General features: G+C 40.3%; 2 protein-coding genes across 5 annotated transcripts; one reads left to right on the forward strand and one right to left on the reverse strand.

Moving 5' to 3' along the window:
* Nucleotides 1–3,181: 3,181 nt before the first annotated feature.
* Nucleotides 3,182–11,317, reverse strand: ORC6 (origin recognition complex subunit 6). Of its 3 annotated transcripts, none has more exons than XM_068529011.1 (7): nucleotides 10,892–11,317; nucleotides 8,903–9,032; nucleotides 7,494–7,657; nucleotides 7,190–7,279; nucleotides 5,494–5,606; nucleotides 4,990–5,058; nucleotides 3,182–3,933 (listed from the first exon to the last, which is right to left on the reverse strand). In XM_068529011.1, the coding sequence occupies exons 1-7, from the start codon at nucleotides 10,954–10,956 to the stop codon at nucleotides 3,806–3,808; spliced, it is 759 nt and encodes a 252-aa protein (XP_068385112.1). In that variant the 5' UTR covers nucleotides 10,957–11,317; the 3' UTR covers nucleotides 3,182–3,805. The 3 variants fall into 3 exon arrangements, with proteins under 3 accessions (XP_068385112.1, XP_068385114.1, XP_068385113.1); XM_068529013.1 differs by having other exon boundaries at nucleotides 8,903–9,024; nucleotides 10,892–10,969; XM_068529012.1 differs by having other exon boundaries at nucleotides 8,903–9,048; nucleotides 10,892–10,960.
* A 103-nt stretch (nucleotides 11,318–11,420) lies between these two features.
* Nucleotides 11,421–44,692, forward strand: VPS35 (VPS35 retromer complex component). Of its 2 annotated transcripts, none has more exons than XM_068528295.1 (17): nucleotides 11,421–11,509; nucleotides 19,647–19,745; nucleotides 21,064–21,160; nucleotides 22,281–22,404; nucleotides 22,885–23,067; nucleotides 24,440–24,653; nucleotides 25,651–25,734; nucleotides 32,321–32,430; nucleotides 34,601–34,697; nucleotides 34,804–34,952; nucleotides 36,383–36,590; nucleotides 37,003–37,158; nucleotides 39,044–39,166; nucleotides 41,554–41,733; nucleotides 42,244–42,483; nucleotides 42,970–43,113; nucleotides 43,762–44,692. In XM_068528295.1, the coding sequence occupies exons 1-17, from the start codon at nucleotides 11,507–11,509 to the stop codon at nucleotides 43,939–43,941; spliced, it is 2,391 nt and encodes a 796-aa protein (XP_068384396.1). In that variant the 5' UTR covers nucleotides 11,421–11,506; the 3' UTR covers nucleotides 43,942–44,692. The 2 variants fall into 2 exon arrangements, with proteins under 2 accessions (XP_068384396.1, XP_068384397.1); XM_068528296.1 differs by lacking the exon at nucleotides 11,421–11,509 and adding an exon at nucleotides 12,323–12,342.
* Nucleotides 44,693–72,089: the final 27,397 nt, after the last annotated feature.

Here is a 72,089-nt window from a genome sequence, read left to right on the forward strand (position 1 = left end):
CCATTTAGGATGGCTACTAACAACAACAACAACAAAAAACCAGAAAATAAGTGTTGGCCAGGATGTGGAGAAATTGGAACCCTTGTGCACTGTCGGTGGGAATGTAATATGATGCAGTTATTATAGAAAACAGTATGGTGGTTCCTCAAAATTTAAAAACAGAATTATCAAATGTCACTTCCAGGTAAATGCTCAAAAGAATAGAAAGCAGGATCTCCAAGAGACACATAACTATACACGTCTATAGCAGCACTATTCACAACAGCAAAGAGGTAAAAGCAACCTAAATGTTCATTGACAGATGAATGGATAAAGTGTGGTATATCCACACAATGGAAAATTATTCAGACTTAAAAAGGAAAGAAATTCTGACACATGCCACAATATAGATGAACCTCAAGGACATTATGCTAAGTGAAAAAAAGTCAAAAAAAATACCATATGATTCCACTTAGATAAAGTATCTAGCTAGAATAGTTAAAATTCAGACAGGTAGAATGGTGGTTGCCAGAGGCTGGGGGAGGGAGGAATGGGAGTTGTTTAATGGGTTTCATGGGTAGAGTCAGCTTTGCGAGATGAAGAGTTCTGGAGATCACATAACAATGTGGATGTACTTAACACTACTGAACTGTACTCTTAAAAATTGTTAAGATAGTAAATTTTATATTTATTTTACCACAATTTTTTAAAAAAGTGAATGTGCTTTAATTTTACCTGGTGATGAATAGATTGCTTTTGACCCAAAGCTAGAATCTAAATCTTGGTACCAAAATCAAATTATATACCTTCTTAAAATAAATGAGGAAAAGACTCACATCCATTTTAGATCAAAGTAATAATAGAAGCACTATTTAGTGAATGCCTTCTAAGTGTCACACACTTTACAAATATTACCTTTAATTCTCACAAGGTAGATAATATTTCCATTTTATAAACAAGGAAACTGAAGCTCATTAAGGTCGTAATATTTTCTCAGGGTATAAGTGGCAGAGCCAGAATTTAAATGCAAGTGCATGTGGTTTCAAATCTCACGTTCATTCCCCTCTACCACATGGCTGTGGGACATTATGGCTGTGTGGGATCATTTGATTACAGCATTTCTCTAACCTTAGCTTGCTAAGTGTCTAGAATTAAAAGGGGCAGGGAAAGAAAATCACTCCCTTAGTCACTCCTGTTCTGTGCAGCAGGTATTATACCTTATTTACAGCAGATAGAAGGCAACCACTATATCATTATTGATACCATTCTGATTAGGCTTTAAAAATTTGGATGCAATCAATCACTTTATTGCATTCTTCATGGAAATATTTAATTAGATCACGTATTCTTTTTTTTTTGAAAGTTAATAAACTTTATTTTTTAGAGCAGTTTTTAGGTTCATAGCAAAATTCAGCAGGAAGGACAAAGATTTCCGCTATGCCCTCTGTACCTGCCCATACTGCCCCATCCACAGCCTCCTCCACTATTGACATCACCCGCTACAGTGGGTGTATTTACTACAGTTGATGAACCTACAATGATACATTGTTATCACCCAAAGTCCATTGCTAACATTAGGGTTCACTCTTGGTATTGCACATTCTGTGGGTTTTGATGAATGTATAATGATATATATCCACCATTGTAATATCATACAGAATAGTTTCACTGCCCTAAAAATCCTTTATGCTCTGCCTATTCATCTCTGCCCCCACCCCAATCCCTGGAGACCACTGATCTTTTTACTGTCTCCACAGTTTTTTCCTTTTTCAGTGTCATATACTTGGAGCCATAAGGCCTTTTCATATTGGCTTCTTTCACTTAGAAGTACACATTTAAATGTCCTCCATGTCTTTTCATGATATGATAGCTCATTTCCTTTTACTGCTGAATAATATTCCATGGTCTGGATGTACTACAGTTTATGCATTCACCTACTGAAAGACATCTTGGTTGCTTCTAAATTTTGGCAACTATGAATAAAGGTGCAATAAATATCAATGTGTAGGTTTTTGCAGACGTAAGTTTTCAACTCATTTAAGCAAGTACCAAGGAGCATGATTACTGGATTACATGGTAAGAGTATGTTTAGTTTCGTAAGAAGCTCCCAAACTGTCTTCCAAGTAGCTGTAACATCATGCCTTCCCACGAGCAATGAATGAGAGTTCCTGTTGTTCCACATCCTCGCCAGTATTGTTCTTCAATATTGAATTGTTGGTCTGGGCCTTTTAATTTTCATATGAACTTTAGTCTGTTGATGTCCTCAAAATGCTGGGACTTTGATTGGAATTGTGTTGAATCTATAGATCAAGTTGGGAAGAACTAACATCTCGACAATATTAAGCCTTTCTATCCATGAATGTGCAATCTCTCCATGCATTTTATTCTCCTTGGATATGTTGATATATTGGAGTTTTGAAGTTTTGCTTCGTAGTAGATCATGTATTCTTAATTTTGGTTAAAATCATGTCTGGCATGATGCCTCAGAGCCCCTATAGCAGCTTATCTTTCCAGGCCCTTTTCCACAGTTTTAAAGTAAGTATTTAGTAACGTTACATTTTTCAGTATGTGGATATCAAAGAAAATAAACCTTGGTCTCTTTTTTAAAGTATAATTGACTTACACTATTATGTAAGTTTCAGGTGTACAATATAGTGATTTGATATTTCTCACATTATGAAATGATCACCAGTTATCATGTCATCATACAGTGATTACATACTATTGACCATATTCCCTATGCTGTACATTACATCCTCATGACATTTATTTTATAACTGGTAGTTTGTACTCCTTAATTTCCCTCACCTATTTCACTCATCCCCTCTACCCATCTCCCCTCTGGCAACCACCAATTTGTTCTCTGTATGTTTTGTCTATTCATGTTTTGTTTTTAGATTCCACATGTAAGTGAGATCATACAGTATTTGCATTTCTGTCTGACTTATTTCACTTAGCATAATACCCTCTAGGTCTATCCATGTTCTCGCACTTCAGTGTTTCTTAATTTTTTAATATGATGCTAATATATAACTAATTATGTGAGACCTCTATATGTGTTTCTTTCTGTATTTTAATACTTACTAAATACTTATACCAGGAGCTGTACTAAATGCTTTACATGTATTAGCTCAGATACTCCTCCAAATTATTCTATGAGGTAGACATTACTTTTATTCCTACTTATTGATTTGGCATAAAGAAGATAATTAATTTGCTCAAGGTTTCACAGGTGGTAAATGGCTGAGCAGTGTTTTAAACCCAGAAAGTCTGATTCAAGAGTTTGTGCTCTGGGGAGCAGTATGGTTCAGTGTTCAGCAACCTGGGCTTTTTTCCTGCTAGAGTAGACGGCTTTTGGCATACCACAGATTCTCCCAAACTGATAACAACTGCACCTTGAATGCATATAAAAATAATATTTATTAACTTAGGCTGTACTATATATTGATTTAGTCAAACCAAGAGATTAACACAAAAACTTAAGTAAAATCTTTAGACTCCATTCAGCTTGAATTTCATATTCTGGATAGGACAGGAGACTGTCTTTCGCTTAAAACGAAACAAGAAAGCAAAATAGCTTCAATGACATTTTGTAGGAGTGCAGACCTGTGGGGAGCCAAGGCTGAGCCAACCAGGCGCTGTGGCTAATCTAACGAATTTGCTGCCCATGTGAGAGCCACCCTGCTCAGCCCCAATGCTGGTTTCTTTGCTATTAAGGATAGGATCCTTGTTATAAAAGCTCAAACAAATTTCCAAAGCCCTCACATCTTCCTTGAGGTGGCAGATGCACTGCTGGTTTGCAGTACAGGTAGTCTGGAAGCTGAAATCACTCTGTTGTAGCCTTCTGTGCTTTGGCGGCATTTTCCAAAATTTTCCTTTTCCACTGTTCATAATCCTGTGTCAGATCGTCATCTTTTTGCGGTTTATGTGGGATCTCTACTACATTCTCTATTTCTATGAGAGAAAAAAAATTTTTAATGTTTCAAAATCCTTATGTTTACAAATGAGTAAGAAAGAAGTAAGCTTGTTTACTTTAAAACATCTATCTTAATTAAGTAATAGGGAATAAGATACCAAAATGAGAAGTGGAAACAGAAGTTAACACATCAGTTTTTCACTCTCCCTTACATTCCAAGACATCTTGATGATAGCTAACATTTATCAAGCCCTGAATCCAGCACTTTTAATTGTATTATCTCCTTCAACCCTCACCACAATTATGTGAAATGGGTGCTAATATTAATCACATTTTATAGATTAGGAAATTGAGGCTCACAGAAATTGTCACTTTCCTAAAATCACATAGCCACTCGGTGGTAAAGCAGGATTTGAACCTAAGCAGTTTGCCTTCAGACGTATTCTTAATTACATGATACTTCTGTAAACTACTGCTTGGAAAACTGGTCTTATCAAATGATTAACTTCCAGGATTTAGTTAAAATCTGACTTTTTTTTTTTTAATTGAAGTATAGTTGATTTACAATGTTGTGTTAGTTTCTGGTGTACAGCAAAGTGATTCAGTTATACATATATATATATTCTTTTTCATATTCTTTTCCATTATGGTTTATCACAGGATACTGAATATAGTTCCCTGTGCTATACAGTAGGACCTTGTTGTTTATCCTTCGTATATATAATAGTTTGTGTCTGATAGTCCCAAACTCCCAATCGAACCCTCCTCCTTGGCAACCACAAGTCTGTTCTCTATGTCTGTGAGTCTGTTTCTGTTTCGTAGATAAGTTCATTTGTGTCATATTTTAGATTCCACATACAAGTGATATCATATGGTATTTGCCTTTCTCTTTCTGACTTATTTCACTTAGTATGATAATCTCTAGATCCATCCACGTTGCTGCAAATATAAAATCTGACTCTTGTCAAGGCAAGCTGCTAAAGCAGCAAAGGGCTGTTCATTGCGTTAAACCCACTGTATACTAATCCCATTGTACTAATTTCAATGTTTATCCGGTGTTAATAATGCTTCACCCTTTGCTAATAATGCTTTACCCTTTGCTGAAGGTTCAACCACTGTCTTCTTTTTCTTCCGTGGTGGAGTAGCTGAATCTCCAGGCTCTCCTTTAGGGGGGAAAAAAAAGTATTATCACAGTTAATTTTTCTCCTATTTTCAATTTTAGTTTTGGAGCATATTTTGGATCACAAATAAAAACCAGATACCTTGATTGACCAAATACTAGGATAAGGAGAAGGCAAATGATCTTGCCCTTCTCTTTTCTTTGGCTTTTCCTGTCAGACTTCAGAACAGAGAATCTATTTTCTAGGCATGAATTTACAGAATCACAGGGTTGGTTTTTTTTTGTTTTTGTTCTTTAGTTATTAAGCTATTTTATTTGAAAAATAGAAAAGAACAGTAATTTTCTCAGTAAAAACCGATCTTGTCTACAGATAGACAAGAATATATAATTCAGAAAGCAGCTAGTTTGCAAGTTTGAAAATACCTAACTTTTTACATTTTCAAATGACACGTTCTTGCAACATGGAATGAATACTCACTGTCAATCTGCTGCCCAATCTTCTCTAACTGTTTACAGAGTCGATCAAACATGGCTTTTTTTACACCGGATGTGGCTGCCATTTTATTTTTGTCCACCTTTAGCTTTAGAATCCTAGAAAAGAATTTGATAAATTGCTGTTCTTAAGATCAGTATTGTTACCTTCTTTGGCCAACCAGTTATCAACTTATTTCCTTTCCACTCAGGCTTTATGAAGAGCCCCCAGCTGTTTAATTTTCCCTTTATTTCAAACATATATCATTAGCTAAAACCATGCAAACTTACCTTTTAAAGCTATTTATTTAGTTACTTATTGTACTGCGAGAGTTAAAATGCACACGGGGTCTGTTACGTAACAAATGGAGCACATAAAAGACATTTGCTATAGTACTTCATGCTTTATAGAACTCTTTCTTATACATCTCAGATGTTAACTAACTTGCTAAATGACAATTACAGCATTTAAAAATGTTTAACTCATTTTAAACACTTATGATGTTCATATTTATATGACTACAAGAATATAAACCACCCTCCCCTCCAAAAACCCCCTCCCTAATAACACTTCACAACCACCACTAATGAAAAATACAAACCAAACTTCTTATTTAAAATAACAAATCGGGGCTTCCCTGGTGGCGCAGTGGTTGGCAGTCTGCCTGCCAATGCAGGGGACACGGGTTCGAGCCCTGGTCTGGGAGGATCACACATGCCGCGGAGCTACTGGGCCCGTGAGCCACAATTACTGAGCCTGCACTCTGCAACAAGAGAGGCCGCGATAATGAGAGGCCCGCACACTGCGATGAAGAGTGGCCCTCACTTTCCGCAACTAGAGAAAGCCCTCTCACAGAAACGAAGACCCAACACAGCCATAAATAAATAAATAAATAAATAAATAAATAAATAAATAAATAAATAAATAAAAATTTAAAAAAAAATTAAAAAAAAAAAAAACGGTCAATGACTCAGCTACTTGCCTTTTAAAAAAAAAAAAAATAATGGATCCATTCAAACCTTTCTTTGTTCAGTGAAATGTGCTTTCAAAAGTGAGGTTGCCAATACTGTTTTCTACCATAACAGCCATACTCCCTCCACACATACATATACCTCTGTTGAAATAAAGGGACGATTTCTATTCACTAATAGTAGCTAATGGAGCCAAACACACCAAAATTAGTGGTTAAATAGTAAGAAACCTATTCTTCAAGCATCAGCTACAATTTGTTTTCTAAGGAGTTTTCCAGCAAGATAAAACAAGACAACTTTAGACAAAGATAACAATTACTAATATTTCCAGGGTAAAATTTCAGTATACACATAGATAACCCCGAAGATTCAAATTAAGAATTTATCATTGAAAAGTTTTATAAATTACTTGAAAAAGAGTTGCAATCAGTACTTAAAAAAAATGTGACTGGAAAATCACAACTAAGCACCGTTTTAATGATAGATCTCATGACTTAGCATACATATACATACATGCGGCTGCCACTTGGCAAGTGGACTTCGGGCAACACTAGTTCCTAGCTGTCAGGTCCACTGTGGGGTAAACTGAGAATCGGGTCACTTGGCCACTATTAAGGTTATTTAGGAAAATATGCTCTGAGTTGAAATCAACCAAATTAGAAGTATTCTTTGGCAACGAGAAATTTATTTATAAATTATAGGCTTTTCTGAATGTTAAAAGGAACACTTACTTGCATGCTGAAAGTAGTGCAGCAGTGGTGAAAAGCGGCCTGGATAAGTCAAGATCCACTTGCTGTGTTTGTGGAAGACTGGACTCATAGCTAAGTGAAAGCAGTGTTTGCAGAGTTATTTGTTAGAAAATATTATTTCAAAGAAACTGAAAATGCAAATCAGAACTTACAAACTATGTAAATGTATAAGATATGCATTCTGTCACTTCATCATATTAGTTATTTTTTAAGACGGAAAATTACCAGGACATTGGATACTTCTGCTTTATGTATCAGTATCGATTTTCAATTATATGTCTCATACCTTTGCAGTATCTTTGAAGCCATGTTCACTGCTTCTGTACAGCTAAACTGTACAGCTAGGTCTCTTATTCCAATATTCGAGTTCAGGCCCAGTAAACACTCAAAAGATTTAAGACAACTCTGATACATCTTCTTGTTCAAACCAGAAAGTCTAATTAAATAAGCCTTTGAAAGGAAAAATAGATGAATCATAAAAATCATAAGTGCTGTATATTAGTACCTTTAACACTTGTTTAGTAAGTCAACGTTTCAAGATTAATTAATTCTGTGGCAAGTCACTCTACCTAAAAGCTTAGCTTCATTTAGTCAAAAATCAGTAATCATTTCAGGCAAGTTAAGTACCGCTGGCAAGAAGCTCATACTATAGAAAGGCAGTCATGCATGTGTGCAGATAATTTAAAATACAACATAGTGTTACCACAGCCAAGCTGTGAATTAAAAAACATAGGAGATGGCATATATGGTTATTTGCTTTAACAAAGGTGCCAATGTGCAATTCATTGGAAAAACAAAGGAGGGAAGTAGTGGGAGTGAGGTGGGGAGGGTGAGTGTGTGTGAAAGGGAGATAAGAGGGAAACTGGGAGAGAAACAGGAGGATCAACAACTGAGGGATACCAACTCTGCTTGGGAAAGGAAAGCTTAATAAAGGATGTAACAGCAAGGCAGGGTCATTTTAAGACAAACAGGAGCTTGCTAGAAAAGCATTCCAGGTTAAAAAAAAAAAAGCATTGCATTTACAAAGTCAGTCATTAAGGTGCATGGTCTGTTAAGTGAATAGTGTAGCTTGAGGTTAGTAGGGTTCAAGAAGGGCTGGAGAGTTTGATGGTAATGGGGAGCCAACCCATGGGGAGCCAATGGTGTTTTTAATGCCACCATTTTTATCAGTGTACCATTATGTGACAGGCACTGTGTTAAGAGTGTTACATATAGTACATTGTTTCCTCCTTACAATTATCCAGTGAAATGGATATCTTTACCCCCATTTGATGGATGAGGAAACTAGAGACTCACAGAGTTAGTAACCGGTGGTGTTGAGATTTGGTCTCAACATGTGAGTCTTGCCATAGCTTGGCTCTCAACCACTGTGACATTGGAAGAAAAATAATACATGGGTTTTAAAGTATGTGATTTAGGAGAATGATGCTAGAGGCAGTGTGGAAGACAGCCTTGTGTAAAGAAAGAGGTGCTCAGGAAAACTAGGTAGTAAAGAATAAAGAGAATGTTGCAAAAAATATTTTTTCTCAAACTCTACAAAATGGTTCTAAAGTTCATCTAGAATAACATGCGAGAAAAGCCAGGAAAATTCTAAAACACGGAGTTTTGATGGGGGCTAGTCCAACCAGAGATGAAAACATGATTAAACTTCAGTGTTGCACTGGATTATTCAGACATTCAGTGGGACCTACTTACCCTGTCCAAGGGGCACTTCATGCAGGAAGCTGCAAGGTCCAGGCACATGACTGCATTGCTGGTTTCTGTGGTTCGTGCAGACAGGCCACTACACTTCACATGGGACAGTCGCAAGTACTCCTCTGCTTTCCTGAGCAACACATTCACTAAAACTCTTTTCCAGAAGTTTGCCCAATACTTTGGTAAACAATGAATTCAGCCTGGCGGACTTCACTCCGACCCTAACTCCTATGCAAGTTTATTTGGGGCTGGGAATGAAACTCACATCTTTTGGGGGAGGACAGGGTTCTACAAAACAGAACAAACCCTCTGACTCCAGACATCACTGTGCTCAAGTACTTTCAAGCAAAAGTAAATTCCTGAAATCCTCCCAAAAAGGCCAACCCTTCTTTCAGCCTTCCATTACTGGAACAAGCATGAACTGTGACAGAGGCAGGCAAGTGAGACGAGGGTTCCTCCTTCCTCTAAATCTGTGGTTCTCGGGACTTCCCTGGTGGCGCAGTGGTTAAGAATCCGCCTGCCAATGCAGGGTACACGGGTCCGATATCTGGTCCAGGAAGATCCCACATGCCGTGGAGCAACTAAGCCCCTGCGTCACAGCTACTGAGCCTGCGGTCTAGAGCCCACGCGCTGAGAGGCCATCCTCTGCAACAAGAGAAGCCACTGCAATGAGAAGCCCGCGCACCGCAACTAAGAGTAGCCCCCGGTCGCTGAAACTAGAGAAAGCCTGCGCACAGCAACGAAGACCCAACGCAGCCATACGTACATACATACATACGTACATACATAAATAAAAATAAATCTGTGGTTCTCAAACTTTAGTGTACATGACAGTCACCTTGGGGCTTGTGAAAAGATTGCTGGTCCCAGCCCGAGTTTCTGATCAGTAGGCCTATAGCGGGGCCCCAAAATGTGCATTTCTACCAGGTTCCAAGAAGATACTGATACTGCTGGTCCAGGCACCACACTTTGAGAACCACTGTTCTAAATGATTACGAGTCCAGGAGGTGTTCCTTTCCTTCCCTTCCCTCACCTAACTGACAGTCCAGGCACCCAGGCTAGCCCTGCCCTCCCAGTTTAACTACAATACTTTCTTTCTTTCTTTTTTTTTTTTTACATTTATTTATTTATCGGCTGTGTTGGGTCTTCGTTGCTGCGTGCGGGCTTTCTCTAGTTGCGACGAGCTGGGGCTACTCTTTGCGGTGCGCGGGCTTCTTATTGCGGTGGCTTCTCTTTGTTGCGGAGCACAAGCTCTAGGCACACGGGCTTCAGTAGTTGTGGCACGCGGGCTCTGTAGTTGTGGCTCACGGGCTCTAGAGTGCAGGCTCAGTAATTGCGGTGCACAGGCTTAGCTGCTCCGCGGCATGTGGGATCTTCCCGGACCAGGGCTCGACCTGTGTCGCCTGCATTGGCAGGCGGATTCTTCACCACTGAGCCACCAGGGAAGCCCCAATACTTTATTTCTAATCCTGGATCATGCAAAAGTCCTTCCCATCTCCGGGCTTTTGCACAGGTTGCTGTCCCTGCTTGGGCCCTCTTCGCACATCTTCCCGTGGCTGGCACCTTCTATAAATCCGGTCTCAGCGCCAACTGCACGCCCCCTGCGAGGCTTTCTCGCAAGTTTTTTTTTAAATTAAAGGCTGCAGCCAGGCTGCGCTCCGCCCCATCCCCAGCGGCTCCGCACACCGCCCCATTCCGTTTCCTGCGTAGTCGTTGCCACCATAGACACTGCCCTCCATGAGGTCTCTACCCCGTCTGCCTGCCTCCGCCGTAAACGCAGTCAATAAGTTTCAAGGAAACGACGCAAGCTCTCCGCCTCTCTCCCTTTCCCACCACCGTGCATCCCACAGTGCTAGCTGTTTCCAGGGGCGTCTACACTCGCCCCTCCGGCCTGCTCACTAAGCCCACTGTCGGGAGGTTTTTCTTGAGGTAGGGCCTAAAACCCTTCTGAGGGCGCAGGGCCGCTGGGGTGCGCCCGACCGTACTCACCTCAGCACCTCCGGCTCGGCGATGCCCAGGCGTGGGGCTAAACGCCGGATCACGCCAGGCTCCATGGCGCGGACAAAGACTACAACCGCAAACAGCTGCAACGCGACGAAACCCGCGCGCGGACGTCGCGCCCGCCAGTGAGGGCCGGGACCCACCCCCCCGCTGCACCTGGATTGGTTGGGACAAGAAGTAGCGACTGCCCCGTAAACCAATCCTGGTCTTCCTTCTGAGCGTGCGCGCTGCAAGTACACGCGCCAAGGCAGAAAGTGAATGTGCGCCGGCAGCTCCCACTCCTTGTATTCCTCCCTTCTAGGCAGACTCAAATGCTCCTTAGGCTCCTGCTGTCTCCTTCCTGCCGCCAAGAGATTTCCCCCTACTCCGCACTGTCCCGCCACACACAGTGGAGAGATTGGCTAGCGCCTAGGTTCCTCAGTCCAGCGTGAAGTGACAAGGACCAATAAATACGCGAGACTTGGGGGGCCAATCGAGGAGCTGCCTACAGGGTCCGAAGGCGGAGCTAGAGGGGGCGGGGCTTGGAGGGGCCGCAGAGTCACCTGACCGCGGGAGGCTCCGCGAGGGGTGGGTTCTGCTGGCTGCAGGCTTAGGGGAGTCGCCATGGTGAGTGCCGAGGGGCCGCGGGCCCCGGGTCGACCCTTCTCCCAGCACCTGCTCACTCCCACCGCGTTGGAGCCTTGCAGGAGGAGTCGGGGACCCGCAGCCGGGTCGGGGCTAATACCAGCCCGGCTTGGCCTGCGGGGTGGGCGACAGGCCGGGGAAGGCCGCAGGCGGGGCGATCCGGGCTCGGGTGGGCGGGGGTGCTTGGCCGCGGCCGTTACTCTTTGAGGAGGTGTCTCCGCTCATTAGCTCTGGGGGTCCGTCAGGGCCTGCGGCCCCTCTGAGTGGAGTCGGCCACCGCCCGCCTTGATGGGATCCCGAGTGCCGGGTCTGGGCGTCTGGCTGGAACGGGTGCGTGCGGAGGGCCTGAGGCTCAGAGGTGGCGTTGGGATCCGCCCAGAGGCTGCTCCCTTGCTGGCGGTTCCACCTTTGTGCCTGGTAGTGCTTTCTTGTCCCTTCCTTGTGCAAGAAATACCTTCCAGAGGGGCCTTAATGGTGCCCGGGCCTTCTTCGGCCTCATAGCCCCCTTCGATTGCAGTGTGTGTCAGAATTCTAGGGAATCGCTTACGTGAATTTCCTGGAAGGACTCATGCTCTCTGATATCTACTAATACTGAGAGACGGAAGGGAGACTGCTTGTTTCCTTTAACACTTGTTCGTTGGGCGTCCTGGCTCTCTTACTGACCTCCCCATTGATGAAATCCAAGTGTTTTACTTCCTGGAAGTAGGCATACTCCTTAGCGCCTCTCCGTGCTGGCAGCAAATCATGGTGTGGCTGTTGGCTGGTGAACTTGAACTTCCTCAAAATGTGAATCCTTGTGTCTAGTTTCCACAAAGGCAAGTTGTCACTTGCATTTTATTAGCGTTTGACATAGTCTGCACTGTATGAATAATGTTTTTGGATGTTGGTGTACAGTATGTCAGTTTTATCTCACTATTCACTTTACGTAGACAGGCTTCTGAAAACCTGTAAGCCTGGAAACAGGGGTCGCTTTAAATGTGTTAATGCCAGAAAGCAGAATGTTTGACATATATTACTTTCGTATAATATGATGCCATACAAGGTGATTTTGCTTATTTCTCAGAATTTTTAGTTGGGAATTGATATAAGAACGGTGCAAAAATTAAACTAGGATTTCTCTGTTTCTCAACATTTATGGATTGACATAGTGTTTTGTAATCAAAGCAGTTACTTGAGGATCCACTATACATCCAGATTCTGTGCTTGATGAACCAGTTTGAAGCAGTGAGCCAGGCACACAGTCCTGTCCTCATGAATTTTATCGGGAAAGAAAACTTGAGTAGCAGGCTTGTCACAGCCACTGTCTCTGTGACTTGGGCAAGTCACTCAATCTTCTTTGAGTCTCCTTTTTGCATCTGAAAACAAATGTTGCCTCTTTGGCCCTTCCCAATCCTAAAATTCTAGGATCCAATTCAGTTCATCATGCATCTTGTGTGCCTTCTATGTCATGGAGTTTGCTGGGCACTGGGAACATAGTCCTTGCTTTCAAAGAACTTAAGGGTCTATCAGGGAAGACGTGCTTGTGGAACTTAATGGAATACAGTCTGAGGATCGCTTTGCTAGCTAGCATTGTCAACTCAGTGTTGTGGGGCCCTGGAGGGAGAGACAGTTCTGCCTGGGGAGCTTGGGAAAGACTACAGAGAGTAACATGTTAACTGAGATTCTGAGGAAGGTGAGCAGAAATTCCCCAGGTGGAGAAGGAAGCGTATTGCTAGTAGATAAAGCTGGGAGAAGTGAATGCTCATGGTGTGTGCCATCATAGGATTCCTGGGGAAATTTATTGGTAAATTAAGGTGGAGACACTTTGGTATTAAAATACATGTTGGGACGTTCCCATCCCTTCATCATCCTTAGTTCTCCCTACTTCAATTGCTATTTTGTGCCTTTTCATCATTTTTAAAATAGTACTTTCATTAACATAATGAAATTCTGTATTTTTGTGAGACTAGTTATTTTCATTTTACAGTTGCTTTGCATCGCGTTGTTAGATTACATCTGTAGCGTGAGTGGAGAGATTGACAAATAAGTTTCTAGGATCGTTGGAGATAATTGCTGGTTTCTAAGTGGGATATAATAATAATGGTAACACTTATGTGAAGTGCTTATTACTAAGTGCTAAGCACTTTTCAGGCTTTATCTGTGTCACTTATTACTCATAACGGTGATGTAAGTACTCTTATTAACCTTGTTTGCAATAAGAGGAAGCGAAAGCACATTGTTTGAATGGAGAATAGTTTTATAAGTGATATGTTCGTAGTGACCTTTGTTTTCTCTGCACCTTTTTAAAAAAAAATGAATTTATTTATTTATTTTTGGCTGCGTTGGGTCTTCATTGCTGCACGCGGGCTTTTTCTAGTTGCAGCGAGCAGGGGCTACCCTTTGTTGTGGTGCACGGGCTTCTCGTTACGGTGGCTTATTTTGTTGCAGAGCATGGGCTCTAGGCGCGCGGGCTTCAGTAGTTGTGGCGCATGGGCTTAGTTGCTCCGCGGCATGTGGGATCTTCCCGGACCAGGGCTCGAACCCATCTCCCTTGCATTGGCAGACAGCTTCTTAACCACTGCGCCACCTCTCTGCACCTTTTAACTGTGTAGACTTGGGAGGGCTGTTCGGCTTGAGTCCCAAGCTAAAATGGGCCTGATCACAAATGTTAATTTGATCTTGACTCTGTAGTGTTTCCATTTTTCTCTGATGCATGTAGCTGCTATGTACAGAGTCATTTGTAAACGGAGAACCACTTTCATGAGTGAGGAATCATTGTACCTGGCTTGTGTTTAATGAGAGCGTGTTCACATTATACTTGACACTACTCTCAATGTGACACTTCCCAGGAAGGGCATCTAGATGCTCCTTTAGAATAGCCATTTGGGGACTTCCCTGGTGGTGCAGTGGTGAAGAATCTGCCTGCCAATGTAGGGGACACGGGTTCAAGCCCTGGTCTGGGAAGATCCCACATGCTGCAGAGCAACTAAGCCCGTGTGCCACAACTACTGAGCCCACGTGCCACAACTACTGAAACCTGTGCACCTAGAGCCCGTGCTCCGCAACAAGAGAAGCCACCGCAATGAGAAGCTCGCGCACTGCAACGAAGAGTAGCCCCTGCTCGTCACAACTAGAGAAAGCCCGCGCACAGCAATGAAGACCCAACGCAGCCAAATAAATAAATAAATAAGTAGACTAGAATAGCCGTTTGTATAATAACTACATTGTCTTACAAGTAATGTGTAAAAATACATTAATATAGCTTTATCTCTTCATTTGTAGCCTACTGATAAGTCTGTAATTTTCTACATTGTATACATATATGTTTCTATTAATTTTAAACCCCATTGATACAAAATAGAAAAATTTTGCCAATTTGTTTACAGGTTACTGAATCTGGTCATTTCTATACAAATATTTTTGAATTGCTTGTAATCTCTTTATAACCACAGTTTTATTTGCTATATAATTATACACAACAGCCAAAAGGTAGAAGCAACCCAAATATCTATCAACAGACGAACGGATAAACAGAATGGTATATACACATGATGAAGTATTATTTAGCCTTAAAAAGAAGGAAATTTTGACATATGCTACAGCATGGATGAGCCTTGAAGATATTATGCCAAGTGAAATAAGCTGGACACAGAAGGTCAAATATTGTATGATTCCACTTATATGAGGTCAGACTCCTAGAGAGAAGCCAAACTCCTAGAGAAAAAAAAGTAAAGTGGTGGTTGCCTGGAGTGCAAGTCGGGGGATGGGGAGTTACTGTTTAATGGGCACAGACTTTCCTTTTGGAAAGGTGAAAAAGTTCTGGAGATAGATGGTGGCAATGGCTGTAAAATGATGTAAATGTGCTTAATGCTACCGAACCGCACACTTAAAAATGGTTAAAATGGCAAATTTTATGTTATGTATGTTTTACCACACTAAAAATTATAAAAATTTCCTGATATATCACTACTTATCTCTAAGTTGGCCATCTGAACCTAGTGAAATCCATTGATTCTAATAATTGTTAAATCTATTGCATCCAGAGTTAAGAGCCAAAAAACCCAAACCATAGCTTGGTCTCCCTGAAGTTTTCAGATGGCTAGACCGTGATGAACAGTGAATTTCATTAAGTCAGAATCCTTAAATGCTCATGTTCTCCTTGCCAACATTTTACACTAATAGTTCTGTTGTATAAATTAGTGTTCAGTTTAAAAGATACATAACTTTTTCTTTGAAATTTATTTATGCTTATGAAGAAGTATGGTCATAGGGAAACTCAGTTTACTAGAGTTTGCCGCAGGAAAAGATAGAGAGATGCTTGGCATTGCTTATTATTCAATTAATTTTTTTCTCTTTCCAAAATTAGACCAAGAAAGTATTCTATCTTTATAAATGATTCTAGTTCAGAAGTGGGTTTTATGTGCTTTTTGTTAATCTCGAAATTAAGTGTTATTTTGATTGTCTTTGATAATGGAGCAGACCAGATTTAACTTTCGTGTTTATAAGTAAGTGCTTGCCTTCCAGCTTCCTAGTTCATTGTGTAGGAGGCATTCTATCTCTAGTCATTTTTCTTTTTTATTAAGGTAGAATTCACATAAAATTGACCATTTTAAAGCGAACAATTCAGTGACATTTCGTACATTAACAATGTTGTATGACTACCATCTCTGTCTAGTTTCAAAACATTTTTATCTCCCGAAAAGGAAACCCTGTACTCATTAAGCAGTTACTCATCCACTCTCCCTCCTGGTAACCACCAGTCTGCTTTTTGTTTCTATGGATGATTTACCTATTCTGGATGCAAGCTTACTTTGTTTTATTGTGCTTTTGCTTTACTGCATTTTTTTTTTTTTAAACAAATTGAAGGTTTGTGGCAACCCTGCAGCTAGAAAGTCTTTTGGCGCCATTTTTCCAACAGCATTTGCTTACTTCATGTCTTTGTGTCACATTTTGGTAATTCATGCAATATTTCAAACTTTTTCATTATTATATTTGTTCTGGTGATTAGTGATCTTTGATATTACAATTGTAATTGTTGTGGGGTGACACGAACTGTGCCTATATAAGTGGGCAAACTTAATTGATAAATGTGTGTATTCTGACTGCCCCCCCGATCGGCTGTTCCCCGTTACTCTCCCTCTCCTTGAGCCTCCCTGTTCCCTGAGATACAACAATATTGAAGTTAGGCCAATTAATAGCCCTACAATGGCCTCTAAGTGTTCAAGTGAAAGGAAGGGTTGCACGTTCTCACTGTAAATCAAAAGCTAGAAATGATTAAGCTCGGTGAGGAAGGCATCTCCAAAGCTCAGCCTCTTGCACCAGTTAGCCAAGCTGGGAATGGAAAGGAAAAGTTCTTGAAGGAAATTAAAAGTTCTACTCCAGTGAACACATGAATGATAAGAAGGCACAACAGCCTTATGGTTGATATGCAGAAAGTTTTAGTGGTCTGGATAGATGATCAGACCAGCCACCACATTTCCTTAAGCCAAAGCCTAATCCATAGCAAGGCCCTCTCTTCAGTTCTTTGAAGGCTGAGAGAGGTTAAGGAAGCTGCAGAAGAAAAGTTTGAAGCTAGCAGAGGTTGGTTCATGAGGTTTATGGAAAGAAGCCATTTCTATACCATAAAAATGCAAGGTGAAGCTGCAAATGGTGATGTAGAAGCTGTAATAAGTTATCCAGAAGGTCTAGATAAGACAATGATGGTGGCTACACTAAACAACAGATTTTCAATGTAGACAAAACTCTCACAGCTAGAGAGGAGAAGTCAACGTTTGGCTTCAAGAACAGGCTGACCCTCTTGTTAGGGGCTAATGCAGCTGATGGCTTTAAGTTGAAGCTGATACTCATTTACCATTCCTAAAATCCTAGGGTCCTTGTGAATTATGGGCCTGTGCCCATAAATGGAAAAACAAAGCTTGGATGACAGCACATCAGTTTACAACATAATTTACTTAATGTTTTAAGCTCACTGTTGAGACCTAGTGCTCAGAAAAAAAGGATTCCTTCCAAATATTAATGCTCATTGACAATGCACCTGGTCACCCAAGAGCTCTGATGGAGATGTACAGTGAGATTAATACTGTTTTCACTCCAGCTAACACAACATCCATTCTGTAGCTGACAGATCAAGGAGTTATTTTGAATTTCAAGTCTTGTTATTTAACAAATATATTTCATAAGGCTATAGCTGCCATAGTTAGTGATTCCTTTGATGGATCTGGATAAAGTAAAGCTGTTAAGAATATTTGTGATTCATGGGAAGAGGTCAAAATATCAACATACACAGGAGTTTGGAGGAAGTTGATTCTAATCCTCATGGATGACCTTGATTGGTTTAAGACTTCAGTGGAGGAAGTAACTGAAGATGTGGTGGAAATAGCAAGAGAACTAGAATTAGAAGTAGAGCCTGAAGATGTGACTGAATTGCTGTAATTCATGATCAAACTAACAGCTGAGGAGTTGCTTCTTATGGATGAATAAAGAAAGTGGTTTCTGGAGATGGAATCTACTGGCGAAGATACTGTGAAGGTTGTTGAAGTGACAGTAAAGGATTTAGAATATTACGTAAACTTAGTTGATAAAGCAGGGCAGGGTTTGAGAGAACTAACTCCAATTTTGAAAGAAGTTCTACTATGGGTAAAATGGTATCAAACAGCATCACATGCTACCGAGAAATCGTTCATGAAAGGAAGAGCCAGTCGATGTAGGCAGACTTCATTGTTGTCTTATTTTGAGAAGTTGCCACGACCACCCCAACCTTCACCCTGATCAGTCAGCAGCATCAACATCAATGTAAGACCCTCCACCAGCATAAAGAGAATGACTGAAGGCTCAGATGATGGGTAGCAGTTTTTAGCAATAAGTTATTTTTAAATTAAGGTATATACATTGTTTACTTAGACATAACGCTATTGCACACTTAATAGACTACAGTACAGTGTAAACATAACTTTTGTACATGCTGTGAAGCCAGAAAGTTTGTGTGACTCACTTTATTGCAATATTTGCTTTATTGCTGTGGTCTGGAACTGGATGTGCAATATCTCTGAGGTATGCCTGTATTTCATATCAGTGGAGTCATACAATATGTGGTCTTCTGTGTCTGGTTTCTTTCACTTAGCATAATGTTTTCTAGGTTAGTTCACGTAGCATGTATCAATACTTCACTCCTTATGATTGAGTAATATTCCTTATATGTGTATAACACAATTTGTTTATCCACTCATCTGTTGATTCTTTATAGTCATTTTTTATTAAAAACATAATCTAAAACCAGCTTATTCATTCATACAGTGAACATTTATGAAGCATCCATTATGTGTCAGGCAATGTGTTGGGTCCCAAAGATGTAAAAATGGCCATGATTTATAATTATAATGTGATACCTGCTGTAGTAGAGGTGTAAACACAGTGTTTATACAACATAAGGGATGGAGTGGTTAACACTGCTTGACAGGTGGATCTAATTCATCTTGCAATTAGATTTTTCTGATGGCAAAGAGAAGACTATATAGATGTATTTCGTCCATTATAACTGTAGATCTCTATATGTGAAATGATAAGGTAGGTTCTTGAGGAGAGTACTCTTTATGGTTCTACTACAGGTCACTGACAATAATTTTAGCTCTTTTATTTCTAAGCTGTTTAGTCCCTCGTTATATATTGCCTAAGGGGATAAGTGTTCTCATAAACTAGTTCCTTGGTCTGCCTAAGAATAGACTAAGATGCGGTTGAGAGGCTTTTAGAGATTTGGGTTAGACTATACTTATCACCACAGATTGGTTATGTTCCAGTTGAATTCAGAGTGTATTAGCAGAACATAGGCAGCCATAAACTACCACCTTATATTTCTTTGAAGCCAACCTGCTACAGGAATGTTGAGTCAGTTTCTGAGAAGAAGAAATTCTCTGTACATACTACTTTTCTCCTTCAGCAATCTTATGCTGTTAACTTCAGTGATGGCACAGCTCTCTGTTCAGTTGTCAAAAATTGATAAATTAGTTTGAGGTGTAGAACTGGAATGAGTCTTATATGAAAGCCTTGGAAATATAAAGTATGGTGGGAACTATAGGAAGAACAGATTTACTAGAAGAGAGTACTAATGAGACATTAATGGGAGGTTTTTAAAAAAATTTTTCAGCCTACAACACAGCAGTCACCTCAGGATGAGCAGGAAAAGCTCTTGGATGAAGCCATACAGGCTGTGAAGGTCCAGTCATTCCAGATGAAGAGATGCCTGGTAAGAAGGACAATTGCAGTCTGTGTATTCCTGAGAACACATATGTAGTGTTCTCTAAAGTTGTATAGCACTACTGCTTCTGCTAAATCTAATCTTCAGTCCCACTTCCCTCAAGCACTGCTTGGAGCAATTTCAACAGATTGCCCTGTTGAAATATTTACTTACCATTATATTTATGTTTTGAGAGTGTCTGTCTTCCCTACCAGAATGTAAGCTCCATGAGGATGAGAGACCCTGACTCCTAGTTACACGTCACTATATTATCACCATACCCTATCTCACCTGAATTACTAGCCTCATTAGTTCTGTACCTCAGAACTGAGGAGTACTTGACATGTAATCGTTGCTTAATAAATATTGGTTGAACAAATGGATTTAAATGCTTTCAATTTGAATTATTCAGCTTTTTCCCCCTATCTTGAAGGCTTTTATTTCTGTCCTGAATAGGTACATTTTTTGCAGGAACTACCTTAAAAATTAGACCTATTTATATATTTTCATATTCTGAAAGGGTAGGAGATTATCTGTGTAGAAACTATAAATTCTGTGGATTAAAATTTAAGAAATGGAACCAAATAGGCTGGTACTTCAAGTTGTAAGTTGCTGTGTTGATGATGATAATAATATCTTGCCTTTGTAAAGTGCCTTAGAGTTTCTAAAGCTTAGTAATATGCTCTTTTAACCAATTGTATCTATTGTATTGCTTTTCTCGCAAACCAATTTGTAAAAACAAAACTCTTGGAATGAAGAAAATGGGTGAGCATGGAGCTTGCTATTGCTTGCTTCTGTCTCTTTCTGTGTATGAATAGTGTTTCCTGTATCTAAAGGAATTGTCTGCATTTATGTGTTAAGTGGGACACATGGACATTGTGAGGAGGAGAGCATACTTAAAGGAGTAGTTATTCCAGACATCTCTGAAGAGTATTTAACCTATGACCAAACCATTGTCAGAATAGTATCTTGCTTCAAAAGGATCCATATGCCAGTTTTCTTGATTGCAGGTAAAATATGAATTGGTGGAGTTATAGTTTCAGAGTTGCTAGGGGTTGTAAAGACAAGTTATTGCCAGGAAGCTTGCGGCCCTAGATAAATTAGATTTGCTAAGCTTTGCAGCCCTGGTGAGGAATTATGTATCTTATTCTTTTCAGTAAAGAGAAGGCAAGGTGAAACTAAACTTGATTTTTATGTGATTGAAATAATTTAGGTGCTGTATACTTATAAAACTGTGTAACAGATCCTTGGTGAAAGAGTTTGTATAACCAAGTTAAATGTTTATTTAAATTAAGCATTCTCACCAATTCTCTTGGTATTTCTGTAGGACAAAAACAAGCTTATGGATGCTCTGAAACATGCTTCTAATATGCTTGGTGAACTCCGGACTTCTATGTTATCACCAAAGAGCTACTATGAACTTTGTATCTTTTGAATGTTGAAGAATGAATATTTTGATCATACTTTTTTCTTGATAAGGCCATATTTTGTTTGTTCCTTAAGTTTTTCTGAAGTTGTGTTATTGTCTTAACCAAATAGTACTCCTTCTCCATGCAAATGTGCTCAGTGAGAAAAAGAAAAACTTAGTATCAGAAACCCTTTTTCTATGCTTAAATTTCAAGTGGGTTGTTGTTATATCTCAATTTTCAGACTCTCATGAAGGTTATTGAAAGTATTAGACAATTGGTTCTTTTTTTTTTTTTTTAATTTGTTTTGGGCTGTGCTGGGTCTTTGTTGCTGTGCGTGGACTTTCTCTATTTGCGGCAAGTGGCGGCTACTCTTCGTTGCAGTGTGCAGGCTTCTCATTGCAGTGGCTTCTCTTGTTTCGGAGCACGGGCTCTAGGCTTGCGGGCTTCAGTAGTTGTAGCACGCTGGCTCAGTAGTGGTGGTTTGCGGGCCCTAGGGCATAGGCTCAGTAGTTGTGGCGCACGGGCTTAGTTCCTTTGCGGCATGTGGGATCTTCCCGGACCAGGGCTCGAACCCGTGTCCCCTGCATTGGCAGGCGGATTCTTAACTACTGCGCCACCAGAGAAGTCCCTAGGCAGTTGGTTCTTTAATGCTAAGATTTTGTCATGCAGGACTCCGAAATGGAAAGGAAATCAATGATTTGCCATTTCAAAATCCTTTAGTAGTCTGACAAGCAATCTTATTTTTGTTGCCTTGCTTTACCAGACATCTTTTAAAACCCTCATTTTAAAGTAGGGAAAGCCCAGAAGAAATTCTGTCTTTACTTAATTTAAAAATACTCTCATACATGAGTAACATTTAAGAAATTTGCCCAATATGGTAGTTCCCTGGTGGCCTAGTGATTAGGATTCTAGGTTTTCACTGCCATGGCCCAGGTTCAGTCCCTGGTTGGGGAACTAAGATCCCACAAGCTGCGTGGTGTGGCCAAAAAATAAAAAATAAATAAAATAAAGAAATGGCAATATCCAAAAAAAAAAAAAAAAAAAAAGAAATTTGCCCAATAATTTAATGACTCCAACAAGTTGCAGAATATTGCTTAGGTTGACTTAGCTTTGAATCCTTAATGATAATTAAAAGATATGGCTATTTCTGATGAACTGCACTACTTGGAAGTTTACCTGACAGATGAGTTTGCTAAAGGAAGAAAAGTGGCAGATCTCTATGAACTTGTACAGTATGCTGGAAACATTATCCCAAGGCTGTAAGTTATTAAGACTCTGAGGGCTTTTATATGTTCTATCCTTTAAAATCAGCAGCTTTTTTAAACCAAGTTTAAGGTTATTTAATTTCTTAATGAATAGAGGTTAACATTTAGATAGTGATTTTTTAAAGGTTTTAGAGTATAATTAGTTTTACTTTTTATAGATTATTGAGGAACTTTGGAAATAGAAAGAATGGACATATTTTGTTTAATTTCTTGCTACTAGAAAAATTGATATAATGACAATTATAAGAGACCTAATGTGTTTAAAGGGGATGTTATATATATGTATATAAATGGAGGGGTGTCAGTACTAACAGTTATATTTTAAATCAAATGATATTTTCTTCATTGTGCAGGAGAAAACCTGCTCCCTGTCTTGTTTTTTTAACGTTTGTATATGCTATGTTTGAATATTATCAAATTCTTGACTTGAGTATTTTATATTTCTAATCTAATGTTGCCTCATAATTCTTCTAGTTATCTGTTGATCACAGTTGGAGTTGTATATGTCAAGTCATTTCCTCAGTCCAGGAAAGATATTTTGAAAGACTTAGTAGAAATGTGCCGAGGTGTGCAGCACCCCTTGAGAGGTCTATTTCTTCGAAATTATCTACTTCAGTGTACCAGAAACATCTTACCTGATGAAGGAGAGCCAACAGAGTAAGTGCTTTTCTTTCTTGATTTAATTGTAGTATTTTTTTGTTGTAAAACATACAAAAAGTATAGAAAAGTATATAGAAAAAAATAAATATCAATAATTCTCCTGCCCAGAGTCAGCCACTGGTAGCATTTTGTGTATAGATTTCCTTTGAGATACAGAACTCCTCAGTATATATGGTATGATACAAAATGTACTGTTATAAAAATTATGTGTGGATTATTAGTACCTGCTTTTTTCATGTAACATAATTGAGAGCATTTTTCCATTCCATCAGATAGTCTTTGAAAATGTGACTTTTTAAATGAGTTACATTTTGAAAATGGTATTTGTGATAAAATAATGAAATATGCTTAACTTTTTCTATGAGCTAGCCAGTTTTCATATTGTTTCTTGAATGTGTCAGTTTTTATAATTTGTCAACTTCTAGTTACCCCAGAGTATTAGTGATTTTAATTATCTGTGCACACAAATTAGATATTAACTCCAAAACAGAAAACAAAAAGCCATTCAGAGAGAACCCTATCTCTTATGTGACCAGTATTCCAGCATCCGAGTCCATTGTGCTTTTATCCCACAAAAAGGGCAAATGGTCAGCCTGCTGTGGTCTCGTCCAGCTGGGTGAACTATTCATGAGACACGTTCCCTTGATTGAGGAACTTAATTCCCTTTTTCTAAAGTTTATTTATTCATTTATTTCTAATGTGTATATTTTAGTGGTTTTTAGTATATCTGTATCCTTTCCTTTTCAAAAGAAAAACTTTAATAAAAATTTAACCAATGCACAAGACAAAAAGTTTAAATGGTATAGAAAAGATAAAAATTTAACGGTGTAGAGAAGATGGTGAGGTTATTTGCTTTGTTATGATTTGACTCAGTTTTGAGCATTTAATTAGGTGATCAGCAAAAAATTTTGAAAACTACTAAGTTCCCCATCTTAGGAGATGTAAAAATAAGGAGGAAATACTTGGTATCTTCCCTTGCAGAGCTTACAAAGCTTATACTCCAATTGAAAACATAAAATATTCAACAATAAAATGATGAGATAACAGTGACACTTGTAAGTGTCAACTTTTTAGGCCTTTTGAATTAATGGAATACAATTCCAAGAACAAGTTTAGTTGGCCCAGGAAATGGAGTAGGGGGGGAAGCGTTTTGTCCCTTTACGCTTGAACTGTGTCCTCTCCCTGATATTTTTTTCTCTTGAGTGTGTTCCCTTGAAATTGAGCACTAAGCCAGTGAGGTTGAAAATGTCTTTCATAAAGCATTTGGTGTATTAAAGAGGTAAGAAGGAAATGCACAAAGAAGAGGAATAGTAGTAATTTTTCCTATAATTTAAGTACTGTATATAAAGATTTTTCCGTTTCTTTGCAGTGAAGAAACAACTGGTGATATCAGTGATTCCATGGATTTTGTACTACTCAACTTTGCAGAAATGAACAAGCTCTGGGTTCGAATGCAGCATCAGGGACATAGCCGAGATAGAGAAAAAAGAGAACGAGAAAGACAAGAACTAAGAATTTTAGTGGGAACAAATTTGGTGCGCCTCAGTCAGTTGGAAGGTGTAAATGTGGAACGTTACAAACAGGTTTATATCTTTTTACCTCTCATCTTTTCTTATGTCGTGGGATGTAAATTGAAGTCTGATTTTTAAAATTGAAATATTTTTAAAAATAATATTACACTGAAAACCACTGACAGTCAAAGAAGACTTAAATAAACTAGAAGATATATTTTGAGTCAGTGCTTGTGGATTGGAAGACTCAGTGTTATCAAGATACCAATTTTCTTTAAATTGAGATTTAGTTTGTTTTATAGATTTACTCTAAAGCTACAATAAGATAATGTGGTATTGGTGAAAGGGATAAACACATACATCAGTGGAGAATAAATCAGGAATTAGCAAACCTTTTCTGTAAAGGACCAGCTAGTACATATTTTTTGGTTTTGCAAGCCATATAGTTTGCAGCTACTAAATTCTGCCAATGTAGTGCAAAAGCAGGGAAATGCAATGTGGAAACAATTTACAAAAATGGGCATTAAACTAGATGTGCTGACCCCTAGAAGAGATGATCCAGAATAGACCTACATGTATATAATCAACTATTGTTGATAAGGGTGCAAAGGCAACCTTTTCAACAAGTGATTCTGCAACAATTGGACATCTGTATGCAAACAAAGCCTCTGAACTGCAACCCAGTCTCATATTATGTAGAGAAACTAAAAAAAATTGATCAAAGTCATTAAGTGTGAAATTTGCAACTATGAAACTTTTAGAAGAAAACATGAAGGAAATCTTTGTAACCTTGAATTACATGAAGCTTTCCTAGGACACAAAAAGGACAAACCATAAAAGAAAAAAAAACTGATGACATGGACTTTGGCTTTTATGAAACGGAAACCCAGAATTTTTTATTTAAAAATTCTTCTGTAAAATTTCAAAGTTTAGTCTAGAAATGAAGTATAGGTCAGAAAAATCCAAAATGTGATTTTTAAACTAATAGTTCAAATGTATTATTAGAGGAGTGACTTAGGATTTTGAAAATAATTTTTTAACTCCTAAAAATTTTTTTTTCTCTTTTCAGATTGTTTTAACTGGCATATTGGAGCAAGTTGTGAATTGCAGGGATGCTTTGGCTCAAGAATATCTCATGGAGTGTATTATTCAGGTAGGTGAGAACATTTCAGGGTATTAAAGAACTCATTTTATATTTCATTAATTTTCATTGTTTTGGAAAAAAATCTTGATTGAAGAGAAATTAAGCTTTCCTGAATAAATCCCTTTCTCCTATTAATGTACAACGTGGTCTTTGTATTGATGTGTTTTTCTCCCGAAAATGTAGGAAAGACTAACCTCCAAGTTTTCTAGGTATCGTTAGTTTTAGTTTAATTGTAGGTGTACTTTGGAATTGGTTCAAGATGGTGGAGTAGAAGGACTTGCGCTCACTCTCTTTTGCGAGAGCACCAGAATCACAACTCACTGCTGAACGATCATTGACAGGAAGCCACTGGAACTCACCAAAAAACATACCCCGCATCCAGAGACTCCTACCGCAATGAGACAGTAGGAGGGGCACAATCACGATAAAATCAATCCCGTAACCACTGGGTGGGTGACTCACAAACTGGAGAACAATTATACCACAAAAGTCCACCCACTGGAGTGAAGGTTCTGAGCCCCACCTCAGGCTTCCCAACCTGGGGGTCCGGCAAAGTGAGGAGAAATCCCCAGAGAATCAGACTTTGAAGGCCAGTGGGGTTTGATTGCAGGACTTTGACAGGAACGGGGGGAACAGAGACTCTACTCTTGGGGGGCACACACAAAGTAGTGTGTGCACCAGGACCAAGGGGGAAGGAGCAGTGACACCACAGGAGACTGAACCAGACCTACCTGATAGTGTTGGAGGGTCTCCTACAGAGGCAGGGGGCAGCTGTGGCTCACTGCGGGGACAAGGACACTGGCAGCAGAAGTTCTGGGAAGTACTCCTTGGCGTGAGTCCTCCCAGAGTCCGCCATTAGCCCCACCAGAGTCTTGTAGGCTCCAGTGTTGGATCGCCTCAGGCAAAACAACCAACAGGGAGGGAACTTAGCCTCACCCATCAGCAGAGAAGCGGATTAAACTTTTCCTGAGCTCTGCCTACCAGAGCAACACCCAGCTCTACCCACCACCAGTTCCTCCCAGCAGGAAACTTGCACAAGCCTCTTAGATAGCCTCATCCACCAGAGGGCAGACAGCAGAAGCAAGAACTACAGGCTTGCAGCCTGCCGAATGAAAACCACAATCACAGAAAGACAAAATGAAAAGGCAGAGGACTATGTCCCAGATGAAGGAACAAGATAAAACCCCAGAAAAACAACTCAATGAAGTGGAGATAAGCAACCTTCCAGAAAAAGAATTCAGAATAATGATAGTGAAGGTGATCCAGGACCTCGGAAAAAGAATGGAGGCAAAGATTGAGAAGATGCCAAGAAATGTTTAACAAAGACCTAGAAGAATTAACGAACAAACAAACAGATGAACAATACAATAACTGAAATGAAAAATACACTAGAAGAAATCAATAGCAGAATAACTGAGGCAGAGAAGAACGGGTAAGTGACCTGGAAGACAGAATGGTAGAAATCATTGCGGCGAAACAGAATAAAAAAAAAGAATGAAAAGAAATGAAGACAGCCTAAGAGACCTCTGGGACAACATTAAACGCACAAACATTCGCATTATAAGGGTCCCAGAAGGAGAAGAGAGAAAGAAAGGACCCGAGAAAATATTTGAAGAGATTATAGTCGAAAGCTTCCCTAACATGGGAAAGAAAATAGCCACCCAAGTCCAGGAAGCACAGAGAGTCCCAGGCAAGATAAACCCAAGGAGAAACACGCTGAGACGCATAGTGATCAAATTGACAAAGATTAAAGGCAAAGAAAAATTATTAAAAGCAACAAGGGAAAAATGACAAATAACATACAAGGGAACTCCCATAAAGTTAACAGCTGATTTCTCAGCAGAAACTCTGCAAGCCAGAAGGGAGTGGCATGATATATTTAAAGTGATGAAAGGGAAGAACCTACAACAGATAATACTCTACCCAGCAAGGATCTCATTCAGATTCGACGGAGAAATCAAAAGCTTTACAAACAAGCAAAAGCTAAGAGAACTCAGCACCACCAAACCAGCTCTACAACAAATGCTAAAGAAACTTCTCTAAGTGGGAAACACAAGAGAAGAAAAAGACCTACAAAAACAAACCCAAAGCAATTAAGAAAATGGTTACAGGAACATACATATCGATAATTACCTTAAATGTGAATGGATTAAATGCTCCATCCAAAAGACACAGACTGGCTGAATGGATACAAAAACAAGACCCTTATAGATGCTGTCTAAGAAAAACCCACTTCAGACCTAGGGACACATACAGACTGAAAGGAGGGGATGGAAAAAGATATTCCATGCAAATGGAAATCAAAAGAAAGCTGGAGTAGCAATACTCATATCAGATAAAGTAGACTTTAAAATAAAGACTGTTACAAGAGATAAGGAAGGACACTACATTAATGATCAGAGGATCAATCCAAGAAGAAAATATAACAATTATAAATATATATGCACCCAACATAGGAACACCTCGATACATAAGGCAAATGCTAACAGTGATAAAAGGGGAAATCAACAGTAACACAGTAATACTGGCGGACTTTAACAGCCCACTTACACCAATAGAGAGATCATCCAGACAGAAAATAAATAATAAACACAAGCTTTAAAAGACACAATAGACCAGATAGACTTAATTGATTTTTATAGGACATTCTACCCAAAAGTGAAAGAATACACTTTTTTCTCAAGTGCACACAGAACATTCTCCAGAATAGATCACATCTTGGGTCAAAAATCAAGCCTTGGAAAATTTAAGAAAACAAATTGTATCAAGCACCTTTACTGACCACAACGCTATGAGATTAGAAATCAATTACAGGAAAAAAAAACTATAAAACACACAAACACATGGAGGCTAAACAGTGCACTGCTAAATAACCAAGAGATCACTGAAGAAATCAAAGAAGAGATTTAAAAATACCTAGAAACAACTGACAATGAAAACACAATGATCCAAAACCTATGGGACACAGCAAAAGGAGTTCTAAGAGGGAATTTTATAGCAATTCAAGCCCACCTCAAGAAACAAGAAAATTCTCAAATAAACAATCTAACCTTACACCTAAAGCAGCTAGAAAAAGAAAAACAAACAAAACCCAAAGTTAGTAGAAGGAAAGAAATCATAAAGATCAGAGCAGAAATAAATGAAATAGAAACAAAACAATAGCAAAGATCAATAAAACTAAAAGCTGGTTCTTTGAGAAGATAAACAAAATTGATAAACCTTTAACCAGGCTCATCAAGAAAAAGAGGGAGAGGACTCAAATCAATAGAATTAGAAGTGAAAAGGAGATGTTAACAATGGACACCACAGAAATACAAAGCATCGTAAGAGACTACTACAAGCAACTCTATGCCAATAAAATAGACAACCTGGAAGAAATGAACAAATTCTTAGAAAGATATAACCTTCCAAGACTGAACCAGGAAGAAATAGAAATTATGAACAGACCAATCACAAGTAATGAAATTGAAACTGTGATTAAAATCTTCCAACAAACGAAAGTCCAGGACCATATGGCTTCACGGGTGAATTCTGTCAAACATTTAGAGAAGAGCTAACACCCAGTCTTCTCAAACTCTTAATATTGCAGAGGAAGGAACACTCCCAAACTCATTCCACAAGGCCACCCTCACCCTGATACCAAAACCAGACAAAGATACGACAAAAAAAGAAAATTACAGACTAATATCACTGATGAATATAGATGCAAAAATCCTCAACAAAATACTAGCAAACAGAATCCAACAACACATTAAAAGGCTCATACACCATGATCAACTGGGATTTATCCCAGGGATGCAAGGATTCTACAATATATGCAAATCAATCAATGTGATACACCATATTAACAAATTGAAGGATAAAAACGATATGATTATCTCAATAGATGCCGCAAAAGCTTTTGACACAAGTCAACACCCATTTATGATAAAAACTCTCCAGAATGTGGGCATAGAGGGAACCTACCTCAACATAATAAAGGCCATATATGACAAACCCACAGCAAATATCATTCTCAATGGTGAAAAACTGAAAGCATTTCCTCTAAGATCAGGAACAAGATAAGGATGTCCACTCTCGCCACTGTTATTCAACATAGTTTTGGAAGTCCTAGCCATGGCAATCCGAGAAGAAAAATAAATAAAAGGAATACAAATTGGAAAGGAAAAAGTAAAACTGTCTCTATTTGCAGGTGACATGATACCATAGAAGATCCTAAAGATGCCACCAGGAAACTACTAGAGCTAATCAATGAATTTGGTAAAGTTGCCGGATACAAAATTAATACACAGAAATCTCTTGCATTCCTATACACTAACAACGAAAGATCAGAAAAAGAAATTAAGGAAATAATCCCATTCACCATTGCAACAAAAAGAATAAAATACCTAGGAATAAACCTACCTAAGGAGGTAAAAGACTATAAGACACTGATGAAAGAAATCAAAGGTGACACAAACAGATGGAGAGATATACCATGTTCTTGAATTGGAAGAACCAATATTGTGAAAATGACTGTACTACTTAAAGCAATCTACAGATTTAATGCAATCCCTATCGAATTACCAATGGCATTTTTTACAGAACTAGAACAAAAAGTCTTAAAATTTGTATGGATATACAAAAGACCCCAAATAGCCAAAGCAATCTTGAGAAAAAAAAATGGAGCTGGAGGAATCAGACTCCCTGACTTCAGACTGTACTACAAAGCTACAGTAGTCAAGACAATTTGGTACTGCCACAAAAATAAAAATATCAATGGAACAGGATAGAAAGCCCAGAGATAAACCCATGCACATATGGTCACCTTATCTTTGATAAAGGAGGCAAAAATATACAATGGAGAAAAGACAGTCTCTTCAATAAGTGGTGCTGGGAAAACTGGACAGCTACATGTAAAAGAATGAAATTAGAACACTTCCTAACACCATACACAAAAATAAACTCAAAATGGATTAAAGACCTAAATGTAGGACTGGACACTATAAAACTCTTAGAGAAAAACACAGGAAGAACACTCTTTGACATAAATCACAGCAAGATCCTTTTTGACCCACCTCCTAGTGTAATGGAAATAAAAACAAAAATAAACAAATGGGACCTAATGAAACTTAGCAGCTTTTGCACAGCAAAAGAAACTATAAACAAGACAAAAAGACAACCCGTGGAATGGGAGAAAATATTTGCAAACAAATCAGCAAACAAGGATTAATCTCCCAAATACATAAACAGCTCGTGCAGCTCAATATCAAAAACACAACCCAATCAAAAAATGGACGGAAGACCTAAATAGACATTTCTCCAAAGAAGACTACAGATGGCCAAGAGGCACATGAAAAGCTGCTCAACATTACTAATTATTAGAGAAATGCAAATCAAAAGCACAATGAGGTATCACCTCACACCGGTTAGAATGACCATCATCAGAAAATCTACAAACAATAAATGCTGGAGAGGGTGTGGAGAAAAGGGAACCCTCTTGCACTGTTGGTGGGAATGTAAATTGATACAGCCACTATGGAGAACAGTATGGAGGTTCCTTAAAAAGCTAAAAATAGAATTACCATATGACCCAGCAATTCCACTACTGGGCATATACCCAGAGAAAACCGTAATTCAAAAAGACACATGCGCCCAAATGTTCATTGCACACTATTTACAATAGCCAGGTCATGGAAGCAACCTAAATGCCCATTGACAGATGAATGGATAAAGAAGATGTGGTACATATATACAATGAAATATTACTCAGCCGTAAAAAGGAATGAAATTGGGTCATTTGTAGAGACGTGGATGGACCTAGAGACTGTCATACAGAATGAAGTAAGTCAGAAAGAGAAAAACAAATATCGTATATTAGCGCATGTATGTGTAATCTAGAAAAATGGTACAGATGAACTGGTTTGCAAGGCAGAAACAGAGACACAGATGTAGAGAACAAACGTATGGACACCAAGTGGGGGAAGCGGGGGTGTGGGGTTGTGGTGGTGGGATGAATTGGGAGATTGGGATTGACGTACATACACTAATGTGTATAAAATAGATAACTAATAAGGACCTGCTGTATCGCACCGGGAGCTCTACTTCGCTGTACAGTAGAAACTAACACAACATTGTAAAACAAGTATACCTCAATTAAAAAAAGAAAAAAAGGAAATAAAGACAGAGTTGTTAACAGTGCCAGATGGGGCCATATTGGAAGCTGAGGCAAAGGAAAAATACTGATCTTCCTTAACTTAAAATTTTGATATTTTGGTTTGTCGTTTTTGACATTACTGAGACTCATTTTTCTTACCTGTGAAATGGCAGTAAGAGAAATCCTTGTAAAATTGTCAGGAGCATTAAATAGATAAATAAATATAAACCTGGAAAAAAAATCGTAGCTGTACTTTGGTTAATAGAATATTTCTTTCTGGGGTTATGTTTTGAGAGGCTTAAAAGTGATGTATTTGAATTTGGTTGTATAAGATTAAAATGATTTTTTTCCCACAATATGAACTTTAAATACTAAGTCCAGAATATTGTGTGAAATGCTTTTTCTAATTGATTTTTACTATTTGGTTTTAGTAATAATTTAGTATTATTTGATTTTCAGGTTTTCCCTGATGAATTCCACCTTCAAACTTTGAATCCTTTTCTTCGGGCCTGTGCTGAGTTACACCAAAATGTAAATGTGAAAAACATAATCATTGCTTTAATTGATAGGTAAGAATTTCCAACACTGGAGGGCAGATGTTCTGACTTGGGAATAATGAATTTAAAACATTTTTGTGAATTCTTTTTTTCTGTTCCATCTTTATTAATATTTTTGATGTAGTTACACTAATTCTGTAAGTCTGAGTACTTACTAAGTGCTTGTCTAGCTTACGCATGAAATAAGTTTAGCTCTTAATTGTACAGGGGTCATGGAGGTAATATATTTTAATCTATGCATTTAATTGGCATTTAAAGACATTATACAGACCTAAGATGTTATAAATCCAAATTTTATAAATCCAAAGATCACTGAAGAGCAAAGCTTGTTTTTTACCATGATGAAAGTATCTTGGGCTTCCCTGATGGCACGGTGGCTAAGAGTCCATCTGCCAATGCAGGGGACACAGGTTTGATCACTGGTCCAGGAAGATCCCACGTGCCATGGAGCAACTAAGCCCGTGCGCCACAACTACTGAGCCTGTGCTCTAGAGCCTGTGCGACACAACTACTGGGCCCACGTGCCACAGCTACTGAATCCCGCGTGCCTAGAGCCCGTGCTCCGCAACAAGAGAAGCCACCACAATGAGAAGCCGACACACCACAATGAAGAATAGCCCCTGCTCACCGCAACTAAAGAAAGCCCACGTGCAGCAGTGAAGACCCAACACAGCCAAAAATAAATAAATTAATTAATTAAAAAAAAAAAAAGAAAGTTATCTTTCAGTGGGAACCAGTTTGATCTGGAGTCTTCTTTATCAAGTAGCCATAAATATAGATTATTAAGAATGTTCAGGTAATCACTGTGTCATCACATGTTTTTAAAGAAGAATTTTCAAGTGTTAAAAATGTTAGTAAATCCTCTTTATGTTTAATTTTGACTTCTTTAGCCCTTGGTCTTTGTTAAAAGTATAAAACTTGGCCTTCAATGATAGCTTTAATGAGTGCCTGCTGGGTGCTAGTACATAGTATGTGTCCTGCTTGTGAGCATACACTCATTAACATTATGAAACCAGAAACCCAAGGGAAGATTTATTTCTGCAAATACTTTTTATTATATTTTAAATATCTAAGTTATTAGTTTTAAAGTCTGAGAATTTATATAGCAGAATTCTCCAAATTATCTTGTCAGTCCTGGACATTAAGAATTATAAGTTACTTGGGCATGCTCTTTTTTTTTTTTTTTTTTTTAAGCATTACTCTTTTTTTATTAATTTATTTTATTTTTTGGCTGCACTATGTGTTAGTTGCGGCATGTGGGATTTTCGTTGAGGCATGCGGGATCTTTTGTTGTGGTGTGTGGGCTTCTTTCTAGTTGTGGTATGCGGGTTTTCTCTCTCTTGTGGCATGCGGGCTCCACGGCGCATGGGCTCTGTAGTTTGCAGCACAGAGGCTCTAGTTGAGGCGTGCGAGTTCAGTAGTTGTGGCCTGCAGGCTTAATTCCCCCGCGGCATTTGGGATCTTAGTTCCCCAGCTAGGGATCCCACCCGCGTCCCCTACACTTGGTAGGCGGATTCTTTACCACTGGACCACCAGGGAAGTCCTCTATTTGGGAATACTCTTAATGGAAGCTAATAACTGGATTGTCCTATGTTGGGTGTAATGTCACTTAACCGTTTCTGTCAGTAGTGGTTCTTCTGTGCATAACAAAATGTGGGTCTAGTTGTAACCATGATAAACACTTAGTGATAATGGAACAGACGTTATTTTGTATAGTTTAAGATGTGGTAAATAGATGTTAACTTTACTACTTTTAGAATTAGTTGTTTTAAACTTTTCAGTAGTAAAAATGCAGTGTCTTAAAGGAGTCTAGGTACTTTTTATGTTTTAAAGATTATTTTTTATAATCATGGCTGTTGAATACATTTGTCACATTTAATACATTTCTATCCATATCTACTTAATTAATTTGGCAGAATTGGCCTGTTGAAAATTTGTTGTGTATGGTATAAAGTAAGATGCAGTGAAATAAGGCATCGTTGGTAAAACTGTTCCATTAAAAATGAATTGAGGGAATGGTCAGCTACGTTCCATGTCCTTTTTAAAAATCTTTTTAGGAGAAAGGTTCTAGGGGAAATACACTTGGAGAAAATACAGAACAGCATAAAGAATAAAATGTCATCCATGATCCCACTACCCAGATCCCTATATCCTTTTAAATAAAGATTATTTTCTTTTTTAGATTAGCTTTATTTGCTCACCGTGAAGATGGACCTGGAATTCCAACAGATATTAAACTTTTTGACATATTTTCACAGCAGGTGGCTACAGTAATACAGGTTTGTATGGCTTTGTTCCTAAGTTCTCAAAACTTTCAAACTTCTCAGGTGGTAGATCCTTTTCTAATTGTTTAAAATAAATTCCATGGTTTTCTGAACATTCCAGTCTAGACAAGACATGCCTTCGGAGGACGTTGTATCTTTACAAGTCTCTCTCATTAATCTCGCTATGAAGTGTTATCCTGATCGTGTGGACTACGTTGATAAAGTTCTAGAAACAACAGTGGAGATATTTAATAAGCTCAACCTTGAACAGTAAGTCAAAGTTAAACATTTTTGTAAAAACCTTCGTAAAGCACTTTTTTGTCCCAGATTTATTTTTCTTTTGCAATTCCTTTTTGAAATGTTAGCATTCATCTTGTTTTAAGTATTTGTTAGATCGACATGCTTGGTACTAATCAGGGCAGAAAGTGGCAACCAACTGCTGGCTGTGTACATTGATCAAGTAGTGGCACTCATAGACCATAGCAGTCTTCAGGGACCAGTGTCTCCAATTCAGACCCCTTTGTATATATGGGTGAGTTAGTTTTTAAACTGGTAAGGAAGCTATTTATATCAAGCAGTATTTCCATGAGAAGTGGTTTCCTACAGATGAGTAAGTTGTGAAAAAATTAGGGAGGCATGTATGTATTTAAGGTGTGGAAATTAATTGGTTTAAATTTTTCTCTATTTTGAGCTTTGATTTTGATACCATCAAGGATAGTATAATATTCTGTTGTCTTCTTGCATCTTCTTCAACTATGCTGTCCTGGACCTGTTGCATCCTCTAGTGGCCACTGTGGACAGTTCTGATCCCGTTATGTTTTCCCAGCAGTCCTCTTACTGTCCCATCCTCCACTGCTTCTGAACATGCGGTCAATTTAGGCCCCTCCTTGCCCTGTACCCCTCCTTGCCCAATCTAGGCCCCTCCTTGCCCCTCCTTGCCCTATGTATATAGGCCCCTGTATATACTCATGTAATCTTTCCGCTTTCCATCTCTCCTCCAGTGGTTTAGTTAACATCTAGAAGATTTCTTCTTTTTCTTTTACTTCTTTCTATTCCCCCTTTTTCTTTTTGTCACTCCCATTTTTTGTGAACTGAAAAACATTCCAGATCTTGAATAAGTGATGTATCTATATCTTTCCCCACTAAGTGAGTTTTAAAGTAAAATTAGACAAAATAAAAAATTAGAAATCTCAACCTCTAAAGGTCTTATAAATGCCTGGATATTCCTCAGCCCCCATGGAATGTTCCTAATTTCATCCTGCTTTTCCTTAGTCATCAACATCGGATGCAGAAGAAATAATTTATGTGTTTTTCTATTTTGTTGAATTGCTATTTTTGCATGGCTTTGTCACCCTGAATATACTGTACTTATTGGCTGCCCTAGAAACCTAACTACGACTTAAAATACTTCCCTTAGAAATAGCACATTCTAGACAGGCATTTTAACTCCAGGTATACAACCTGTTTAAGAATTGGAGACCAGCATAACTTATTGTATCAATAGGACATTAATAGATGAATAAATGTGTTTAGACAGACATCTGGAAGTCACTGGGGTGTTTTGGGGTGGTGTGATTCACTTGACCCATTTCCTTTAATATTATAAATGAAAAATTTCAAATTTTTGTGAATCAAGTGCTGTTTGTGTATATAAGAAGTTAATTTCATTCACTAAAGGGCTGCTGTTTTTCTTTTTGCAGTATTGCTACCAGTAGTGCAGTTTCAAAGGAGCTCACCAGACTTTTGAAGATACCTGTTGACACTTACAACAATATTTTAACAGTCTTGAAATTAAAACATTTTCACCCACTCTTTGAGTACTTTGACTATGAGTCCAGAAAAAGCATGAGTTGTTACGTGCTTAGTAATGTTCTGGATTTTAACACAGAAATTGTCTCTCAAGACCAGGTAAGAGAATACCCACATGCTTTATTAGAAGAACAGAGACAATGTAGTTATGGTTTTAGACCTTGAGACAAACACATGAGATAGGCGGGGAGGGTAATTTACTACTAAGAAAAGTTACAAGTAGCTTATTCATTATATAAATGAGAAAATTGGAGATGTATAAAGAAGAAATTATAAAATAACTATAATCCCACCAGGAAGAGAGGTCCATTGATTAACTATTGATTAACATTTGGTACGTCTCTTTCTAGATGTTTATATGTGTACCAACATGCATATACTTTCACACAGAAGAAGGAATTACGTTGTTGATACTGTTTCATAACTACTTTACACAACTAGAAACGCTTTTGTCAGTGGCATTATATGCTGATTGTTTCACCCCAGTGGGTTTCTGTCTCCCATGATACAGGTGGATTCCATAATGAATTTGGTATCCACGTTGATTCAGGATCAGCCAGATCAACCTGTAGAAGACCCTGACCCAGAGGACTTTGCTGATGAGCAGAGCCTTGTGGGCAGATTCATTCATCTTCTACGGTCTGAGGACCCTGATCAGCAGTACTTGGTATGAGTTAACTCTTACTATACCCCTTCAACAACTTCTAGTGAAGTCATGTGTAGATGTGTCTCAAATGGTCTAATCCAGTTTGTGGTATTAAAAGGTTTTGAAAGAGTTGAAACTGAATAAGAGATTAACTGAACTTTATGATTAAATGCATAATTGTTTGTAAACTTCTGGAGCTTATGAAGAACAAGTTGGTTGCTGTCATTTCTTTTGAAGACTTCTTAAGAATTGTAGAAAAACCTATCTTCCTTTAGTTGGGTGTCCAATCATCAGTCCATGTTCATTTTCTTTTTGAGCTGTGTGTTGCTTTTAGAATTGTTCATTTGTTTTTCATAATAAACTTTTAAAGTATGAGTAAAATCCTTATATTCAACTGTGTATATGTTTCCAAGGTTTGCAAATAGAAGTTGTTTGTGTTTGCCACATGGAAAATGTGTGAAGACTTTAAAATTAAAATTGCCTTTTTCTTAACCCCCTTTTCCTGGCAAAAATCAATCAGATGAGATTCTCCCTTTCTTTATCCTTAGTCCTCAATAAACCTTTGTGAAATGGATAAAACATGTTGCCTGAGTAGGAGTATTGGTGACTGATACTGGACGATTTATGTTTATGAAAGGTAGCACATATGGCTGCCTAATTATCGTTTGGGCAAAGTAGCTTAACCATTGTTGGATGCATGAGGCTAAGTGTTAGTAATGAAGAACACCTTTATTTGAGGATGAGTCCTGACTTTCTTCCTGTGTTGACTTTGTCATAGGTGACACTCTCGTACTCCTTCATAGCCATTGTGAAAGAAAAGCTGATTTCTGTTGGTAGTGCGATAGTCTTCGACTTGGCATAGTGTCAGATAATCTGTGCACTGTGTGTGATCTATACCTAGTGGCTGGCCCCATTGTTCAGATGTTTTAACTGATTCCCTTATGTTTCTGTGTCACATACACACATGGCCTATGTGTGTTTTCATTTTTTGTTGTATACCAAATGTAGTAGTTAGGAAGTATGCTTTCCACCTGTGGCCAGCTGGTTATGCCACGTACAGAAACACCTTTAAGGTGAGGACCATTAGCTGTGACTTACCCAAGGGGGAATGCATTCTCTTCCTATCCATCTATGATTGTCAGAGAAATTTATAAAACCTGAATATGTCACACACTGTGACACACATATTAAGTTATTTCATGAATTCTTGAGGTTTTTTTCTGAAACAACCAGACATTTGTTTCCTCATGGCTCTTTTTTAAAGTGTATTACCATTTCCCTTGACTTACATGGTCTTAATATTTTTCTGAAGTAAGAGGTGTGATATACCAGCAATATGCATATTTTTTGTATCATAATAATAGCCAATATTTTGAGTACATGCCTTGTGTTAGTACTGGTAACACTTTACATCTGTTACTTGATCTTCCCAGCAACCCTAAGAGAAATATACTACCCCATTTTTCAAATGAAACTTACAGCTAAGAGAAGGTAAATATTAATGTGCCTAGGGTCACACAGATAGTAAGTGTTAGAATCTACTTTTAAATGTATCTGTCTTCAGAGCCTGTGCTCTTTATCAACACAGTATACTTCTTACATGTGTATATGAACATGTATTTATATCTGCCCCTGACTAGCTGTGTAACTTTGGGCAAGTTATACAACCTCTTTGAACCTCAGTTTTCCCCATTTGTGAAATGGGGTTAGTATTTGTCTCTAGGGTGATTGTGATGACTCGGCAAGATAAGAAATGTGAAAGTATACCATGAAGTCTAGTATATCATATATATTCAAAAAATGGTAGCAATCATGATGATTAGAGCTCCCATTTAATTTTATAAATGATTAATTATAGTTTCTGTAATTACAGAAAAGATTAATGGGTTTTGTTTGTTTTGGTCAGATTTTAAACACAGCACGAAAACATTTTGGAGCTGGTGGAAATCAACGGATTCGCTTTACACTGCCACCTTTGGTATTTGCAGCTTACCAGCTGGCTTTTCGCTACAAAGAGAATTCTAAAGTGGTGGGTTTACTTTTAAGTATGTCACTAATTTTTTCCCTTCTTCCTCTGTGTATGTGTTTTAGTTTATCATTATAGAAAATTTCAAACGTATACAAATAGATAATGGTGTAATAAAATCCCAGTTTCAATAACTCTCCACTCATTACTCATCCTGTGTAATACTTAAGTATCACTATTGACAATAGTGATGTTGGTAGATTACATACTAGTTGAGGAATCACATAAAAAACACTTAGAAATGAAAGATTAAAACAGTTTAAATTTATGCTAGAAGTTTTTCCTGTGTCTAAAGATCACTTGTGAGACATCTATAAGTTTATTACAAAATGGCTCAGAATGCTTTAGTTTCTCAAGAACGATTTTATTTTCTTGGGAGTCTTTATGAAGTACTAATTCTGAAGTGATACAGTAATCTTATTCAGAGGTTGCAGTACATAACAAGTAAGGTCTAATTCACGTTAGCTTTGTCTAATGAAAGGGCCCAGCATTGCATAATTGCTGCTCTCTAAAAGCCTGTAATTGAGTAATTTTATGAGTTGTGTACATTTTTTAATGAGCTTAGCCCTTTTACAAGCAGGATTATGGCTAAGTCTTCAGTGGTGTACTTTTGTAGAAAATATCCTAATCTGGGAGTTCCCTGGCGGTCCAGTGGTTAGGACTCTGTGCTTTCACTGCCGAGGGCCTAGGTTGCATCCCTGATTGGGGAACTAAAATCCCACAAGCGTCACGGTGCAGCCAAAAAAAAAAAAACCCTAATCTAATGTACCTGAAAGTTGGACAGTCAGGTTTACATTAAGGAACAAACACCATAAACTTAATTTTCTAATAATGGAGAAACAAGGTATATTCAGTAGACTTACCAGTATGACATAGCATGCCTTTGGCCAGTTTTTATGAGGCCAGCCTCTCATGTAGTTCCTTTTTCCCAGTATTTTATGGATAGATGTTTGTGAATGTAACAATAAAAAAAGCAACGAGCATTTACTTACTATGTGCCGTACACTGTGACAAGGAGTATAAACTTGGATTCTTGCATTTAGTCCTTGTAAAAGTCTGTGACTATTATCCTCTCTTAAAAGTGGAAAGAATCAATTGCATTAATAAGAAATTTGGATGGTCAAACATGGATAAAATATATAACCTCACTACTAATTATAACAGTGAACCTTTTTAGAAATCAAACTGGTAAAGAAAGAAAAATAAGGTTCAGCAATGGCAGTGGTGTGATGAGAATTCATTCTCATCTAGTAATGGTGGGAATGTGAATTACTATAGTCTTTCTAGAAAACTCTGGCAGTGTGTAACTAGAGCCTTAAAAAATCCAGTATTTCCACTTCTAAGAATTTATACTAAAGAAAAAATTAAGGATTCAATAAAGCTTTGTGTTTATAGACCGTTCGTTATGTTACATTTATTTCCAAAAGGAAGTAGTTAAGTAAATTATGCTATATCCAGTTTGTGGAATATTTTCTAGTGATTAAAATGATTTTAAGGGCTTCCCTGGTGACGCAGTGGTTGAGAATCTGCCTGCCAATGCAGGGGACACGGGTTCGAGCCCTGGTCTGGGAAGATCCCACATGCCACGGAGCAGCTGGGCCCGTGAGCCACAATTACTGAGCCTGCGCGTCTGGAGCCTGTGCTCCGCAACAAGAGAGGCCGCGATAATGAGAGGCCCGTGCACCGCGATGAAGAGTGGCCCCCGCTTGCCACAACTAGAGAAAGCCCTCGCACAGAAATGAAGACCCAACACAGCCATAAATAATAAATAAGTAAAAATTAAAACAAAAAAACTCTTCCAACACTGGAAGTTTCTCTTAAAAACAAAAAAAATGATTTTAAATAACTTTAGTATCATAAGGAAAATTATGACAAAATAAGTGAAAGAAAAGAAGTTGAATACAAATTACATGCAGCATGAGCCCAATTTAACTCTTCAGTAAGTACTTTAAAGTAGAAAACCATACACAAAGGATCCCAGTTACATTATATTTGCATAGAAAAAAGAAAGGAAGACATTAACATTAGAATGTTATCAGTGATTATTGCTGGGTGGTAGATTTAGGGATGGTTTTAATTTTTAAAAAATTCTTTTGTGTATTTTCCTAATTTTGTCCAGTTTGGGAATATGTTGCTTTTTCTGATGCAAAAAAACAAATGCCGAGTATATAAAAATTGCAAAGCCAGTGACCTCAAATGGATGTTTTGAGAAGACTTCCTGCTTGATTTCCTTGTGTACTCCACAGATGAGACAGAAGATAGCAGGAAAACTGTGAACTCAACTTTATCAATTTTCCTGTTTGTTCTATAGACATTTTATATAAAATGAATATTCTTAAGCAAGTTAATCTTGAACTTAAGGTAATTTAAACTATTTTTTCTTGTTTTAGGATGACAAATGGGAAAAGAAATGCCAGAAGATTTTTTCATTTGCTCACCAGACGATCAGTGCTTTGATCAAAGCAGAGCTGGCAGAATTACCCTTAAGACTTTTTCTTCAGGGGGCTCTAGCTGCTGGAGAAATTGGTTTTGAAAATCATGAAACAGTAGCATATGAATTTATGTCCCAGGTGTGATCTGCTCTCTTTCTGGGATGTTTAATCCGTTTGCTCTGTTCAGTCACCTGTCTGTAGTTAATGGTGGTGGTGCACATGGATTTACTCTTCACTGAATTTATAACTACCCCTTTCTCACCATGTTGATGGGAAATACTGTGCTTCTTAACACTATAGTTTTATTGACTGGTTTGGAGCAGGAAAATTGATCAGTTACTGGGTGCTAATGAGGTTGAAGATTTTCCAGTGGGTCATGGTAAAAACTGTTTCGTGGGGGAAAATAATTCCATTGTTAATTCATTTTGGGAACCCTGGATTAAACAAAAGTTAAAACAAGTTTCTTTGTTGCAACTTGCCAGCATCTTTGTCTTGTGCCTCTCCACAAGCGAGGGCACTGCATATTCTGATCTGAACCATATTCTGATCTGAATGACTCACAGGATGGGGCTTTGATGGGAAATACTTTGGAAAATGCTCTAGTAGATGGTTGGTCCCTAAAGGTCACTTCTGCTTTGTGTGTACCAGGCATTTTCTCTGTATGAAGATGAAATCAGCGATTCCAAAGCACAGCTGGCTGCCATCACCTTGATCATTGGTACTTTTGAGAGGATGAAGTGCTTCAGTGAAGAAAATCATGAACCCTTGAGGACTCAGTGTGCTCTTGCTGCATCCAAACTTCTGAAGAAACCTGATCAGGGCCGAGCTGTGAGCACCTGTGCACATCTCTTCTGGTCTGGCAGAAACACAGACAAAAATGGGGAGGAGGTAAGGTGGGAGGTCATTCCTAACCAACAGTGTTAGAGGAGAGGGGATCATTGATAGGGAACGGCTGCTGGGGCCTTTTGCCTTGGAGGTGAAACATGTGCAGTGCTTGGAAACCTGGCAAAGAATATTGCTTTGTTTTGTTAAAAGAAACGAAATGGACAGTAACATATAGAGAGTTACATCCTGTGGTGAAGCCTCCACTTTGAGGATTTGGTAACATAGCAAGTTTGTACCACCATCTTTAAAAAATATACAAAATACATAAATATAAAACATTTAGCATATATATAAAATAAATAATATATTTGTTTTAAAATATAGCTGTGTACTTTAAAAAACGAAGAGGATTTAAATTGGTTTTGTCCTTTTAAAATATGAAAGAGCCACTGTAGTGTGTTTATTTCTTCGTGTGAAATGGGACATTTGTGATTCATTAGTCTCTTTAATACTCCCTCTTTAATACTCCCCTCACTCCCTTTATTCTAGCTTCACGGAGGCAAGAGGGTAATGGAATGCCTAAAGAAAGCTCTAAAAATAGCAAATCAGTGCATGGACCCCTCTCTACAAGTGCAACTTTTTATAGAAATTCTGAACAGATATATCTATTTTTATGAAAAGGAAAATGATGCGGTAAGTGAATAATAAATTGTTGTTAGTGAACTAATTATTTTCCTTTCCTACTCTTAGATTTGATACATACAAAAGTTTATCATCCTCATACTTTTCTTTTTTGTTTACAAGGGTCAGAGTTTGGAGAATCTACCTAGTGGTCTCTTTGATTCTCTAAAATTCTTCTCTGTCTATATAGATGCATCTTACAGAAGAGCTCATTATGTGCAAGAAAATTCTTATCTCTTTTGTTTATGAATATTTTATAAAATAGTCACTCTCTGTTTAAAAAATAAAAAATAATTTATAAATGCTGAATAGTAGGCTGATTTGTCATCCCATACAAGTGTAGAATAATTCCCAAATAAAGGATGGATCAATATTTGTAGGTTAAATAAAATTTTGCTTTTGTTCTTTTACTGGTTTATGATTTTCTGTATTTTCATTAAGTTTTTTTTTTTTTGGTTGTCGTCGTTGTTATTTTGGATGAATGGCCAGTAGTTGTTGCTCAAACCAGGAACCATGTTCTCATCTCTTTTTTTTTTCTTTCTCTTTTTTCATAATCTGATAATTGCTGAGAGTAACAAGCTCCTCAAAACATTTTTATTAAATTACGTTATTTTTTTTTTTTTGTGGTACATGCTTGATGGTGAAATTGTTCTTTTGTAGGTCACGATTCAGGTTTTGAATCAGCTTATCCAAAAGATTCGAGAAGACCTCCCAAATCTTGAGTCCAGTGAAGAAACAGAACAGATTAACAAACATTTTCATAACACACTGGAGCATTTGCGCTTGAGGCGGGAATCACCGGAATCTGAGGGGCCAATTTACGAGGGTCTCATCCTTTAGAAAGGAGCCAGGCTCACCATCCTCCTTTCCATGTACATCCAGTAAGGGTTTTATTATACTAGGCTTCCCTTCCATAGATTGTGCCTTTCAGAAATGCTGAGGTAGGTTTCCCATTTCTTACCTGTGGTGTGTTTTACCCAGTACCTCCAGACACTCACCTTCAAGACCTTAATAAAATTATTCACTTCATAAGTGTTCAGGTCTGTCTGATCACTCTAAGTAGCATGATTGATCTGCTATTTTAAATTCCTGCGATCTGTTTAAAAAAAACAAACAAAAAAAGCCAAAAAAACCCCACTTATCTCTGTGACTAATGAAGCTCTCCTTCCTTTTTTTCTGTTTTGTTTCATTGTTGAGTGTGTAATTTCCTTCATTACTTGGGAGTACTAATCAGAAAGTGTCTGTCTCTCTGTTCTGAGATTAATTTAGAGGAAAGGAATACTGTTTGTGAAATTCAGCTTGGGCTTCTCCTGAAATGCAAGATAAGGCCATGTGTAATATTTTCCCTAAAATTAGAGTATATTAATGCATGTTTGAGAATTTTAAAGCACCATGGTCTAAACCAGAAGCTATATTTTGCATATTTGGACTCAGCCATCCATTAAGAACTTAGGTTGTCCTCTGGACGTATTTATCAAAATAATTTTGTTCTAAATAGTATAAAATAGAAAATTTGTGATCTATATAATTTATGTATAACCTTCATTGTTGTAAATTTAGGGGGAAATGCATCATACAATTATGATTTTTTTTTTTTTCCACCAGTGAAACAATAAAAGTTGCTATTAACAGTTTTGGACCTTTATCCTTTCATACTACCTTGATTCATAAAAGGAACTAGTAGAATGTGTATGGAGTTTATTGTACATTCTCACGTTCACAACACTCACTTGTTCAACTGTTCACTTGTTTTAAACACTTATTGAGCAAGGCACCATCTACTCTTTTAGTCATATTTACTCATTTGCTTTCTTCAGCCTTACTCTGCTTTCCTAGGCATGATACCTCCACATAAACTCCCAAAAGGCTCCCACCTATATTAGTTATCTATTGTGTGACAAATTATCCCAAAACTTAGTGTCTTAAAGCAAACATTTATCTCACAGTTCTCTGGATCAGCAATTTGGGAGCAGTTTAGCTGGGAATAAAATGGATTGCTAGGATAGTGTGTGCAAATTTGGTAAACTTACATAAGCTTGAGCCACAATGATTTTAAGCCTTAAATAGGATACATCCACAGGAGATGGGTGTCACAAAACCCTTTTTGTCAACTATTTTTACCTTCCTACACATCCCCTGGACCAATGATTTTCAAGCTTTATCAAGCATACAAATCACATGGGAGTCTTGGTAAAATGCAGGTCTGGAATTCACCAGGTCCGGGGTGGGGCCCAAGAGTGTACATTTTGAATAAACCCCCAGGTACCCCTCGCCCCCCATATTGCCAGTCCAGGGACCACACTTTGAATAACAAAGCCCTAGATGGAAATTCCATAGACATTTTTTTAAAATAAATTTTATTTATTTATTTATTTATTTTTGGCTGCGTTGGGTCCTCGCTGCTGCGCATGGGCCCTCCCTAGTTGCTGTGAGCGGGGGCCGTTCCTCGCTGTGGTGCGCGGGCTTCTCGTTGCGGTGGCCTCTTTGTTGCGGAGCACGGGCTCCAGACGCGCAGGCCTCAGTATTTGCGGCACTTGGGCTCAGTTGTGGCACACGGGCTTAGTTGCTCTGCGGCATGTGGGAATCTTCCCGGACCAGGGATGGAACCTATGTCCCCTGCGTTGGCAGGCGGATTCCCATCCACTATGCTACCGGGGAAGTCCCCATAGACAACATTTTAACAGTACTTGGAATAACTTATTTCGCTTGTTTCTTAGATGGTTCTCACGTTTCCTTGTGGTAAACACTAAGAAGGGGGTGACAGTGGCCTAGAGAAGTGTTTGTGACTGGCTATCCTTTGTGGAGTATAAGGGGCTTAGGCAATCCAGTACAGGAGGCATTTCTGTCACGTGTACTACATGACAGTGGATCTTGGCTTTTCCAGGGCACAGCAATTTGATGAACGCTTTTCGGAAACTCAAGTGTTACAGCGAGTCAGTACAGAATAGAGTTAGCTGAAATCAGCTAGAGGAGCCAGAAGGACATCTCATAGAGTAGTGGACATCAATCCCATGACAGGCAGCTCAAGAGGATCATGAGCAAAATGTAGGGGGCCTAGCACAGGGCAAACACACACACACATAATGATGGCCAGCGACTTGGCCGCTCACTTACCCTGGGAGAGCTGCAGGTGGCCAGGCACAGCGCGGGAGAGGTCTAGCTGCCTCCGGGCACTGCAGATCCTCTCACTGGCCCTGTAGTGGTTCTGTCACCAGCGTGCTTGCAGAGGCAGTAAATCTTGAATCCCAGGGACATCCAAGGAAAGACTCTGGTCTCTCCTCCTGCTGCCCCTCCTCTCAGCTGGCTTAAGAAATAACGTGTTCTTTTTTTCTCCCCTGGAAGATCATCTCCACGTTGTCTTGGCTGGCGGCAGTGTTGTCACTCCGCAGGTAGGTACACTTCTGAATGTTGATACAGATGCTCAAGATGAAGGAAGTGACGCTGAAGGGGGTGAAGAATTTGATGACGGAGGTCATCATCAGGAAGTACCAGTTACTGAAGAACTCAGCATAGCACTCCCCACGAGACAGGCTGCTCCCTTGGCTGCGTCCTCCCAGCTGATGATGGCAGGCCCACAGAGGAGGAACGCTGCAACCCATGCCGGCATCATCTTGAAGATGGTCTTCCTGGTCATGCCTTTCTGAGCCCTGTTAAGTAACCTATAGGGAAACAGCAGGGCCCACCAAGAGGGATGGTTGAGACATCTTCACCCACTCAGGCTGATATGGCATGGTGTCAACAATGAGGCTGAGTATTAGTTGTTAAGATAGCCAGTGAGTGGGCACTGGGTGGGTTCTATTTCCATATCAGCCAACTCTTCCCCAGGTGTACTATGCCACTCTAGGTAGCCTCCTTGCAGTGGGTGAAGTGCTCCCTTCCTGTGAAGAAAGCTAATGGTCTGTCCCTTTGGATGTTAGTGGTATTCTTTCATGTATGAAAGCAAACTTCTTCAACACCTCCCAGAACATATATGCATTATACACATAATTCACTCAACAATCACGTGTGGAACAGCACTGTGTTATACCAAGCTTCCTCTTCCAACTTTAAGTACATCCTGTAACTTTATGTGCTCATTCAGTATTTTTACTCTTGACCAATTCAGTCCCCACTATAGTTCCTGTAGTTGGCACTGAGTCACAGTGGCTAAGAGCAGAGGTTCTGTCAACTCAGGTGGCTTGGATTCAAGTGCCTGGTACCACTTAGCTAGCTGTTTGCCCTAGGCAACAAACTTAACCTCTGTGTCCTCGGTTTCTTCATGTGTAAACTGGGATGCTTTAACCACAGGGTTGGCATGACCTGACGTATATCTAGCTCATGTAAAGTTCTTAGAACAGTGTCTGACTTAAAATAAGCCCTCAAATGTTGGCTATCATTATTACTGGGTATAAAAATATCTGTATGAAAGAATGAAATAAAACTTCTTGCTCTTTTTTCCACCTGTATCTTTGGTGTGTGGAAAAAGTTCTGAGATAGTGAGATAACTAGAGAAATTAAAGGCTCTCTGAAGATTTGGGAGATGGACATTTCCCCCCAGCTGGGCTGCCATTCTGTAGACCCTTTCAGAGTATGTCACTGAAAGAAAACACGGCTCTTCCCCTGGGCCAATGCAGAATATTTAATACTGGTAATCAGGTGATTTCACCGATATGCCTGCAATGTACTCAAAGCCTTTAATTCTGAGCAAAGGAAACCTAATTGCCAAGGGAGAATCCAAGCAATGCTTACTCTGAGCTCCTAGAAATTTAGAAAGTGCCACTTTAGGCCACGTTGGTACTTAGGAAATGATTTTGGTTAAATACTGTAGGAATATAAGAAACAGTATTAGGGACGGGAGACAAGGATGAGGCAGGGCTGGAGCTGTGATGAAAGGCAATGGGTCTCGCCCACAGCTGTATCTCAATCACTTGAAGATATTAAAAAAAAAAAGCCAAACCTGGGCTCCTCTCCACACCAATTAAATCTCAATAGATATTTTTTTAAAAAAGCTTCCCAAGTGGGTTCAGAACTGCAGCTGAAACTGAAACAAATTGTGTGGAGTCCCACAGAGTTTACTTCTGAGAAGAGCCCAAACCTTGTTGCTATTTTCTAATTTTTCAATAGTGAACATAGGTTACTTGTACAAAAGATGAAAGGAATGTTTTAAATCAAAGGAAAGTTACTCTTTTCACTTCTGGTGTTTTCCTCTGTCTCATTTAAGGCTTGTCTCTGCCCCTGCTGATTAATTTCGTTGGGCCTTATTATCCCCAACTACACAGCGGGGGGGGGGGGGGGGGGGGAAGGGGTAAGAAACTTTAGTTTCTACTTACCTTACGGAGAGGTGAGGGCCAAACGAACTAGTTATCATAGAGGTTAGAGCCATAGGGCTTTCGACCCCCCACTTTTCTCATATGAGAAATGACTCACAGAGGTGCTGTGATGGGCTGTGGTCACACAATGTGTGAGTGGCTAAATCAAGACTGGAACCCAGGTCTCCTGACTCCCTGAGCCAGCATAAAAGGACCCCTGTGAGTGATCCGTCCCTTGTGATCGCTCGGGCAAACCCTGCCCACTGCTGTCAGCCCTGGAAATGCAGAGGTAGTCCCCTGTTCAGAAGCAGGGACCCTTCCCACCCTGCACTGTCCTGGGGGAGGCAGCCATGAACTCTTACCAGGGAAGGCAAGAAGCCACTGGCACCCACATCACCTTTCCACTGGGCTGGAATCGTTACCAAGTCCAAGCTCGCTCTGCTCTTTGCACGACAGGCCAATAAATCGGAGACAAGGTGTTGAGGCAAGGAGCACAACTTTATTCAGAAAGCCAGCAGACCAAGAAGAGGGTAGACTAGTGTCTCAAAATAACCATGTTATCGGGGACTGGATGCCAGTTTCTTTTATAGAATCAGAGAGGGAAGTAAAGTAAGAATGCAGAATAGAGAGGGAGAGGTGGGGAGGAAGTAAAGTAAAAAGGGCCATCAGTCTTGCAGAACATCTCCAGGAATGACCAGCCTCGGGGAGGGGATGTGTTAATTTCTTCTGTCTTGGAGCCATTCACAGGTGGGTAGGGTTCCCTGAGGCAGGCCATTATGTATGATTATAACAAAAACAATGAAAAGCAAAGGCTAAAGTCAAAGAAGCAGATCCAACATGGAGTCAAAATTGGCTCTTCCCTGTTACAGAATATGGATTTTATTTCCAGTTGAGGTTATGTTTACATTAATCAGCAAATAGGTCTAGCACCATTCCAGACACTGGGAATACATCACCGAACAAGACAGGCCTCTGCTGCCTTAGAACTTGGGTTCTAGGAGGAGACAGACACAGACCCAGAATGTAGTGTCAGGTGGTAAGCATGAGTACAGCAGGGAAGGGGGACTGGAGAGGGCCAGAGCTGCTCTGTCATGGGTGACCCAAGGAAGGCCCCTCCGAGGGGGTTGACCGTTGAGCAGAGGCCTGGAGGAACTCAGGGTGAGCCTACGCACAGAGTGAGAACACTGGGTGGAAAGATAAAGGTGCCTTAATAGGACTTGAGATTTGCATCCCATTCCGGACCCTGTCACGAACAACCACAACACCTATGGTATACTGTATCATGATAAAAATCCTGTGAAAGGCACAATTGATATTGCATCGTAACTGTTTTATTCGTTAAATGTAAGTATTTAAAACAGGTCACAATATTTGTAACCTGGTTTTGGCATTTCTCTTTTTCTTTCCCTTTTGAAGATGTGAGTTCCTGAAAACGCACGGGAAGTGGCGCGGTGCCTTCTCTCCAGCACTAGCCGACAACTCCAAACCAAACCCAGCTGTGTTCCCGGCCGCCCCCCACGCCCAGGGGTTTGTGTCGTCCCTCTGCCCTCTTTACCGCCTGGTGACGGAGATGAACCTGTTGTAGCTGATAAGGACTGCGTCGAAGGCCGAGGCGGTGCACACCAGGTAACCCGTCACCAGCCACAATTAACGGGCTCCCCCCCGAACCTCCCCTCCCGGGTCAGGACTTAGGGGATGTGCAGCGGGATTCAGAAGCCGCCTGCGGACGCAGGGGGCTGCGGAGGGGGCCCGCCCGGCTGCCCGCTCCTGCCGGGACGCGGATGCTCTGCGCGCCCCAACTCCCACGGGAGACCTCCGAGCGCGGGGACCCCTCTCCAGGGCTGCTCCGGGGCCGCACTCACCCACCAGCAGGTCGGCCACGGCCAAGTTGAGGAAGAAGTTGCGGCGGGAGCGCAGGCTGCGGTCCTCGGCCAAGGCCGCCACGACCTGCGTTGTTGCCCAGCAGCACGGCCACCGACGCCGAGAAGTGGCCAGCGTGCAGCCCGGTGCAGCCCCCGACCCGGCCCCGGCCCCGGCCCCGGCCCCGGGGCGCACGCGTTGCTCGAAGCGCTGGGCTCCGTGAGGTCCGTGGCAGGGAGGCCGCGGGGCCGGAGACGGGAGCCTGTGAAAGGATGCACTGGCCCTCGGTGAGCTAGGGGAGCAGAGGAGAAAGTACGGCGGCGGGGCGGGCCGACTCCAGGCGCCCAGGGCTGGCTCCCCGCTGCGCTGGCGGGAGAAAGAGGTCTGGGTGCTCTGCTACCACTCAGCTGTCCTGGAGTCTTCGGAGCAGATCGTTATTATTTTTCCGAAGAGGAATAGTTTTGTTTTATTTCCATCATAAAAGTAATACGTGCACATGTTAAAAAAAAATAGAGAGAGAAAGGCGTAGAGTAGAAGTAAAATTTCCTACCATAGCTCCTCCCAGAGATACTGTGGACTTGAAAAATATTCACAACCCTGAAGATGAGAGTTATGTTTTACTCAGCAGAAATTTTTAGGACTTCAAGCCCGGGAGGCAGCATCTCAAGAAAGCCTGAGAGAATTGCTCCGAGGAGGCGAGGGGGAAGCCAGGTTATATAGAAGTTTTGCAACAAAGGGCAGGTGGTTGGGAACATCAAAAGATTATTTTAAATTAAAAAAAAAAAAACCCCAGATACCCCAAGTTAAGGAATTTAGCGCTTTTCTGTGTACGGGAAGATGCTGAAATCATTCCTTTGATATGCACCTCACATATGTGGGGCCAGTATCCTGTTATTTTCCCGTCCCAAGTTCCCTCAGGGCTCACAGTAGGGAGTAGTTGCAGTCTGGTGCCTGCTAGATGGCAGGTATTCGTTCCTTCGTGAGTTCCCTCAGGACTCAAATTGGAGGGCTGCCAACTGCTGCCGACCCTGACATCCTTTGTTTACTGATAAGGCAGGAAATCCTCCATTTCTCAATACCACTTTGAATATTTTGGTTAAATCCTTCTGAAACCGTGCACCTCAGATTGGGACTGGAACCCACGTGCCAGGACTCAAACCCAGCCTAAACCCAGATTGGGACTTGAACCCACACAGCTGGGACTCGAACCTAGCCAAGACCCTGATTGGGACTTGAACCCACGGCGGCCGGGACCTGAAACTGGCCAAAACTCAGATTGGGACTTAAAACCCATGCGGCTGGGACTTGAACCCGGCCCAAACCCAGTCTTCCCCTGGTTTCAGGACTTAATGAAGCTCAGGTTCTTGATGTTCTTCTCATTGCAGAAAGAGACAAAGCGATAGGTAAGAAGTGGATTTATTTAGAGAGAAAAACACTCCACAGACAGAGTGTGAACCATCTCAGAAGGTGAGAAAGGCACCAGGGTATGGAGTTGTCAGTTTTTATAGGGGTGGGTAATTTCATAGGCTAATGAGTGGGAGGAGTATTCCAGCTATTTCAGGAAGGGGCGGGGATTTCAGGAATTGGGCCACTACCCACTTTTTGATCCTTATGGTCGGTCTTGGAACTGTCATGGCGCCTGCAGGTGTGTCATTTAGCTTGCTGATGTGTTACAGTGAGCCTATACTGAGACTCAAGGTTTAGTGGAAGTTGACTTTTCCGCCATCTTGGACCCATTTGGTTTTAATCAGTTTATGTCATGTCCGCAGGCTATGTCATTGTTTCAAAGGTTGTGCCCTGCCTCCTTCCCTCCTGTTTCACTTCCAGACTTCAGACCCTTCCCCGCCAACTCTTCTCTCCCCTACGGAACTAGACAGACAGGAAAAAAAAAGCACATTAGATCTAAAAAAACACAAATGGGGTTCAGCTGTCCTCAAGTTGTATAACCTGCCTTTCTCCCTGAGAAAATCTGGACATTTTGCCACATCCGTATGAAATACGAATCACCATCATCATCTTTAATGCCTCCATCATTTTTCCATTGTATGGAAGAGCATATTTGACCGATCTGTTGATGGACAACTAACAGCTGTTTCTGAGTTTTGTTTGGTTTTGTTTGTGTACCTTTGCTCGCCTGTCTGAAAAGTTCTTCATGAGAAATTAATGGAAGTAGGATTGTTGGGACAAAGGGAACACACAGTTACTATTTTATTATGACATGCTGCCAGGTTGCCATCCAGAAAAGTTGTTCTAATTTACAACTGAACCAGCCACTTAAATTTTCACAGTGGGTAGTGATGGTGTGGGGTGTTAGTTGGTTTCCCAGAGCCCCTTACCTCTCAGCCTGGCCCTTTGTTTCTCTAGCATAGAAAGTCCTTCCCAGTGGGGAACTGGCTCAGAGTGAACCACCTGTCAGGACCACAGAATTGGGATGAGGGAGAGATAGCCTTTTCCCCAGACGGAGGGGGAGGAGGTTACACTGGTGGGAGGTTGCACCTTAACATGCTTGTCTCCTAGGTTGTGGCAGAATCTTCCAGGTAGCTTCCCTGTGGTTTGGGGTGGGTGGGGCGGGGGGAGGGAGCCATGTGAATTACACAGATGTATATAGCTGTTTTCTCTGTCCTGTTATTTGTCTTTTGCAGACCAGTTTGCTCCGGTGATGGGAAAAGTGACCCAGTGTCATGGATGCATATTCTTGGAACACAGAGCAGGACCTGCCTGGCCTTTGGGGATCATTTTGCACAGTGACTCTCAAACTTTTTGAACCACAACTCACCTAGGAAATACTTTTTACATTATAACCCAGTGTATACACACACACACACACGCCCGCTGCACACATGTACGTGTACACATATATCAGTGACGAAAAAGTGTGACGAAAACAGTAATTGCCCTTAGTATGCTGCATTCTGATACTTTTGGTTCTAGCCTATGTTTTATTATTAGTTTTTAATGCTGGTCTTGACCCACTACATTTATTTCATGATCCTCAACTGACTCTTAGCCTGCATTTGAGAAGCCGTAATCTAGTTGAACCCACTCATTTTACATGTGGGGAAACAGGTCAGAATGAGAACTCACCTGAGGGCATCCAGGGAGTCAGGGTAGAACGGAGCTAGAACTGGCATCTCCTGGCTACATGCTGATGCTGGCAGACATGGCCAGTCAGGAGATGACTGTCTTTCTCTTGCTGACAATGATGCTTTTAGGGCTGGAAGTAAAACTCTGATAACTGAGGAAGGAAGAAGCAAGCCAGTGTTTATCTCCTTTCTTGTCCACTGGTTGCCTCTCCATTTGCTGAAAAGATACTTTGGAGCTAACGGAAATGACACTTGCATCTGGTTGGTGGGCCCCTCTCCCACCAACCAGGAGCTGAGGGTGTCCCATCTAGGCCAGCCTCACCAGGAAAGGTGATGGCAGGTCAGTTAGAGGATGCAGGTAGTTCTGTTGTCTGTGTGTAGGAAGACAGGAGAATGGGTCTGGCAGACATACACCTCTCCCTCCCCATCAGCTACTGGGTGGCTGGGGACCAAGCTTAAGAGTCAGTTCCTGTTTGTTATGTATGTATGCTGTGTTTGTTTCAGCACCCAGAGCCTCAGGGATGGGGCTGATGCAGAGAGCCCCTGGTTGACACAGATTCTCCAGTGGGCCTGGAAGGTAGAGTATCCAGCCAGAAGATTATTCTTGAGCTTTGTCTTAGTCAGTTCAGTCTACTATAACAGAATACCATAGGTTGGGCAGTTTAAACAACAAACAATTTTTCACATTTCTGGAGGCTGGGAAGTCCAACATTAAGGGGCTGGTGAGGGCACACTTCCTGGTTTGCAGATGGTAGTCTTCTTCTTGTTATCTTCACATGGTGGAGAGAGAAAGACATCCTGTGTCTTCCTCTTTTTTTTTTTCTTATCATCTTTAATTTCTTTCATCAGTGTCTTAGAGTTTTCTGCATAAAGGTCTTTTGTCTCCCTAAGTAGGTTTATTCTGAGATATTTTATTCTTTTTGTTGCAGTGGTAAATGGGAGTGTTTCCTTAATTTCTCTTTCAGATTTTTCGTCATTAGTGTATAGGAGTGCAAGAGATTTCTGTGCATTAATTTTGTATCCTGTAACTTCATCAAATTCATTAATTAGCTCTAGTAGTTTTCTGGTGGCATCTTTAGGATTCTCTCTGTATAGTATCATGTCATATGCAAACAGTGACAGTTTTACTTCATCTTTTCCAATTTGTATGCCTTTTATTTCTTTTTCTTCTCTGATTGCTGTGGCTAGGACTTCCAAAACTATGTTGAATAGTAGTGGTGAGAGTGGACATCATTGTCTTGTTCCTGGTCTTAGAGGAAATGCTTTCAGTTTTTCACCATTGAGAATGATGTTTGCTGTGGGTTTGTCATATATGACCTTTATTATGTTGAGGTATGTTCCCTCTGTGCCCACGTTCTGGAAAGTTTTTATCATAAATGGGTGTTGAATTTTGTCAAAGGTTTTTCTGCATCTATTGAGATGATTATGTGGTTTTTATTCTTCAATTTGTTAATATGGTGTATCATATTGATTGATTTGCATATGTTGAAGAATCCTTGCATCCCTGGGATAAATCCCAGTTGATCGTGGTGTATGATCCTTTTAATGTGTTGTTGGATTCTGTTTGCTAGTATTTTGTTGAGGATTTTTGCATCTATATGCAAAAATCTATATTCATCAGTGATAGTGGTCTGCAATTTTCTTTTTTTTGTAGTATCTTTGTGTGGTTTTGGTATCAGGGTGATGGTGACCTCATAGAATGAGTTCGGGAGTGTTCCTTCCTCTGCAATTTTTTTGGAAGAGTTTGAGAAGGATGGGTGTTAGCTCTTCTGTAAATGTTTGATAGAATTCACCTGTGAAGCCATCTAGTCCTGGACTTTTGTTTGTTGGAAGATTTTTAATCACAGTTTCAATTTCATTACTTGTGATTGGTCTGTTTGTATTTTCTATTTCTTCCTGGTTCAGTCTTGGAAGGTTATACCTCCCTAAGAATTTGTCCATTTCTTCCAGGTTATCCATTTTATTGGCATAGAGTTGCTTGTAGTAGTCTCTTAGGATGCTTTGTATTTCTGTGGTGTCTGTTGTAACTTCTCCCTTTTCATTTCTAATTTTATTGATTTGAATCCTCTCCCTCTTTTTCTTGATGAATCTGGCTAATGGTTTATCCACTTTATCTTCTCAAAGAACCAGCTTTTAGTTTTATTGATCTTTGCTATTGTTTTCTTTGTTTCTATTTCATTTATTTCTGCTCTGATCTTTATGATTTCCTTCCTTCTGCTAATTTTGGGTTTTGTTTGTTCTTCTTTCTCTAGTTCCTTTAGGTGTAAGGTTCAATTGTTTATTTGAGATTTTTCTTGTTTCTTGAGGTAGCCTTGTATAGCTATAAACTTCCCTCACAGAACTGCTTTTGCTGCCTCCCATAGGTTTTGGATCATTGTGTTTTCATTGTCATTTGTCTCTAGGTATTGTTTGATTTCCTCTCTGATTTCTTCAGTGATCTCTTGGTTATTTAGTAAAGTATTGTTTAGCCTCCATGTGTTTCTGTTTTTTACGGTTTTCCCTGTAATTGATTTGTAATCTCATAGCATTGTGGTCAGAAAAGATGCTTGGTATGATTTCAATTTTCTTAAGTTTACTGAGCCTTGATTTGTGACCCACGATGTGATCTATCCTGGGGAATGTTCTGTGCAAACTTGAGAAGAATGTGTAATCTTCTGTTTTTGGATGGAATGTCCTATAAATATCAATTAAATCTATCTGGTCTATTGTGTCATTTAAAGCTTGTGTTTCCTATTAATTTTATCTTTGGATGATCTGTCCATTGGTGTAAGTGAGGTGTTAAAGTTGCCCACTATTATTGTGTTACTGTCATTTTCCTCTTTTATAGCTGTTAGCAGTTGCCTTATGTATTGAAGTGCTCCTATGTTGGGTGCATATATATTTATAATTGTTATGTCTTCTTCTTGGATTGATCCCTTGATCATTATGTAGTGTCCTTCCTTGTCTCTTGTAACGTTCTTTATTTTAAAGTCTATTTTATCTGAGTATTGCTACTCCAGCTTTCTTTTGATTTCCATTTGCATGGAATATCTTTTTCCATCCCCTCACTTTCAGTCTCTGTGTGTCCCTAGGTCTGAAGTGGGTCTCTTGTAGACAGCATAAATATGGGTCTTTTTTTTTGTATCCATTCAGCAAGCCTGTGTCTTTTGGTTGGAGCATTTAATCCATCCACGTTTAAGGTAATTATCGATATTTATGTTCCTATGACCATTTTCCTAATTGTTTTTGGTTTGTTTTTGTAGGTCCTTTTCTTCTCTTGTGTTTCCCACTTAGAGAAGTTCCTTTAGCATTTTGTAGAACTGGTTTGGTGGTGCTGAATTCTCTTAGCCTTTGCTTGTCTGTAAAGCTTTTGATCTCTCCATCAAATCTGAATGAGATCCTTGCTGGGTAGAGTAATCTTGGTTTTAGATTCTTCCCTTTCATCACTTCAAGTATATCATGCCACTCCCTTCTGGTTTGTAGAGTTTCTGCTGAGAAATTAGTTGTTAACCTTATGGGAGTTCCCTTATATGTTATTTGTCATTTTTTCCTTGCTGATTTCAATAATTTTTCTTTGTCTTTAACTTTTGCCAATTTGATTACTATGTGTCTCGGCGTGTTTCTCCTTGGGTTTATCCTGTATGGGACTCTCTGTGCTTCCTGGACTTGGGTGGCTATTTCCTCTGCCACGTTAGGGAAGTTTTCAACTATAATCTCTTCAAATATTTTCTCAGGTACTTTCTCTCTCTCTTCTCCTTCTGGGACCCCTATAATGCGAATGTTATTGCGTTTAATGTTGTCCCAGAGGTCTCTTAGGCTGTCTTTATGTCTTTTTATTCTTTTTTCTTTATTCTGTTCCGCAGCAATGAATTCCACCATTCTGTCTTCCAGGTCACTTATCCGTTCTTCTGCCTCAGTTATTCTGCTACTGATTCCTTCTAGTGTAGTTTTCATTTCAGTTATTATATTGTTCATCTCTGTTTGTTTGTTCTTTAATTCTTCTAGATCTTTGTTAAACATTTCTTGCATCTTGTCGATCTTTGCCTCCATTCTTTTTCCGAGGTCCTGGATCATCTTCAGTATCATCATTCTGAATTCTTTTTCTGGAACGTTGCCTATCTCCACTTCATTTAGTTGTTTTTCCAGGGTTTCATCTTGTTCTTTCATCTGGTACATAGCCCTCTGCCTTTTCATCTTGTCTATCTTTCTGTGGATGCGGTTTCTGTTCCCTTCCTCTTTTATAAGGAGATTATTCCTTTTTGAGGGCCCCACCAGCATGACCTAATCTAACCCAAAGTACCTCCCAAAGATGCCATTTCCAGATACCCTCACACTGGGGTTAGTGTTATGAATTTTGGCATTGAGGGAAGGTGGGACCCAACATTCAGTCCATAGCAAGCCTTAAGGTCCTGTGGAATTTGCCTTGCTAGGTTCTGGACTTGCTTGGAACCCGTCATCCCTTTCTTCTTTCCAGTTTCCCCCTTTTGGAATGGGAATCTCTATGTTATGCCTGTCACAACACTGTAGTTTAGAATCAGATAACTTGTCTGGTTTCACAGTTTCACAGCTGGAGAGCAATTTTGCCTCAGGATGAATCACACATTGAGTCCCACCCATACCTGATTTAGATGATATTTAGATGACACTTTGGACTTTAGCGTTGATGCTGGAATGGGGGTGATTCCTGGGGCTGTTGGAATGGGGTGAATGTGTCTTGCACACAAGAAGGACATGAATTTTGGGAGACCAGAGGGTGGCATGTTATGGATTGAATTGTGTCCCCTTAAATTCATATACTTAGGACCATAACCCACAGTGTGACTAAATTTGAAGACTGGGCCATTCAAGAGATAATTAAGGTTAAATGGGATCATCAGGGTGGGACCCTGATCTGATAGGACTGGTATCCTTTTAGGAAGAGAAAGAGAGACCAGAGATCTCCACCTACCCCGCCCCCCTACCCCCCACCCCCCACCCCCAGCAGCACAGAGGAAAGGTCATGTGTAGACACAGTGAGAAGGTAGCCGTCTACAAGTCAGGAAGAAAGTCTTCACCAGAAACCAACCCTGACAGCACCTTGATCTTGGACCTCCAGGCTCCAGAACGTGAAGATTTCTGCTGTTTAAGTCACCCAGTCTGTGGTGTTCTGTTATGGCAGTCCAAGCCAACTAGTATACTGTTACACCACTTACCACGTGGATGGAGACCTTGGCCAAGTTTTAGCCTCTCTGGGCTTCCGTTTCCTCATATATAAAAGGGGATAGTAGTAGTGCCTCTGTTACAGGGTTGTGGTGAGGAGTCGATGAATATGTAGAAAGCATATGTGGCACATATAGGTAAGTGTTCAATAAATGGGAGCATTATCACCAGGACACTTGGAATCCTTGGCCCGTTCTCTCCTACTCAGCACATCTCAGCAGCCTCCCCCTGCTGGGTGTTCCCAGGAAACAGATATTTCAAATTTGGCCCAGGGAGGCATAACTGAGAAACCAAATCTGGTACCAAAAAAAAAAAAAAAAAAAAAAAAAAGAAAGAAATTATTAACTGTTTCTTAAAGTGGAAGTAAAAATGATATTTACCATTGTTATTGTTGCTATTTTGGTGTCTGGGCTTCTTACTTTGCAGCGTGGAAGGAGCTGACTTCATTTCCCTGCCAGGCCGTGTGTGGCATTTGCATGTGGAAACAGAACAGAGAATGGAACGTGACCCCTGGGCAGAGCTGCCTTCTCTTGTACTTGGGCTCCCACAGGACTCTGTCCACCCTCTCAGCCCTCAGACTGCTTCCTCCTTCTGTGTCCTCTGTCTTGGGAGTTGAATAAGACCATAGCTTTAGTAACCAGACAGATGTGAGTTTGAATCCTGGTTTCACCACTTACTTGTTGGGTGATCCTGAGCAAACTTCAGAACCTCTGAGTCTTCATTTGATCAGCTGTCAAATGGTGATAATAATAACTGGCAGCATTGTTGTAAAGATTATTGGACAATAGGTACATATTGCATGGCACAGAGCAAGTACCAAATAAATAATAGCTCTTGAAGCCAAGATGTCAGCTGAGGCCTCCAGGCCTCTTGAGTTGGAAATAAGCTCTCTTGAATCTTAGCACACCTGATGGGCGTGGGAGTGGGGGAGGGGGCTGGGGGGTCTAAGACTGCCCCAAGATTCCTGCAAATTCACAGAAGGCTTTCATTCCAAGGGTCAATCAGTTTGGCTTGGAATTCAGCTTCCTCTTGACTGTGGGCTCTCTCACATGTGTGCCCTCTCTCATGGGTCATATCAATTCAAAAATGAAAGTCAGTCCCTTCCTGGATTTCCCCAAAAACTCCACTCCATAAGATTTGGGGAGGAGATCCAGGGAGAGTTTACATCTCAGAAATACAAGCTTAGCAGCTTCAAATGGAAACTAGACATTCCTATTCTTAAAATGCCTCCAGCCACTCCCACCAGGGTATCTTTGTGGACTACTTCACCCCCACAGTGCCCCAGCATCACACTATCCCCCTAGCTCCTCCCTCTCTACTTCCTTCTCTCAGAGCAAAGTATATCTTTCCTTTTCTCATGACTACCAGTCTAGCCATCTCACCATTTTCTAGCCTTCTGTTGACACTTCTGCCTCAAGCAGCTTATCAAACTATTTTCTGGATCAAAGATCATCTCTTCCTAAGAGAAATTCCTGTGGTAACTGGAATTTTTACTCCCCTCTTCTGCATTTTTATTGTTTTTTACTTTATTACAGGATAAAGCACAAAATTCTTTTTGTCTACCCAGAAAATCCAAGTGACTCAATTAAAACCTATTGATACTAATACGAACTCAGTCAAATGGACGGATTCAAATGTATATATGGAAATCAATAGCTTTACATACCAGCAAAAACCAAATAGAATTTTTTTGCAAAAAAATACCATTTATGATGGCAAAAAAGCCACAAATACATAAGAATAAACCTAAAAAGAAATGTGTAAGAATAGTACGAAGAAAAAATGTTAACTTTATGAAGATTTAGAAGAAGCACTGATTAAATGTAGAGACAAATGATTTCCTCATTTGTAAGACCAAACAGTATAAATACATCAATGCTCTCCAATGAATCTCTACGTTCAATTTAATCCCAACTAAAATCCAACAAGATTGTCAAGCAAAGTTCACATGGAAAATAAAAGGCTCAAAAATAGCCAAGACCTTTTTGAAGAAAGATCAAAGGGACTTGCCCTACTGTGTATCAAAATATTGTAACCCCACAGTGATTAAGGTGGTTCAGGAATTAACAAATACAGTAATGAAGCAAAATGCAGGATCCAGAGACATGTAATAAATGGTACAGATGAACCTGTTTGCAAGGCAGAAATAGAGACACAGAAGTAGAGAACAAATGTATGGACACCAAGGGGGGAAGGGGGTGTGGGAGGAACTGGGAGATTGGGATTGACATATATACACTACTAAGTATAAAATAGATAACTAATGAGAACCTGCTGTATAGCACAGGGAACTCTACTGAATGCCCTGGTGACCTAAATGGGAGGGAAATCCGAAAAAGAGGGGATACATGTATACAAATGGCTGATTCACTTCACTGTACAGTAGAAACTAACACAACATTATAAAACAACCATACCCCAATAAACATTTAAAAAAAAAGCTAAGGCAGAAGCATGTAATTATGGATGTAGCTTATAATAAAGAAGACATTTCTTAGTGGGGAAAACATACAGATTATACAATATTTTTTAAACAAAGGGCTGAAATTTAGGTAAAAATATTAAACTCCCATCTTTTATACAAGGCAGAAAATTATTCCAGATGAATTTAGAAACTAAATGTAAAAATGAATAAAACTTTAAAAAGTATTTTAGTATAAATAATCTTGGAGTGGGGGAGAACTTGCTTAATCCAGAAACTATAGAGAAAAAACTACAGAAACTATAGAAAACTATAAAGAAAAAAAGTTGACTATAGTCAAAACTTTATAGTTTAAAACTTCTGTAAAATGACAGATGCTATCAGCAAAGTTAAAAGATAAGAGACACCAGATATAGAAAACAAACTAATGGCTACCAAGGGGGAAGGTGGGGGGAAGGGATAAATTAGGAGTTTGGAATTAGCAGATACAAACTACTATATATAAAATAGATAAACAACAAGTTCCTACTGTATAGCACAGGGAACTATATTCAGTATCTTGTAATAAACTATAATGGAACAGAATCTGAAAAGAATATATATCTATATCTGAATCCCTTTGCTATACGCCAGAAACTATCACAACACTGTAAATCAACTATACTTCAATTTTTTAAAAAGGGACACATATCATAGAAGTTATTTACAAAGAATTAGTATCTAGAATATAAAGAGCACACTTACAAATCAGTAAGAGGCAAACAAACAAAAATATCCAAGGAATATTAGCAAATTATAGAAGACCTACATATGACTTGTAAACATGTAAAATGATGTCATCATCGCTAGTAATCAAATTAAATGCAAATGCAAATGAAAACAAGACAGTTTCTATAGTCCGTGATTACTGGAATAATTAAAAATGATTGATAATAGCTGTGACTGACAAACATGCAGGAAAATGGATACTCTCTTATGGGTGGCAGTATAAACCAGTATCAAAATGTAAAATTCTCATACTTTGTGACCCAGCAATTTCAGTTCCAGAATCTATCAAGATAATCACGTGTATAAAAATGTATGTAAAAAAATGTTCATTTCAACATTTCTTATCATTATGAGGGGTGTTGGAACTAACCTAAATATCCATCAATATGGTAGTGAATGAATAAAATATGATCCATCCTATGGTAGATTGTAAATCTGGTCACGAATTCTTCCTCTTCCTGCATCTGTGCCTTTACAGTGTGATGTTGCAAATAGCCCTGATAAAAGTTGTAGTCTCTTTATCCACTCTTTGAATCTGGCTTGGCAATGTGACTTCTTTTGGCGCGATACATGCAGAGGCTTGACAAGCTCTTTCATATCGGGGCCTGTCCTCTTGCTTCACATGGAACCCTGACACTGCCATGTGAATGAGCCTGAGCCAGCCTGCTGGAGAATGAGAGGTCACAGGGAGACTGAGGCACACTGACCGCCAACCTCCAGAATATAGACGAGGCCATCGTATGCCATCCTAGACCATCTGCCTCCAGCTGACCTTCCTGCTGACCACAGATGCATAAGAAAGTTCATTGGCAATCATTCAAACTGGATCTGACCAGAAGAACTGTGCAGATGACCTCTTTAAGCCACTAAGTTTTGGGGTAGTTTGTTACACAGCAATAGATATTGATACCCATTCATACAATAAAATATCATGGAGCAATTTGAAAGAATGACGGGAATATATGCATGTTGGTATAATGACATGGAAAGCTTGCTGACACAAATTAATAACTAGAAAAACAAAGACCTTGTAATTCTATAAGCTATCCTATAGCGTTCCAACAAATTTCCCCGTTTTCCTAATTTAGCCATTGTTGATTTCTATTGTTTGTAGCCAGATAACTTTATTCATAGATGTCCCTGGTAAAATAAGTTTGGAAAACCCCATGTTAAATTGGTTTCTTTTTTTAAAAATAAATTTATTTATTTATTTATTTATTTTTGACTGTCTTGGTCTTTGTTGCTGTGTGTGAGCTTTCTCTAGTTGCGGCGAGTGGGGGCTACTCTTCATTGCGGTGTGCAGGCTTCTCATTGTGGTGGCCCCTCTTGTTGTGGAGCATGGACTCTAGGCACGTGGGCTTCAGTAGTTGTGGCACACAGGCTCAGTAACTGTGGCTCGCGGGCTCTAGAGCACAGGCTCAGTAGTTGTGGTGCACGGGCTTAGTTGCTCCGCAGTATGTGAGATCTTCCCGGACCTGGGCTTGAACCCGTGTCCCCTGCATTGGCAGGCAGATTCTTAACCACTGAGCCACCAGGGAAGTCCCTAAATAAGTTTCTTTATTTCAAGATTTGTCAGTGAATCCTTCAGAAGGGGTAGTGTATGCCGCTGCCCCATTGTTATTTGACATTAATACCTCCTTCCCACCTTGCCTTAATATCCCTAGAGATTAATGGGTCATACAACACACTTTGGGAAATGCTGTACTATTTGTTCTTGTGACAAATAGCTCTACGAATTCTGCCATAACTCTCTGCCACTTTGTTGGAAGGCTTTCTCATTTGTGTGCTATGTTATGTCACCTGTCCTATTCTCCTCAATTTCATTGCCCAGAGCCCATCAAAATAAAAGTAAATAGAACATAGTCTCTGCTTTAAAAAAATTCCCCCGATTTTTGCCATTAATATTATTCCTTATGTAGGTACATAATTATTACTTTGTCCAGTGTGCACATATCAGGGCAAGGTGATCTATTTCAGAAAATTGAACCGACTTACACTATCTTGATGAAAGGATTGTATCTGGGGCAAGTTGTTTCTTGGCTGTCATGGCATTGGAAGAGAAGTGACCACGGAGAGATGGGGACTCAGAACACTGGGCTTGTTGTTAGAAGTCCTGGATTGAAACCCAGGCCCTGGCATGGAGCCACTGGACTGGGGTGGTTGCTGAGCCCCAGTTTGTTTAGTTTATGCATATAAGGATGGTATTATAGGAATATTACAGGGACATTCTGGTGCTCAGAGAAACTAGTAAGAGTGAAAGTGTGTGGTGAAGGATAAAGAGCTGGACCTGGGCATGTCAGCCCAGGCCCTTGCAGTTCTGCACAGCAGAAACCCAATCTGACGTGGCCAAACAGAAAAGGAAGGTATCGACTTGAGTGACTGAAATATCCATAAATATCCAGCAGAGCTGGATCCAGGAACTCCAGCAATACCATCAAGAACTGCTTTTCTAAAAAAAAAAAAAAAAAAAAAAAAAAGAACTGCTTTTCTCAGTTTTTCAACAGATTTTCTGTCTTGACTCTTACTAGAAGAGGGGATATGAATAACAAATGCCCACTAAAATGAGGGAAAGATCCACAGTCCTCACCACTCACTGTTGACTTATGTCAGGACTTTGCTTACCGATGTCACTTGTCAGGATCTTGGCCTGTAACTTTGAGACCTGTAATTAGTCCCAGAGTCAGGAAGAAAGGAGCTGTCAGCCCAACCTCTGCCTGGTTCCCTGAACACTGGTTTTTAGCCAATTCCTTTTCTTCTTGTACCATGAAATGAGGGTGTTGGGCACTTAAAGACAAACTCCTTATTTGGAGAGGTAGATAAGAGACATACAGCATGGCCATACTTAGTAAACATGGATGGAACTGGATTGGATGCCCCTTTCCAGTCACTGGCTCAAGTTGGTGATGTTCATGAATCCTCATTTGTAAATGAAAACTTCTGGCTTTCCCATTTGGTGGAAAAGACAATCCTACTGCTGGAGAGAGGAAGGAAGGGAGGGAGGGAGGGACAAAGGGAGGAAGGGAGGAAGGGAAGAAGGAGAGGAAGAGGAAGAAGAAGAAGAAGAAGAAGAAGAAGAAGAAGAAGAAGAAGAAGGAGAAGGAGAAGGAGAAGGAGAAGGAGAAGGAGAAGGAGAAGGAGAAGGAGGAGGAAAAGAAGAAAAAGAAGGAGGAGGAGGAAAAGAAGAGGCAGAAGAAAGAGAATGAGAATGAGAAGAAGGGCTTCCCTGGTGGCGCAGTGGTTGAGAATCTGCCTGCCAATGCAGGGGACACGGGTTCGAGCCCTCGTCTGGGAAGATCCCACATGCCACGGAGCAGCTGGGCCCGTGAGCCACAACTGCTGAGCCTGCGCGTCTGGAGCCTGTGCTCCGCAGCAAAAGAGGCCGCGATAGTGAGAGGCCCGCACACCACGATGAAGAGTGGCCCCCACTTGCCACAACTAGAGAAAGCCCTCGCACAGAAGCGAAGACCCAACACAGCCAAAAATAAATTAATTAATTAACTGCACAGAGAATGAGAAGAAGAAGAAGACTTTGACTGTCTTGCATCCATGAGGGGAACATTATCATTATCATGGTCAGGACAGCAGGGTGAAGAGAGAGAGAGAGCCTGGACCTCAATGACCTCACTGAGCCTCTGAACCAAACCTTGAGACTTCCTCTGGACATCTTGGAAAATAGGTGAATAAATGTCCCTTTTGTTTAATGCATTTTTGGTTGAGTGTTCTCTGCCAAACTTGAAACAGCCAGAAGTATCCTAAAATTTTTCTGATTTAGTCTCAGAGAGTCCTGCATACAAATTGCTGTGTTATTAAAATGGAAACTGGCTTTTCCCAGACCTTACCCGACTGTGTACAGGTAGATGTCCTACTAATGGTAATCACCATTACCTTTCACCAGTTCTTGTCCCCACCAGCATGGAGAGAACCTCCTGCAGTCACATCCCCCTTTCATCCACCACAAAGCCTCACCCAGTTATTTCTCAGTCTTTGGACTGCTCAAATGAGCTCAAGAAACAGTCCTATGTTTTTCTGCTTTCTCTGAAGCCTCTTAATGGTATATCTTCGTGTTGTCACCCTTCTGTGTTAATATGGGAAGAGCACTGAAGTGGGAGTGAAGAGACTGGCTTCTTAGCTGGACTCTGCCATTGACCCATGAAATGGCCCTGGACGAACTCCATCCCCCATCAGTGCTCCAGTCACCATTTGGACTACGATGAGGTAGGTGGACAGTCTCATCCATGATGTGTGTCAGCAGCGAAGGGCTGGGATCCCAAGCTCCTGTACTCAGAACTTGGGTCTGCAGTGTGTACCAGCTGGGAGCACAGTCCCTGTGTCACCTTCCGGGGCTTATGCTCTGCCTCCATCTGCCAGGCCAGTAGGTGGAGCGAGGGCCTGCCAGGAGCCTGCTGAGGGTGGGTGTAGGCAACAAAGAGCTTTGCAGGTGCTGGGGGGCCTGAGAGGTGGTGGACAGGGAGGTGTGTGGGCAAGTAGCTCCTCCTCTGCAGCAAAATCCAGAACAAGGCCACCTGTCTGTGCTAGGAATGCATACACTCAGGTTGGACCTTGTCAAAGTTTTGTTCTTGCCAAGACCTGCAGATGGAGTAGGCATTGACTGGAGCTGGAGGGTGACGACGGAAGGGAACACACCAGGCAGAGAGGGTAGCATGTACAATGGCCCTGAGGTGGGGAGAGTGTGATGTTTGAGCACCTGAGAGAAGTGAGGGAGAGAATCATGGACACAGGCTGGAAGAGGCAGAAGGCAGGCTGCTCAAGGTCCAGGTGGTCATGGTGAGTATGCTGAACCTGATTGTGAGACCAAGGTGAAGGCTCTGAAAGGCTTGAGGCGGACATGACTGGACCTGTACTTTGCTGCACTGAGGAGAAAGGGTAGAGCAGACCCCAGGTGGATGTGTGGTGATGGTTGGGAGGCTAACACAGTCACCTTGGCCAGAGACGATGGTGCCTTGAGACTAGCCTGGTGGGCAGAGATGGAGAGAAGAGGATAGCTTTGAAATATAATTAGGAGGAAAAACCATTTGGCACTGACTTGGCTACAAAGGGTGAAGGAAAAGACGTTATCAGAAGTAACTGCTTGATTTTGGATTCTGCAGCTTGTGAAAGGTGGTGTCATTGGCAAGATGGGGAACTCTGGAGGAGGACGGGTCTACAGGGATGCTCAAGTTCAACTTGGACATAATGAGATCAAGGTCTGTTTGGACATATAAGTGGCGTTTTGTTTGTAGGTTAAGTGGATCAATCAGCCATACAAGTTTTGCTGGCTGTGGTAAGACCATTGCACCTGATTCTGAGAGCAATGAAAAGCCTTTGGAAGGTTTTAAGCAGAGGGAGACCTGCTTTTTTTTTTTTTTTTTTTTTAAGTATTTGCTTATTTATTTATTTATGGCTGTGTTGGATCTTCGTTTCTGTGCGCGGGCTTTCTCTAGTTGTGGCAAGCGGGGGCCACTCTTCATCGCGGTGCGCGGGCCTCTCACTATCGCGGCCTCTCCCGTTGCGGAGCACAGGCTCCAGACGCGCAGGCTCAGTAGTTGCGGCTCACGGGCCTAGTCGCTCCGCGGCATGTGGGATCTTCCCAGACCAGGGCTCGAACCCGTGTCCCCCGCATTGGCAGGCAGATTCTCAACCACTGCGCCACCAGGGAAGCCCGAGACCTGCTTTTGACTTTGGTGTGAGAATCGATTGAAAGGGAGCCAGAGAGGAGGTGGGGGATCCTTATGGGATGTGAAGGCAGCTTTGAGTACACGGCAATCACAGCAGGAATGTTAAAGAGACAACCGAGAAGAGAAGAGAGCAGAGGGGCTCCTGGCTCCTCACTCTCCCGTGGGGCATGGGCAGCTTTTCAAGAAGTCCCATCATTAAACTCTACTAAGTTACTGCTATAGACTGAATGTTTATATCCCCCCAAAATTCATGTGTCAAAACTTAATCCCCAATGTGATGGCATTTAGAGGTGGGGCCTTTGGGAGGTGATTATGTCATGAAGGCAGAGCCCTCTTGAATGGGAAGGAGACCCTGGAGCAATGATCCTTTGCCCCATCACCATTTGAGGTCACAGCAAAAAGACAGCTTTCTATGAATCAGGAAGCAGGCTCTCACTAGACATGGAATCTGCTAGCACCTTGATCTTGGACTTTCCAGCCTTTACAACTATGAGGAATAAATTTCTGTTGTCTACAAGCCACCGAATTTATGGTATTTGGTTATAGCAGCCTGAATGGACTAAGACAGTTACCCCTTTCGAATGTACCACTTGTTTACTGCCAAGATTCTCACTGGTACAGTATTCTGGCACAGAGAACAACCTGTGCAATGTCCTGATATGAGGGAAGACTTGGTGTGTGTGTGGAACTGAGGCTGGTGAGTGTGGCCAAAATACAGAGAGCAAGGAGGGCAGGGGGAGAGAAATCCAAGATGACTTGGGTCTATATCTATAAAGCATTGCAAAAAACCTTTGAAGGATTTTAAGCAAAGAGGTAATAATATCACACTTTCATATTGAAAAGATGACCTGGCTGCATTGTTAAGACTAGATTTGGAGTGAGCACAGAGTGAATGAAGGGATAATAGTTAGAAGGCCATTGCAATGGTCCAGGTGAGAGATGACAGTGACTTGGACCAGGAAAATGGCAGTGACAATGGAGAGTAGGAGGTGGAATTGGCAGCACTCAAAGGTGGATTGGATACTGGAGTTCAGGAAGAGAGAAAAGACTTTGGCTTGTATGCTTGAGGTAGACTTCGGCTTATATACTTGAATGGAAGGACATAGGTGCCATTTATTGAGATACTCTACACTGGAAGAAGACCAGCTTTTTGGGGGTGGAATGAGGATATCATGAGTTTGATCTTGGACATGCTGAATTTGAGGTAAAAATTGAGACTGCCAAGTGGAGAGACAGGTAAGCAGCTGAACCCCGGTCTATGCAGTCAGCAGAGGAGAGGTCTAGGATGAATGAGATTTCTTGGAAACAAGAAAATCAGAGGAAACAAGCTTTGGGGATCTTCATGACCTCAGATTTGGCAATGGATTCTTAGATGTGACATTAAAAACATGAGCAACAGAAGGAAAAATAAATTGGACTTCATAAAAATTAAAAGCATTTGTGCATCAACAAAGTGAAAAGACAACCTACAGAATGGGAGAATTTCTTGGGAAATCATATAGCTGATAAGGATTAAATATCCAGAATATATAAATACTCCTGCAACTCAGCAACAAAAGACAAACAACTCAATTTTAAAATGTGCAGGGACTTCCCTGGCAGTCCAGTGGTTAAAACTTCCACTGCACGGGGCATGGTTTCGATCCCTGGTTGGGGAACTAAGATCCCACATGCCACGTGGCTCAGCCAAAAAATAAATGGGCAAAGAACTTGAATAGATATACAAATAGCCAATAAGCATGTGAAAAGATGCTCAACATCATTTGTCATTAGGGAAATACAAATGAAGCCACAATGAGATATTACTTTACACCTACTAGGATGGTTATAATAAAAAACCTAGAAAGTATTGTTGGTGAGGGTTGGAGAAATTGGAACTCTTGTGCATTGCTGGTTGGAATACAAATGGTGCAGGCTGTATGGAAAACAATATGATGGTTCTTCAGAAAGCTAAATATAGGATTAGCATATGACCCAGCAATTCTACTCCTCGGTATATACTCAAAGGAATTGAAAGCAGGGACTCCAACAGACACTTGTATGCCAATGTTCATTACAGCATTATTCACAATAGCTCAAAGATGGAAACAACCCAAGTATCCATCAACAGATGAAAAGATAAACAAAATGTGGCACATACATACAATGGAATATTATTCAGTAATAAAAAGGAATAATGTTCTGATACATGTTGCAACATAGATGAACCTCAAAAACATTATGCTATGTGAAATAAGGCAGACACAAAAGGACAAGTATTGTATAATCCTACTTATCCAAGGAACCTAGACTAGGCAAGTTCATAGAGATGGAAAGGACAACAGAGGTACCAGAGGCTGGAGGGAGGGGAAAATGGGAAGTTATTGTTAAATGGTTACAGAGTTTCTGTTTGGAGTGATGAAAAGGTTTTGGATTAGATGGTGGTGATGGCTATGCAACAATGTGAATGTAATTGGTGCTGCTGAATCATATACTAAAAAATGGTTAAAATGTAAAATTTTGTTATATATATTTTACCACAATTTAAAAAGTTAAATATACCAAAAACCATTGAATTGTACACTTTAAATGGGTGAATTGTATGATATGTGAATTATATCCAAATAAATCTGTTTTTAAAAAAAGATTTTAGGACTGAGCCTTGAGGAATTTCATCATTTAAGGTCCAGTAGAGGAGAGTGGGTCTGCCAGCTGGCTGAGCATGAGAGGCCAAACTGAAAGGAGCAAAATCTGGAGAGCAATGTGTCACAGAAGTCTGTGAAGAGACTGCTTTAAGCATGCAAGAATGGCCAAGAGGGCAAATGCTACTGCAAGGAAAGGCAATATGAAAAACCACAGACTAAGTTGGATTCAGCAAGATGGAGGTGAACTTGGTGAGACTTTCTTGGTGTAGTACCAGGTCAGGATGTCATATTTTAGTGGATTGAGTAAGTGGGAGGTGAAATGTGGTAACACTGAGTGTAGTGACACTTCCTCTCTTCTCTCTCCTATATTGGGGCTAAAGGTGGGGGCCTTGGCTGATTTTCCTCCTGATGGAAGTGAATGTCCAACCTCCATACTTGCCCTGAGTCTCTGATTGGGATCTCTCTAGGCTGGGGCCCAGATTCTTCTCAGACTTCATGACCACTGCCAACTGCAGATTCCGGTATACTTTGCCTAAAAACTGAAAGTGTGCCTCCCTAATGCTTTATTTTTGAAAATCAATAGGGGACACTCACTTTATAACAGGGAATAGCAAAGGGTAGTGGAAAGAGGTCCAGAATGGGATTTAGCTTTGACTTGGCCACTAGCTCTATGTGGCCCAGGACTGCAAAGATACAGTAGGAGAGTCTGCTCTCCATGGTGCTGATCCACATTGCCCACTGGAGGCTGAAAAACGCTTGCCTTTTGAATTTGGGGAAGCACATGATCCCCACACACCTCTGTGCTTCCCTGCTGCCTTAGGCAAGCCTCCAACTTTCTACTGGCCTCAGGGTGTAACTGGACGTTTTCTATATTGAACATCTCTTGTTTTTGCCTGCCAAGCATCCAATCCTCTTCTGATGATTATATTTTTTCCTCCTCTCAATCCATGTATGTGGGGCAAGCGTGTGTACCAGACTGCCAATTGAATCAGGGATAAAAATGTGTTTTGTTGGGTTAGTAAGAGTCAACCTGGGATGTTTGTGGAAACTATTGGGGAAAAGGAGCTCTTTTCCTTGGGATTGCTGCTTTGGGAGAACTTTCTGGGGCCATCTCATGGATACAAGAACTGACATAGGAGGAAATCTGAACTGAGAGAAAGAGAGAAGGAGATGGAGAAAGTACTGGTGACACCGTTTGAGCCCCTGGATGCAATTTTGTCTGAAACAACATGCCCCTGAAATTTTCAGTTATGTGAGATAATTGATACTGCTATTTTGACTAAACCATTCTGAGTTGGATTTTTGTCACTTTAAACAAAGAGAATTCAACTAATACTGCCATAAGAGCCTTTCTAGTTCTGTTGTTTTAGGAATTTACATGTTCTTCACACCAGAGACATAACATTTAATGTCAGATACAGTGGGTAGAAAGCAGCTACTTCTCTATGACTTCTTCCCAGAAATGAGAAATGGGATTTTTAAAAAAAGCCCTTGATATATAATTTATATACCATTAAGCGACTCATTTTTAAGTGTAAATTTCAATGAGTTTTAGTAAATTTACGGAGTTATAAAATCCACTTATTTTATTTTTATTTTTAGTTTTTAACATCTTTATTGGAGTATAATTGCTTTACAATGGTGTGTTAGTTTCTGCTTTATAACAAAGTGAATCAGCTATACATATACATATATCCCCATATCTCCTCCCTCTTAAATCTCCCTCTCACCGTTCCCTAACCCACCCCTCTAGGTGGTCACAAAGCACAGAGCTGATCTCCCTGTGCTATGCGGCTGCTTCCCACTAGCTATCTATTTTACATTTGGTAGTATATATAAGTCCATGCCACTCTCACTTCATCTCAGCTTACCCTTCTCCCTCTCCATATCCTCAAGTCCATTCTCTACATCTGCATCTTTATTCCTGTCCTGCCCCTAGGTTCTTTATAACCATTAAAAAATTTTTTTTAACTTAATTTTATTTTTTTATACAGCAGGTTCTTATTAGTCATCAATTTTATACACATCAGTGTATACATGTCAATCTCAATCGCCCAATGAATCACCCCACCACCCCACCACCCTGCTGC

Source organism: Eschrichtius robustus, chromosome 19 (assembly GCF_028021215.1).
Source record: "Eschrichtius robustus isolate mEscRob2 chromosome 19, mEscRob2.pri, whole genome shotgun sequence".
Taxonomy (NCBI): Eukaryota; Metazoa; Chordata; class Mammalia; order Artiodactyla; family Eschrichtiidae; genus Eschrichtius; species Eschrichtius robustus.

Coding starts and splice junctions, on each gene's coding strand:
- ORC6 (XM_068529011.1), bottom strand. CDS start 10,956: ATGGAGCCTGGCGTGATCCGGCGTTTAGCCCCACGCCTGGGCATCGCC. Junction 9,033..10,891: donor GCCGAGCCGGAGGTGCTGAG/GTGAGTACGGTC, acceptor TGTGTTGCTCAG/GAAAGCAGAGGAGTACTTGC. Junction 5,607..7,189: donor GCACTACTTTCAGCATGCAA/GTAAGTGTTCCT, acceptor ATTCTTTTCTAG/GATTCTAAAGCTAAAGGTGG.
- VPS35 (XM_068528295.1), top strand. Junction 21,161..22,280: donor AAAGAGCTACTATGAACTTT/GTATCTTTTGAA, acceptor GATAATTAAAAG/ATATGGCTATTTCTGATGAA. Junction 37,159..39,043: donor ACCCTGATCAGCAGTACTTG/GTATGAGTTAAC, acceptor TGTTTTGGTCAG/ATTTTAAACACAGCACGAAA.